Here is a 72,089-nt window from a genome sequence, read left to right on the forward strand (position 1 = left end):
ATGTTCAAAAATATTAGGAACAACAGGTACGCGCTCGAGTCGTATTTTACTGAACAATTAAGAAAATAATTTAAAATGTAAAGTTATCAAAATAAAGAAATTATGTACTTAAACTAAGGCATACAGTTCTATCAAGAGTTTTGTTTGAAACTATTTAAATATTATTATCCACTAATGCTGAGTCACACTAAATAAGGTATTCTTGATTGCTGTTTGAATCTTCTTCACGATAAGTGTGAAACTATTAAATAGGATGATCTATCAATCATTTCTAAGGTACTTGTTTTCGGAAAAATAACACCAATCAGCATAGCTCACTGTGAGTACAATGGCGACGGCCGGTGTCTATTTAATTGATATAATCGCTAGCCAATTAAAAATAAAGAAGTCGAGAAGAGTAGCCAATCAACGGCGGAGTAATGCCAAAGATGGGGTAAGATCCATTCCCATTGGTTGGCGGTTTGCTTTCGGCTCAATGAGTGATGATAACGTCACAACGGGTGGGTGGAAGGGAAGACAAACGCAGCCTTTAAAAACCAACCCGGTGGAGCAGTGCGCAGAGTGGGCGGGATGGAAATGATTGACACCGAGATTGACGAATAAGCATAAAGACTGTACAGCTACAACCAATCGGCCTCAGCCACAGGCTGGGTCTGGTAGGTTTGTGGGGGAGGGGGAGACATGGGGCCCGTGTTGAAATAGAGGGAGAGAGAAAAAAATACCGTGCGCAGAAAGGAAAACTTGCCGGGTGCAAAAGTTTTTTTTGTAAGCGTCTGCATAGTTACGGGTTGGGTGAAACAATGGAACGTCTGTTTTTCTATTCTCTAGAACTTTCGGCTTAGCTCTTCTCCTTCCACTCCCCACCCCATTTATTTTGTTTTAAATTCCAGCCGTTATTTTTAAACGTTGAACGGTCCTTTGTTCCTTGGAACCGTTGTATTTCTCTCTCTCTCTCTCTCCCTTGGTCGCTTGTTGTCAGACTGCGGGAAGATGGACTGCGAGCCGAACCGGGCGCGCCTGATGTGCATGTTGTGGTTGACATTCGGCTTCTTCGTGGTGGAGGTGGTAGTGAGCCGGCTGACCAGCTCGCTGGCCATGCTGTCCGACTCCTTCCACATGCTGTCAGATGTCATCGCCCTGGTGGTGGCCCTCATCGCCGTGCGATTCGCCGCCAAGACCCAGTCGACCGCGAAGAACACGTTCGGCTGGATCCGCGCCGAGGTGATGGGAGCGCTGGTCAACGCCGTCTTCCTGACGGCGCTCTGCTTCACCATCGTGCTGGAGGCCATCGAGCGCTTCAGCGAGCCGCGGGAGATCCACAACGCGTTGGTGGTGACCGGGGTCGGCGCCGCCGGGCTCCTGGTCAACCTGCTGGGGCTCTGTATGTTCCACGGCAGCGGCAGTGCCGCCGGCGGAGGAGCGGCCCACGGCCACTCGCACTCTCACTCTCACTCCAGCTCGGAGAGCGGGGGCCACTGGCTCCGCAAGAAGAAGAGGGCCGAGGCCGAGAAACTGTCCGGCAACGGGACGAGCGTCCGTGACCAGGAGGAGATCAACATCCTCGTCAGCGGCAGCGCCATCAACGGTATAAACCCCGACAAGCAGGATGTATTCGGTACGTGTGGCGATCGGGGAGTCCCCGCCTTGTCAACGCTCACACCTTTTTTTTCGTTTTTTTTTCAGATGTTGGGGCCAGTCCCGGTGCCCAGCTCATTGGGAATGGGGTCTGCAATCTCAACAAAACAAAAGCTGTTCTTTGTGGGGAAAGATCCATTCGTTTCTGTCTGTCCTTTCTCTCCGTTTGCTTGTAGTAAAGTGCCATGACAGATTTGAACCCGCACCGCAAGCCATTTCTATTTAATTCGAGGCCGCTGTGGCCCGAAAATTCCCAGTGGAGGAAGCACATTTAACCTATTAGGGCTTCACTGGCGATCTTATTTCTGTGGCATTACCTGGCGTTGTTTCAGTATGGTTTGCTTCAGATGACAACTGAGATGACCTCAAGCCACGCAAATAACCAGCTAACCTTAATTTAAAGGCTAATTTCTAATGGTTCGATTTATACTGTATCCGGCTTGTAGCTAATATTCAGTCCTATGTCAGTTTCTGCTTCACCTAACAGCACAGTTGACGTTGGCGGTGAGGTGTGCACAACCTATTTGTAGATATTTTTAAACCAGCCTGTTAAGTGTGACACCAGCCTCTGGCAGGTGGGACTTTAACCCGGAATAAACTATTCGTATACTTTTTCAGCATGTCCAAACCATTGCCTATGTATTCAGAGTTTCCAGTGCCAATTTGATAGTGACATGTCAGAAAACTTAATTGGAAACTATTTTTTGCTTTGCTCCAATGCAAGATCCACAGCACATCTGGTATTATGATAGATCTATTAATTTTACCACTTTTCTATGATTGAAGGAGACAACACAAGAATTATTGTAGCTTTAGTAGGAGGCCATTTGGTTCATTGGAGAGTTGCTGCAGCAACAATAAGTGATTCTTTTGTCTAATCCCTTGCTTTCTCCCATAATCCTGCACACTCTCTTCATTTTCAAGTCGCAGTCTAACTTTGTGTATTTCACCAGATTTTTGTTTTCTGATAATTGACCTGGTTTCATTAGACTTGCATTTGATTCCAGATTTAATAATTGAATTTTAGTTTAACTCCAATCAAATGCCATTCAGTTATAAATCTAGCGTGTAGATTAATAAACCATTGATATTGTCACTGCCATCAACTCTTTGTAGTGACAGCAGTGTCTGATATTGGGTATAATGCAAGATATTAAGCCTTTATGTTCTGATTTAACTAGTTTAAAATTGGTCAATGTATTGACTTTGATTACAAAAGAGAATCTGTAAATGGCAAAAATGTACGTTAATGGATAATTGTACATGTAAGCTGCATGTATTTTTTGAGTTACTTTTGTGATGCAGGGCAGTAGTGGAAAAAAGATAGCAGTTGTGTACAACTTTACAACTCGATCTTACATGTTGCTGCAGTCAGTGTTTATTTCACAAAGTCCATTCTGATCATGTTATTTCACCCTGTCAATGAATTCTTCCATTTCCATTTTCCCTACATGTTATTAGCTAAATATTCCATACCACTTGATTTGGTCAACCTTTTTTTTTGATGGCTGAGAAATTAACTGGTCACTTTTTAAAAAATTGCTTGTCCCAGAAAAAGCAATGTGTAGTTGGCTTCAATTGATTGTACTGTACACTTCAAACTTTGTGCTTGGAAATCTTTTGCACATGATACAAAAGAGAAAAATGCAAATTTGTTTTAAATATCTGATTTTAAGTGCAAGGTTTCTTTTGGTTTCTTTTATTGTGAACGTGATTGATCAGTGGCGTACGCTTCTGAATAATAGAGCTGCTGGTATGTGGTGATTAAGTTCTTTATCGTGGGTTCATGTTCTCATTCAAATTTGTGTTATTAGCTGCGTTTCTCCTGAGATGTTGGCCCATTTTCAGAGCCTTGTACCTTGTTCTTACTGGATTGTCTTGCCACTCTGTATATATAAAATAATACCGAGTGAAAGGTGCATCAGACCCATTGTTTGTGTGCCAGATTCTTGAAAGGACATTACAATTAGTCTTGTCCCCTTTCCCTTCTTTCATAGCTCAAAAAACTTTTTACCCTTTTTTTTGTTTAAAAATTTATCAAACTTTGTTTCCACCATTTTTTTCAGGGAGTATGTTCTGGTTATGATATCCATCAGGCCTTCGGTGCTTTTTGCAAATTACTTTTTTTAAGTGTGTACTGTTCCGTCCGTCTGTCTGTCTTTCTCATTTTCTGTATCAAAATCTTCCATGATTTTGAACCCCTTTTGTACCTTCCTTGCACTTTTCCACCCTAAAGATCAAAACCAGTTTCAGTATCCAGTCTTTCTGCATAACTGAAGCCCCCAAATTCCTGGTACTGTTCTGGTAAATCTCTTTTGTCCAAGGTACTGACATCCTTCTGAAAGACTGGTGCCTAGCATTGAACACTACTCCAGCAACAAAACGCAAAATTAAACCTCAGACAAAAAAAACCTCTCTATTTCTATTGCCTCTTTTAATTCTTTACACCAAAATACATCATTCACACTTCTGTTTCAAGGATACATCTGCTGTGCTTATGTTTGACAGTCTATTCTCCACAGTTTACTAAACTTCCAATGTTTGTTTTTAACCTAAAAAAATTTTTGAAAAGGTAAGTTACATACTGAAGTCCATGCTGTTAAATACATTACTGTTTCTGATGTATGTTAATGGTGAGCTGTGTGGAGCACCACTAATGGATTTCCCCTCAGTCTGAAAACACCCATTCACCACTATCCTCATCCTTTCCCTTGCACAATTTTTGTTAACTACTTCTAATCCCACAAACTGTCTTTTTTTTAATATAATTAGTCTGATATACTTTGTCGAAGGCCATTTGATAATTCCTAAACATTTCTTTTAACTCTTACTTTACCAAAAAATAACTCAATCTGGTTCCTATTTTTGTGCTTCACTCTGCTGTAGCATTTCAACAGGTTTTTCTCATTGGTTTTATTTGCCGCCTTTATCATTGGACAACTCCCTTTCAGCCACTTTCATTGTTCGCTTGAACCCATACTCCCATATGTCTGCTAGCTTCTGTGTAGTTGTCCTCCAACCAAATGAATGTTTTGTGCAAGCTTCTCGTGTACGTTTCAATCATGAATTTCAGAGTATAATGTTTAAAGGTTCTATCTGTCTTTGGTAATGTGAAACCATATTCTTATCTCCATTCTTGTGCAGTACACTAGCAAAAGTTTTGCCCATAAAATGTGTTCCTGTTCTATCACAGAAGATGTTGCACCTTTTTGATTGTCACATGCTGACTTTTACCCTTGAGTAGATTTTACCTGTTGGAGCTCGAAAATGCAATGTTTTAAGTTTTTTGATTTTATTTTGTTTTGGGGGTGGAATTAATTGCCAGGTTCCTAGAGATGTTGGTTGTTATTTTAAGAAATTAAACAAAAATAGAGCAGAAAACTGAACTTTGAGATTTTTACATAAAATTCATAATGCTTTTGACAATCTTCAATAAAGTCAAGGCAAGCCTAACTCTGGTGGAGCCAGCTACCTAAGGTTGTTGAAATGAGATTTAAAAGCAAACTGTCATCTTAGACAAGATATATGAAAGATTAGTGCAAGTTGAAGATCAAGTACAACGTGGCTTCACTAGTGAAATAAGCTAGCATTAACTGCTAATCATTATGGTTTAGATATTTTAGAATCAACCTGGTCAGAAATTGACGCCTAGGGGCAGCATGGTGGCACAGTGGTTAGCACTCCTGCTAACAGGGGGACCTGGGTTCGATTCTAGACTCTGACTCTGACTCTGTAGTCTGCATGTTTTCCTCCGCATATTTTCCACCATGTCTGTGTGGGTTTCCTCCACAATCTCTAGGAACGTATAAGCTTGCTTCATTAGTCATGGGGAAATGCAGGGTAACGGGGATAGAGGTGGGTCTAGGGATTCTCTTGGAGAGTAGGTGTATACTTGATAGGCCAAGTGGCGTGCTTCCACTGTAGAAATTCTGATTCTGAAACCTCTGGAGCATGTGGGACTTGAACCCAGATCTCCTGGTTGGGGTTGGGACATTACTATGCCACAGTATTATTACACTGTACAATTTCAGTAATCACTGTACTTGATTTTCCATAGAATCAGGATTGTCCACTATAGCAGTATGTTTTGATTTGTCTTTTAAAAACTGTTGCATGCATATATTCCATCATTTGAGTTGGCATCGTCTGATCAAGTGTAATATGAAATATTCATGCTTTTAAAAATTAAATGTGATATAAAGAATATATCCAGAAGAAGGACAAAATATGTATCAGTCACATTTCAATAAGGAGCTAGCATACTTATCATTTAAAAATGGTTCTAATTCTTAGTTATTGGAGACTCTCCAGCCTAGAAAAATCCAAAGCTGCTCTTGCTCAGTCTGTATCACCCACTGCTTCAAATTTTGATAAACTTTCTCTTTTGAAAGATGCAAATACCTACTTGCTAACCCCTGGCCAAAGTTTGTGCTCCAGTAATATTTCCCTACATCAATTTTAGTACGTAGCATTGTAAGCATCCTGCAGAGTGAACTCTCTGCATTCTTTCAAACCGTGAATCCTGATTGAGAAGTATTTGCAGTTTGAAGGAGTTCTAATCTCTCCTCCCGTTTTTTTTTAAAAGATAAAAGAAACCTTTTGTGGATGCATGATCTTTGTAATGTCTTTTGAAGAAATAGAACTATAAGTAACTTATTTCAACAGAATGTTGGCTGTATCATATATTTCTTGCAAATGCTTGAGAACCTAGCATATGTAACAGTTCTTCAGATATTAAGTTGAACTCCTCTAATGTTAGCTTTGCCCTAATCTTGATGTGCCATTGTACTGCATTATTCATGAGATTGTAACTTTCATCTTAAATATTTCAGTTAGTTTTAATCAAATTAACGTTAATAGTGAAACACTATAATTAATGCCCAGACTTGATTGTTCTTTAATTTGGTTGAATATTTTGTTTTGAATGTGTTTGAGGTGACAAAATAGAAATCTGTCATATCATATATTTTGGTAATATGATTTTTGTCAGATTAGAATGTCAAGTGAAGGACTAACTTTTTTTCAGAGGGTGAAGTCAGAACTACTGCACAACATTTTGATGACACTGTTGTATCATAGACAGATTCCAAGAATATACTTGAAATATTTGCAGTCAATTTTGTTGTTTTTGATATACCCTGAATGACCTAGTTGTTATTTAATATCTCCAAATCATAACCAGAGCATGATGACAACAGGTTGCCTTTTGTAGACCAGGTTAGTTTTGTAGGTAAATGACTGCAATCTTGTTGTCACCTACCCTTTCTCCCTTGGGCTACAACATGTACTTTTTTTTTTGTTAATAAAACTTTTCATTTGAGGCAATTTGTATATGATTTTGCGATCAAATGATGAAATGTATGTCACTCTTCATTTATTTTTTGATTTGATAAATAAAATCCAAATGTGAAAGATTGCCTGTGAAACTTACAGAACTTGTTCCCAAATTCTATTCCATAAGTGTACAAAATTAGCAGAATCAATACAGAAACAGACCTCATTTATAGTATTATTGCAAGCTGTTAAGACACACTGTTTGTGGTTTGATTTTAAGTATATTGAACAGGATGACACCGCTTGCAAATCTAGCATGTGAAGTTGGGCTCTAATCAGATGTTAAACATTTAAACTGACAAGATTTGCAAACAGTTTTCATAATACAAATATATGAACAAGGATCAGGAACTAGTTGTTCAGCACTTAGGGGTGTGCTTCATCATCTCAAGACTCTGGCTGATATGATTGTAACCTCAAATTCCTATCCCTGCCTACCCCTAAAGCTTTGTCACTTTTCTTACAAATAATCCATTCCTCTCGGTCTTAAATATTTTAAAGACCTTCTTCCTGAAAAAGTGATGGAAACTGATTTCGAAGAGTCTTAACTCATAGTCAGTCATAGAGTTGTGTAGCATGGAAAAATACTCTTGATCTAACTTGTCCGTGACAACCAGATACCCTAAGTTAATCTTCTAGTTCCTTTTTGCCAGGATTTGTCTCATAGCCCTCTAAACCTTTCCTATTCAGGTACCCATCCATATGCCTCTTAAATGTAGTAATTGTACCAGTCCCCAACAATTTCTCTGGCAGCACCAGCCTCTGCATGAGAAAAGTTGTCCCTTGGGTCACTTTTTATGAATCTTTCTCCTCTTTCCTTTTAAACCTATGCCCTTAGTTTTGGACACTTGACCTGGGGGAAAATACCTTGGCTATACCATTTTATCCATGCCCTCATGGTTTTATTAACAATTATATGGTCACCCTTCTAATGCTCCAGTGAAAATAGCCCCAGCCTATTCAGCCCCTTCCTACAGCTCAAACTCTCCAATGCTGGCAACATCCTTGTGAATCCTTTCTGTACCCTTTTTCAGGTTTCGCAGCATGCTTTCTATTAGCAGGGAGGCCAGAATTGCATGGTGTTCTAAAAGTGGCCTAACCAACTTGACCTCCCCACTCCTGTACTCAGTGCACTGACCAACAAAGGCAAGCATATCAAACGCTGACTTCACCATCTGTGACTCTACTTTCAAGGAATGATAAGCCTGCACTTCAAGGTCTCTTCAGCAACACTCTCTAGGACCTTACCATTAAGATGTGTAAGTCCTACCCTGATTTGCCTTTGCAAAATGCAGCATCTCACATTTATCTAAAGTAAACCTCCATCTGCCACTCTTTGGTCCTATTGGCCTATCTGATCAAGATCACATTGTACTGAGGTACCCTTCTTTGCTGTCCTCTACACCTCTTGAATTTTGGTGTCATCTGCAAACTTACTAACAATATCTCCTATGCTAATATCCAAATCATTTTTAATAAATTATTAGTCAATGGACCCAGCACTGATCCTTGTGGCACACCATTGGTCACAGACCTCCAGTCTGAAAAACAATCCTCCACTGTCAGCCCCTCTCTTCTACCTTTCGAGTCAGTTGCATATCCAATGGATAGTTCTCCCTATATTCCATGTGATCTAACCTTCTTACTCTGTGTGGGAAAAGATTTTTACATCCATCTATTTATTATTGGCAGTCTGCTTTTGTTTGTTTAAACCATGAACCCTCATTTTAGATCCCTTCAAATGGAAATGTTTACCTTATCAACATCCCTCAGGATCTGATACGTTTCAATCAAGTCATCTCTTATGTTCCAACCTCTGTTACAAGCCCAGCATGTTTAATTTTCTGAGCATGCACATTCCAGATACTAATTTGATAAACTGCCTTTGAATTGCTTCCAATGCATTTATGTCCTCTAAGGTGACCAGTACTGTAGACAATAATTCAGATCTGTTCTGGATAACTGAAGCATTTCTCCTTTGTTTTCAGTCCATCCCCTTTGAAACAATGTACTTATCTCATTCTTGCTAAATCTGCAAATTAGCATTTTGCAATCCATACATATGACACCCAGGTTCCTCTGCATCTCCAAGCTCTGCAATGTCTCATCATTTAGATAATGTTCTTTTATTCTTCCGGCCAAAATGAATAGTTTCATGTTTTTTTCCACATTTTATATTCTATTTGCCGCATCTTTGCCTACTCACTTAAACTATCTTCATATAGCTTCCATGGATCTACTTCTCTACTTGCTTTCCCACCTATCTTGTGCTCTGGCAAATAATTCCCAACTGGAGTACTTCTATTCAATTACTGCTTTCTAAAGTTCTGCTTGAAATTACAGTAGTTTGGATGATCCATAATGAGGTATGAGGAATGGACCTAATTTGAGTAGCTTTCTTTTCCAGAGATGACAGTTATGTTCCCCTGACCCAGAATTCTTTCCGGGCATAAGGGAGTGGGATTAGCTGAATTACTTTTGCAGAACATTGGCACTAACTGGTTTATAACACACACCATCCTATGATTCAGCGGATAGAAATATTTTTCACAAATGCATTTTTGTAATGTGGTGTCAGACTATCTCATTACCCCTGCCCTCTGGTATACAATGGCATTGCCATCATAGAATTTCCCATCTTCACTATCCTGAGGTCACCATTGGCTATGTGCTGGCCAAACCATACTCCTACTACAGATGCTTAGCTGCTAGAATCATTGAGATTGTTCTGCAGCAAGTGCATACGTGAAGAATAAGAGTGATCAGAGAGAAGGTAGGGCAGATCAGGGATAGCATAGGGAACTTGTACGCGCAGCCTGAGCAGATAGGAGAAATCCTAAATGAGTTTTTTGCCTCTGTTTTCACTAAGGAAAGGGACCTTTTGTTGTGAATGAAAACTTTGAAGAGCTGGGATATGGGCTCGAACAGATTAAGATTGATAAAATTGATGTGTTGTAAATTTTGGTGAACATTCAGTCCCCAGGGCCTGACCAGATATATCCTAGGTTCTCTGGGAAGTGAAAACGGAGGTTGCTAAGCTGGTGGTGAAGATCTTTGCTTCCTCACTTTGCACAGGAGTCATACAGGAGGCTTGGAAGGAATCGAATGTTGTTCCCCTTTTCAAGAAAGGGAATTGGGAAATGCCAGGCCAGGCAGCACCACACTTTTCAACTCTGGTCTCCAGCATCTGCAGTCCCCACTTTCTCTGAATTACAGGCTGACCAAAGATGCAAGACTGACTGGCAAGGTTTTGGAAAGAATTGAGGGATAGGATTTATGATCATTTGGAAAAGCATAGTGTGATTAAAGACTCTGCATGGCTTTGAGGGACAGGTTGTGCTGAACTAATCTTTGTAAAGGTTTTCGAGGAAATGACCATACTGCTTGACCTTCAACCTGTCTGTGTATGTGGACTTCAGCAAGGCACTTAGGCTCCCCATGGTAGGCTCGCTCCTAAAAGTCAGGAGGTGTGGGATACAGGGAGATTTGACTATCCGGCTTCTGAATCGCTTGGCTGACAAAGTTGAGTGGTTGTGGATGGAAGGTATTCTGCCTGGAGGTCAAATGCATTTTTGTAATGTGGTGTCAGACTATCTCATTACCCCTGCCCTCTGGTATACAATGGCATTGCCATCATAGAATTTCCCATCTTCACTATCTGTTCTTGAGCCTCTGATCTTCGTAGTTTTATAAATGACTTGGATAAGGAGGTTGATAAGTTTGCAGATGAGACAAAGGTTGGAGGTGCAGTTGATACTATCGAGGGCTATTGCAGGCTGCAGTGTGACATAGACAGGATGCAGAGCTAGGCTGAGAAATGGCAGATGGAGTTCAACCTGGGTAAATGTGGAGAGGTGCATTTTGGAAGGTCTAACTTGAATGCTGGATGTAGGATTAAAGACCGGATTCTTGGCAGTGTTGAGGAATAGAGGAATTTTGGTGTTCAAATACATAGCTCCCTCAAAGTTGCCACCCAAGTGGATAGGGTTGTTAAGAAAGCGCATGGTGTTTTAGCTTTCATTTAACAGGGGTATAGAGTTTAAGAGCCATGAGGCTTTGCTGCAGCTCTAAAAGTCCCTGGTGAGACCATAGTTGGAATATTGTGTCCAGTTCTGGTCTCCCTACTACAGGAAATATACAGAGGCTTTGGAGAGGGTGCAAAGAAGGTTAGCAGGATGCTGCCTGGACTGGAGGGCTTGCCTTATGAAGAGAGGTTGACTAAGGTCGGACATTTCTCTCTGGAGTGAAGGAGGAAGAGGGGTGACCTGATCGAGGTATGCAAGGTAATGAGGCATGGATAGAGTCAGTAGCCAGAGACTCTTTCCGCAGGGCAGGATTGACTGAGACGAGGGGTCATAGTTTTAAGATGTTAGGAAGGTATAGAGGAGATGTCAGAGGAAGGTTCTTTTTATGCAGAGAGTTGTGAATGCATGGAATGCTTTGCCAATGGTGGTGGAGGAAGCAGAGTCATTAGGGACATTTTAAGCACTTGCTGGACATGCACATGGACAGCAGTGAATTGAGGGGTGCATAGGTAAATTATTTTGTTTTACATTAGGATTAATCCTCAGCACAACATCACAGGCTGAAGGGCTTGTTCTGTGCTGTACTGTTCTATGTTCTAAGTGCCTTATGCTGACTCCACAATACACTTACTTTGATTTGTGCACGCTACCCACACTTGAGCTCAGTAGCATCTAAAATGAAGTGCCCAACTGACATGAATGTGTTTATTATTGTTCTTTTCATTGCTGTCAGGCCACCTTCTTTGGAACTGGGAAGGAAATGTTGATGTTGTAAATTTTTGCTGTAGTCAATTTGCAGAATATTATCTGGGTGTCTCTGGTTAGAACTGAGTAGACAATGTTCTTTTGAAATGAGTTTAGTGGGAAGGGGTATGGGACTCTGCCCCAAAAGTACTGGTTGCTAGCTCCGTTGATGCTTTTAATTCTGAAATCGATAGAACTTTTCTGTCCAAAAGTACAAAATAAAATGGGCTAAAGATGTAGATTCATCCTGATCTCATTAATTAAAGGAAAACAATTGAAAGGCCAAATTGTTTGTTTGTTCCTCTAACTTGTATCTAACAGTGCTATAGAAGTACCTTTTTGTTATCAAGACTGCAGCTATTTTAAAAAGAATACTCCAAATATTCCAGGTTATAAGGTCCACTAGGGGTGGGGGTATGCAATGATGGGAGGAACAATCTGTCATAAAGGATTGAAATCACTTCAGGGATAAAGATAGTGGAATCTTTGCTTGGGAATGTGAAATGTAGGCTGTAATCTATCAAAATAATAAGCTAAACAGCCCTCTTAATGAGGTTAATTTTGTTCAAAATGTTTTGAATGCATAATTGTGTATAAGCCATCTGTTAGCTGTGACTAAAGTGATTGTGTTTAAATGTGGAGATTGATAAGTGTGTAGTTTTGTGGAGGTAGGGATTAACTTTAACACAGACTGGGATAAGTGGACTAGCGTATGTCAGGAAAGTCTGAGTTTGAGAGTTCAAGATATTTTTCTGCAACAGTATCTTGTGACATGGCTCCTTTATGCCTTTTGGATTTAATGAAGAAGGGCTCATGCCCGAACCGTCGATTCTCCTGCTCCTAGTATGCTGCCTGACCTGCGCTTTTTCAGCAACACATTTTCAGCTCTAATTTCTAGCATCTGCAGTCCTCACTTTCTCCTAGAAGATTCTGTACTTAAGTACTCTGCTTTGAAGACAAATGTTCCATTTGCTGCCTTCATTGCCAGCTGCATCTGAATACTTTTAGTAACTGGTACATCACACATTTGGATCTCTGTATCATCCCTTCCCCAATTTATCACTATTCAGGTAATCTACTTGTATCCAAAATAAAGACTTTTCGTTTTTTTTTAAAAAGGAGTGTATATCCATTTCAATTCTCCTAATTTATGTAAGGCTGACATCTGCTGTAAAATGAGGAAACATGAAAATTAATAAAATGACAGTGTCAGTGAAAGGAGTTTAAAATAATAGCGTTGGAATTGATTTTATATACCAAATGGGGAAGAGGGCTACTTGCCAAAGGATTAGAAATGAAGGGGGAGAAAAAAAAATCAACAGTTGTCTTTAGTAAATGGGAAATGCTGCAAAGTAGGTCTTCATACTTCAAGGGCTGTAATTTCCCCTCCCTCGTTATCAATAATGTCCTCAATCACATCTTTCATTTCCTGCACCTCTGCCCTCAAATCTTTTGGGCATGAAATTGTTTTTAAAAATCTGTGGAAGTTTGGAACGCTTTTTTTACAAACAGCAATTGATATGTGTTGACTGGTTAAATTTAAAGCAGATGGATAGTTTGTTAACTAAATGTATTGAGCGATGCAGGACCAGGATGAGTATATGGAATTAATTAGCAAATTGACTATGATGTTCCTGAATGATGGAACAAGCTCAAAAAGGTAAATTACTTGTATTGAGTATGAATGGGTTATGTTTGTACATATATCCTATAAGGATAATCCTGAGACCAGTTACACTGAATGTTCATTGCCTGGCTCATAGCCAGTGTCTGGTGTACATTCACTAAGTAGTTAGTAATGCTGCCTCTCAGCACCAGGGATCTGGGTTTGTTTCTGTGTGTGTGTGTGTTGCATGTTCTCCCTGTATTTGTAAGAGTTTCTCCCACAGTCCATAGATGAGCAGGTTAGGTGGAATGACCATGCTAAATTACCCTGTAGTGTACAGGGATGTGCAGACTAGGTGGATTAGCCATGGCAAAATGCTAAGATGGATTTGGGTGCGATGGGAAATTCAATGCCGACTTGATGGGCCAAATAGCCTTTTCATGCACTGTGATTCTGATTTTTAAGCCCCCCCTCACCGGAATACTGCTTTGTAAAGGGGAAGATCATAAATGTAAATTTAGAAAGTGAAATTAGAATATTGTACATTTTAAAGAATATCGATGTTTTTGTCTAATACTGTTCTTATTTTGCTATAGATCTACTGAGGGACAATAGTATGGAAGGTCTACAACTGAATGGAATTTCTGTTCTTGATGACCATCGTGATGAATTTGGAGATGTAGATGACTCTGCATCGCAACTGAACATGCGTGGTGTCTTCCTTCATGTGTTGGGAGATGCTTTGGGCTCTGTCATAGTGGTGGTAAATGCACTGATATTTTACTTCATTTGGAACCCATGTCCTGAAAATGGCCCATGCATTAATAAGTGTTTACATGATCATTGTGTTGATCGAGACCATCTAAATGGCACACAGTCAAACGTATCTGAAAATAGTAAAAACATTCCAGAAGCTGGACCCTGTTGGGTGCTGTTCTTGGATCCTACTTTATGTTGTATTATGGTATGTATTTTGCTGTACACAACGTATCCTCTTCTGAAGGAATCTGCTCTTATTCTGTTACAAACGGTCCCTAAACAAATAGATATGGAGTTAATAAATGAGAAGCTGCGCAACTTGGAAGGTGTACTGGCTGTACATGAGCTTCATGTCTGGCAGTTAGCTGGTAGTAGAATTATTGCAACAGCCCATATTAAATGTCGTGATCCAACTGCTTACATGGATGTAGCAAAACGTATTAAAGACTTTTTCCATGATGAAGGAATCCATGCCACAACCATCCAGCCGGAATTTGCTTCAGTAAACTCTGAATCACGTATTTCCCTTTGTGAACTGCCATGCAAGACTCAGTGTGCCTTAAAGCAGTGTTGTGGTAATGGTGAGAAGTCCTCCAGTGATTTAAAGTTGGAAACTCCATCCACTCATTCTCTTGAGGTCATCAGAGAATCTCCTGAACATCCCAATATGAGGACTCCAAGAAATGAGACTTGCAACAATTCTGCAAAAAGCAAAGACACACAATATGAATCAGCTGTGTAAATTTAGCCTGTCTAATTTTAAAAGTGACGTGGTACTTTATTGACATTAAAATATTGGGGTTGTCAACTGGAATTGATTGGCACTGAGCTAAAATAACAGTGGTGGCTAACAAATGTTATTGAACTTGTTCCACTGCTCCTTGATTTATATATGGCACATTCCAAAGCAAACTCATGGACAGCTGATCAGAATCTACTTGAGTCTGTTCTCACAGCTTTGGGACAAGCAATGTGGATAGTGCATCACTGACTGTCAGCAGAAAATGTATTTAATTATTATTAAAGGCTGTAACATTTTGCGAACTTAGGTTTTTCTATAAACACTTTTTATATAGAATGATGTAACAGTTTTACATCAACTTGTAAAACTCCTTGTCTCCTCCAATTTGAGTTGCTGCTATATAAAACTAGGGGAGGGGAGGTGAGGGAGGGTAGTAGTGTGAAAAGCAGTCCATTAAATCCAGAATGTTAAACCTAATAATTGGTATTACATGTGGGTAATTTGCTTTGGTGTGGTTAAAATGTGACCCTTTTTATCCTCTCTAGCTTGAAAATTACATTTATTGTATTGCTCTAAATTATTAGATAGCAGAAATATTTTTGATGCAGTGATCTGTTAATTCTTGCATCAATCCAGTTAATTATAACCAGTATTCGTAAGTAATGTTTTATCACTGTCTTGAATTTGTACCCCAGCCAATAACTTGTTTCTGTCTCTTTTTGAGGAATGATGTCCTTCTGGACCAGTGATTTATGTTTTTTTTTAAAAAAAAATACATTGAAATCTGCAAGAACAATTGTTGTGGGAGTTCTTTCTCTCGGGGGCGGGGGGAGGTGGAAAAGATGGGCAAATCTATAGGATGCAGATTAACAACCTCGTGTATTGAAGGTTGAGTTCATAGTAAAAGTAAAGGACTGTAACAGTGAATTGTACTGCTTAGTTATTTTTAATTCCTTCATTTCACACTTGCAATTGTTCACAATCCATCTCTGGACAGCATTTGCCAAGATTCATTGTTTTTGTTCTGAGTGTGAGCTGTTTGTCTGTATACACCTATTTGAGCAGGCATATGTTTCAGTTATTGGGTAGATTTTTCTAACTTTTTTTATTTCTAGTTAGATGGATAGAAGATACAAGATCTGGATGGATTTGTTTTCACTTCCATTTGAGTAAAAGTATTTTACAAATAAGGTATTTGGTTTAAAAACTGGCAGTACTTGTACAGTGATGACACAAAGAAGACAGAGTTTGGAGGAAAATCTTGCTGTAACTTTTTTCTCCTGTGACATCCACTATTATTTTGATAGCCTTTTTTTTTGAATGCAGACAAATCCATGCAAGTCTGAGATTACCCGAAATGGACGTGTCACGCAGCTGCCAAAAGTAATTTGGATAACTTTTTTTTTTAAATATGAAAACTTTGGATTTACATGAATTTCTAGGAAACTGGCACTTAACATTTTTTTATGTTGCATTTTATAAATCTCAAAACTATCTCTATCTCTAAAATTTTGATAGAAATATACAATTTATTGGATCAGGTTCCAGTTCCCATATTTTCTTTTGGTGCGATCTTTAAGTCCTAATTCTTTCTGCTCCCTTTATGGAAGTAGCACCATGTAAGTAATTGTTTACATTTGGAAATCTTGTGAATTACTGGCTACTTTGGCTGTGAGTTTATTGGTATTTTCAAAGATCCTGCAGACTAAACCTGAAGCATAATACCAGCTTCTAATGCTTTGAAACCATTTCTCCTGTCAAAAATATTTAAACGTTTAAATGATAAGCCATGCTTGATGCTAGGTTTAAACCATATACTTATGTTTACACTATATGGTTTCAGTAAAGTCTCTAATTTGCAAATTTTGTACTAATTCTATTAAAATTGTGAAAACAATCCTTTAAGTAGATTGTCATCACAATTGTGTTCCGTCTGGAAACACTTAAATTTTAGCATTGGTGTAGCACAGTTGGTTGCAAGTCTGTTATTGATAGTGGTGAGTGATTTTTATTTTTTGATGTTGAATGAAGTATGTTAATTGAGCATTGACACACTGGCTTGCATCTACTTTTTTTCCCCAATATTCTAAACCAATCCATTTGTAACATTGTTTGTTTTAGAATTTGTGGGGTGGGGAGAAAAGATCTGAGATCAGGCTTGTGTTTTTGAGTTCATAAATAGATCAGTTGCAAATCTTCTAGGTCCAGATGTCCTCATTTCTAGCTTCTAGCTAATGTTTTTTCTTGAAAACAGTGGGCAATGTTTTGTTTGGTGGCAGGGGAGGGAGAAGTGTGACTGGTGGGGGGGGAAAAACATGTCAGGTAATCCAAGCTCTAAATTTACTGAGGGAAAAGCCAACAAACTTCATCAAGATCTGGCATCTATCATTAGAAAATAGTGTATACCATCTAAGTCAAATATGACTTGCTCTAAAAGCTTTAAATGTAAACCATTAGGCAAAACAAATGCTAAAAATCTATTTTTTGATTCATTAAAAGGCATTAAGTACTATTGATTTTTGTTTGTAGTAATTCTGCTCCTTGATTTCAGACACATCTAAATTTATCTAATGAATGTGACTTCTGAAATTGATTTGGATAGTTCACATCTAGCTGACATCTACTACCATGTAGACCACATTTTGTATGAAAATTTCTTTTTAATCTGTATAATTTTACAGCCCTATGTTGAGTGGATTCTACTCTAGAGCAATAGCTTTGCACAAAGCCTCAAGCCTTGCACACTTTCTTGAAAATCATTTAACTTTGTTTCTACAAACTGTATACTCATGTCATCCAGTTTGAAAACGATTCACAAAGTCTCATTTGGTGACTGTAAAGGTTTTGGGATATGTGGTGATATAAAGTCACAACACTTTGTTACATATCCCTTAGGACTTCACATTTCCAAAATGTCCTGGTTCTCAAAGGATATGATTTTATAGCCAAAGCACTCTGGCAATGCTTCTAAAATACATTTAGACCAAACTTAAAGTCTAAAATCTCTATTTAGAGGAACATAAGAATTATGTACATTCCATCGTTCTCTTAAATGTTTGAAATTACCTAAGGGGGAATAGTTACTCAAATTGCTTAATATTGGTAATTGAACTTGTCCATTTGAAAGGAAATGAGAGTTTAAAGTCTATAGAAGCTTTGTGAATATCAATTGTTGTACATTTTCTCAAATTATCAAGTCACCTTCTGAACCTTGGAAATTAGACTAGTTGCCATTTTCGGCCTTCTTTCTTTGCACATGAAGCAATGATTTAGATTTCCTGTAATTCTTGATCACATCATTCCAAATAGGAAGCTTACAAGATTGACTGACTGTAGGATTGGTTTGTCAGAGTAATGGAAAAATCTTCCGAGTGTTGCTACATTTTTGTGTGGCATTGGTGTAAATTAGAATTAGAAGAACATTTTGTTCAAAGCAATGTACTTTGCATTAACTCCCTCCAGTTGAGGGAAATGAGAATCATTTTGGACAGCCTTGTTGCCACTGCGATTCAGTCTGTTCCAAAAAGACTGAATCTATAGATCCTCCCACATGTGTGGCAGACTATTTTAGAGGGTTGCGTAGATGGGTTATTTGTATGTCTGTACACTTGTTTGAATGCCTGGACATTGTCTATACATACCTCAAGTCTTTGGATGTGTTTAGTCACCCAAATTAGCTTTTCCCTCTTGTCAGTCACAGCCCATGGCCTCCAGTAAGTGAATGGGTGGGCATGTTTGACTTTGTTTTGAAGATTTTTTTAAAAAATGATTATTAAAACAGCAGGATAATCTGTGTACCAATTGGTAATGTGATTCTTGTGATCATGAAGGATTGCTATGTCTGTCTATAACATTGAATTTTTTTTCCCTACTACCATGGTTGCTGAACCTCCTTTTAAAATGAGAACCACCTGCTTCATAAGAAAACTAGTGTGCTTGTATAAACAAAGCTATACTGTTGAGTTCAGACTTTAATGAGCTAAATCTTATTGGGATGTGTTTCACATTGCTTTAGGGCATGCTATTTCTACCTTTTTTTTGTGTTTTGAGAATTGCTGCTGAAATACTGTAGATTTGCACAATCTTTGAGTGCTAATTATTCACTTCGTATGTTCATTTGGGCTAAATTAACTTCTGACTTGGTACAAAAGGTTTACAGACCTCCTTTTATATATGAAATATTTTCAGAGGAGGAAGAAGGGATAATTCTTGTATAGGTATATGTTATAAAAGTTTGTAGTTAAAGATTGTAAGTTTACTGATTTTAGTTACTTGTTCTTCAACACCCTTTTTAGTGCAATAAGCTGAGCTTGCAAACAATATTACATGTCACCTTAAAGTGCTAGTGTCTGAACAGTTTCAAGAACTGCTGTCTCTTCCTCAGTTAAAGAGGCAAATGCAATTCAGGTATCCAAATGATGGAGATCAGTACTATTCAGTTCATTTCATCGCGAGTATAAATATGCTGAGAGCAGGGAGAAGAGCGGCACGGTGGCACAGTGGTTAGCACTGCTGCCTCACAGCGCCTGTAGACCCGGGTTCAATTCCCGACTCAGGCGACTGACTGTGTGGAGTTTGCACGTTCTCCCCGTGTCTGCGTGGGTTTCCTCCGGGTGCTCCGGTTTCCTCCCACAGTCACAAAGATGTGCGGGTCAGGTGAATTGGCCAAGCTAAATTGCCCGTAGTGTTAGGTAAGGGGTAAATGTAGGGGTATGGGTGGGTTGCGCTTCGGCGGGTCGGTGTGGACTTGTTGGGCCGAAGGGCCTGTTTCCACACTGTAAGTCTAAGTCTAAGAGCCGTGTAAGAGTGGCAAGTGTGAACTCAGTGCATCCTTTCTTTCATTTCCTTTTTATAAAATCAATATATTTGAATAAGAAACCTTTTACACTCAGCTTTTTCTTTTGATTTGTAATGAATCATAGGTTTTTTGTTTTTCTTGCGTATGTTGTTACCCTAAACTTTGGTGCAGTTCTATGCACTTGCTTTTGTCTGCAAATCTACACTGCAGCATCCATCTGGAATTTTGTTCTTATTGTATGTATTGCATTTTGTTTTCCTAAAGTCATTCCAACATCTTGACTATTTGAACTATTTAAACTATTTAAATGTAATGTGCATTATAAACTTGTTCTTGATAAAACTGGTTTGCGTCCTTTTTTTTTGTTTTAGAAATTGGTTCACAAAATGTTTTTTCAACATGCTTGGGTTTTACTCCCTGCTTAGGTTTGAAGAATAGGTTCTTAGTCAATCAAATTTCAACTTTTGTGAATTGATATTCAAAGATAATTATGGAAACTAGAAGTAAGTTAATGGTGGGTTCATGGCCAAACAAATTGAAAAATGGCAGCCTTAGATGGGGTTTGCTGAACATTTCAGGCATTAAAATTGCCATGACCATGTTCACCTTTTTTTTTCTTATCCCAAAGTGAGCTGACACACTGAACTTTCTTGTCCTCATCATCAACTCATAAACCCTACGGTGTAGAAGCAGGTCCATTCAGCTCGTCAAGTCCGCACTGACCGTCCCAAATAGCATCCTACTCCGATTTCCCCTAACCCTATCTCCATAGCCCTGCATTTCCCTTGGCCATTCCATCTAACCTGCACAGCTTTTGGAAATTGGGAGCAAACTGTAACACTCAGTGTCCATACAGACAATCACCTGGGGCTGGAATAGATCTAATCACTGGTGCAGTGAGGCAGCAGTGCTAACCACTTTGGGGCCTTTTTAAAATTACTACCTGGCACCAGTAAATAATTTGTATAGTCTAGTCTGGATATTTACACGCAAAGTCCGTTTAAGCCCAGTGCAAATCATCTAGTTAGGGAGCATGGATCAAAATGGAGTTGGATTGCGAAGTAAAGCACTGAAGTTCCCACCTTTCTCAGGCCTAGAGTGTTGATGGACACAGTGTGCTCTCTCGCCAAGTACGTGCAGGCAGAAGATGAGCAGTCAATAGAAACCACCCCTTCCACATGCTATTTAGGTCTAATTTAATTGTCAATTTGGCTACCCATCAGGAGCTCTTCCAACTTGTGTAAACCCTCTACTGTATGCCCAAAGATCAGAAGTGTAGGTCTAAAGTGCTATGATAACAATAAGCAACATATAAACTTGTCACCTGGAAATTAATTCTAATTCATTAACAAAAAACTATTAAAGTTACTGAACCAGGCAACCTGTTGACAAATAGCTGAAAAGATCATGGTGTTCCTTTTAAAACAAAGGTGTCCTTGGGTGAATTCTACTGTACCTTGTGCCTTGTCTGCATTTTAAGTGCATGCTTCTGCTAATTATCATGCCTCCAGATGTACAAATGATACCTGAAGTCACGAGTTTGTCCTGAATATCATTGAATGTGAACAGCACAAAATACTAAATAACAGAATATATCCCAAATACTAAGGCTGAATTTGAATGATCTGCATTGTTTGCTTCATATACTATGCATTGAATGCCTTGATCTAAGCAGTTACTTTTGAGCTAGTTTAATTCTTAAAGATTTATTTTGGTCTTGATAGCACGAAATGAGCATCTTGAAAAAGTTTCCGATATTTGGCTTCGGGCATAAACAGTCTTGTCAAACCTTGGATGTAACATTTGAGTCTAATAGTGATATTCTGAATGGAGATTGAAAGCTGGGTCCCCCTAACTGAAAAAAATGTGCTTTGAGAAGAGAAGAACAGAGAAATAATGATAAAATAAATTTAGTGGCAACATAATGACCTCTTAACATTTCTTTTGCTTCCACCAAATTTAGCAGATTTGAGAGCTTGGAATCCAAATAAAGAAAATTGAAATTTCAATTCTGGATAACCTAAAATGGAATATTACTCCATGATTCTGCAGAAAATCTTAGATTCATGTTTATTTTCATTAGGTAATTGACAGCATTAATTATTTTTCAATCATTCTTTCTACTTGAATTAATATTGGTGGAGCTAAAATGGTGGTCACTAGTCTACATCAATTATAATAAAGTTAAAATTATTGAAAGGAATATATTTAGTGTAAAGGGATATATCTTGAATAACATTAAATCCTTTTGTCACATCTTTAAATTTATCTGACTGAAGCTGGAAATTTGTATAATTAAATGTTCTTCAGCTTAAGTTACAACAAGTTGTGTCCATGCTGGTACTGCAAGAGCAACAAAACTAATCCTACACTCCCTCTGTGGGGGAGGAGGGGGGCAATTGTTGGGAGTTATAGCCTAAAATAAGGGCCTTAGGAAAATGAGTAAAATCTTAATTTTAAGAAGAAAGTCTTTAATTGGTACAGTGACAGCTTTATAACTTGATTTGTTTTTTGCCACAATGATCAATTCTGAGAGTCAGGAGCCACCTTTGCTGTGGAGAAAAATAATGGGATGACAGTATGCATCATTTATTTCCCCCACCCTCTCTTTGGGTTCTAGCTTTCTCTATCCTTCTCGTATGAAGCCATTCCAAAGAGTCAACTTTCAGAAAATATCACCTGGTCAGTCGCTGTGTCCTAGTAGCTAATGTTGATGTCTGCTATCATTGTATCTAAACTGCAAGTATTTGATCATCCTTTTAGTTGGGCAGGCAGGACTTTGTGATTCTGTTTCCGGCTCCCCAAATAGAATGCAGCCACTTATCTTTGTGCATACAGTTGTTAGCCATCGTAAAACGTGACTGAACCAGATATCATTTGGCTTATCAATAAATATCACAATCACTACAGTTTTGGAAACAGGCCCTTCGGTACAACGAGTTTACACAGACCCTCTGAAGAATAGCTCACCCATACCCATTCCCCTACCCTATTACTCTACATTTGCCCCTGACTAATGCAGCTCACCTACACATCCCTGAACACAATGGGCAATTTGGCATAGGCAATTCAGAGTACTGAAGAAACCCACGCAGACATGGGGAGAATGTGGAAACTCTACACAGTCACCCAAGGCTAGAATTGAACCTGGTTCCCTGGCTCTGAGGCAGCAATGCTAACTATTGTCACCCCAAATTATATACAACAAACAAATAAACCACCTATTAAAAGGCATACATATGCTGATTAAGATGTTTCAGGACCTCAGCTGACCATTTCTCCTGCTTAGCACAAGTAGTTTAGTTTTTATCACTGGAGAAGTGAACTAAAAATTTTGCTATCCCAACAAAAATGCCACTCTTCCCTCTTCTCTTGCCCCTCTTTCTATCTTTGCCATAACATTGATCCTCTCAAGCATTAAGCTGTCAGTCCTGACTTTCTAATAAGCTAAGTTTCTGTAATAATGATAAACAATTTTTGGATGTGGTTATAGGAGGATTGGTCAATTAGTTAGCAGATGACACCAAAGGTTGTTGGTGTAGTTCTGGCTTTCTAGAGTTGTGTAATGAATGGGTGGCAACTTGAATGTAGCTGTTGCAGCTTTTGTGATGTTGATTTCTGCATCAAGTGAATTTGGGGTTTGGATGTATGAAATTACTTTCATCCAATGGGATTCTGGAAGTTATGAAAATATCCTGAATTATGACATTGGTTTGACCATTTTAGCATTAGAAAGAGAAAACTGTTTTAAGTATGATACACTTTGTCCATTTGCAGGTATTCCTTGGTTTGGAATGCCAGTGTGGCATAGTTAAAATAGGGTGAGTCTAAGGACTTGGCACTCCTTTTGTCTCTGATCTCCAAAGCACCGCTACACATTGTTTATGCACTTCCTCTCAACTTTAGCCTTGCCAGATGAACATGTAATATTTATTCTTTTCAGTCATCTGCTCTCAATGAGCCTGGTTTCTTGTAGTGAAGTTATGTCAATGTACAACTGATCAAGCTTGATATCAGTCATAGCTATCTTTTGTGCATTATTGACTAGCTGAAAATCATCTAGCAAACATAATCATAATTTGACATTTCAGCTTGCTAATTAGTTGGCAGCTGTTTATTGCCTAGATAATGCACTCTGTTCACTTTGCCCGACTTATACTAGACAAAGTTTCAACCCTCATTTAGAGACCGCACCCTACTCCAATAGAGGTCACTTGTAGTAGCTGTGTTTCTTGATTTCCAATGAAACTGGACTATCCTCTTCTGGATGCTAGAATGGATAACGCTTATGGAGAGCTGCTCAAACATGCGTACTTTTTTTTATTGCCCTTTGTTAATCCAGAGTAATGTAAAACACCATGTTTGGTGATGACTTGGTTGTAGGAATTGCCAGAAAGATTATGTTTAACTATCGGTCTGCTTTTGGGGTCTACTCAAGACTTTTTTTTAATTCTTAAAATTTATTTCTTTAGTTTTTCACTCTCCTAAGGTAACCACAATTGTGGAGCTATTTGACCATGCCTGGAAGTTGAGTTCATAAGTGGTAGGGTGTTTACATCTGCTTGTCTGGGAGGCCAAATCTGAATTGTTCTGAAGCTTTGTTTTGTAACCATGAGGCACTTAGTTTCTGGGTTGCTAATGAGATGCCACAGCTGAGGTGCTGGTAATGGAGAAACTGTGCGCTCACTGGGAGAGACTTAAGTGTTAACTTGTTCACACTAGCTAATTTTAATGTAGACTGAAAATGAGAAGGCTAGTTAGAACCATAGGGTGTCCAGGTAGATGAAATGTGTTGGAATCTATAAACTCTAATCGCTGTAACTACAAAACAACATGGAAACCGACCCTTTTGGTCCAACTTGTCCATGCTGATCTAATATAGATATCCTAAATTAATCTAGTTCTATTTACCACCACCTGGCCCATATCCCTCCAAACCTTTCCTCTTCCTATACACGTTCAGATGCCTTTTTAAATGCTGTAATTGTATACCAGCAATCACCACTTCCTCTGACAGTTCATTCCATACATGCACTACCCGCAGCATGAAAATGTTGCTCAGGAGGTCCCTTTTTATGACCGTCCCCTCTTGCCTTAAACCTATATCCTCCAGTTTTGGACTCTGCTACACTGGGAAAAAGACCCTAGCTATTCAGCCTATATATATATATATATATGCCCTACATGACTTATAGGAGGTTTATAAAGTCATCCCACAGCCTCCAACGCTCCATGGAAAATAGCCCCAGCCAATTTAGCCTCTCTGCACTGCTCCAACCCTGACAGCATGTTTGTAAATCTTTTCTGAACCCTTAAGTCTCAGCATCTTTTCTATGGTTAAGAGGCCAGAATTAAATGCAGTATTCCAAAAGTGGCCAAACCAATGCCCTGTTATGCCACAACATGACCTCCCACCTCCTATACTAAATGCACTGGCCAATAAAAACAAGCATACCAATTGCTGCTTTAACGACCCTGTCTATATGTAACTCCACCTTCAAGAACTCTGAACCTGCACCCCAAGGTTTTTGTTTGGCAGTACTCCCCAGGAGCTGAGAATGTGTTGCTGGAAAAGCGCAGCAGGTCAAGCAGCATCCAAAGAGCAGGAGAATCGATGTTTCAGGCATAAGACTTTCTTCCGGAACCTGCTGCACTTTTCCAGCAACATATTTTCAGCTCTGATCTCCAGCATCTGCGGTCCTCACTTTCTCCTCGAAGATTAATACTCCCCAGGACCCTACCATTAAGTGTATAACCCCTGCCCTGATTTGCCTTACCAAAAAATGCAATACATCATGTGTATCTATATATTAAACTTCAATTGCCAATTCTTGGCCCATCTGCTGAAGGGCTTTTGCCCAAAAAGTCGACTTTACTGCTTCTCGGATGCTGCCTGAAGTGTTGTGCTCTTTCAGCACCACTAATCTACAGTCTGGTTTCCAGCATCTGCAGTCATTGTTTTTACCCATTTGATGAAGGTCTGGTTGTACTCTAAGCTACTTCACTGTCAAACTGCACCATCAATTTTGGCATCATGTGCAAACTTTCCTCCTATATTCACATTGTTTATATTGACGTGATAGGAGGAGGGGCAAGAGAGGAGGCAGGTTTAGTGTTTTTTGGGGATAACATTATGGGATATTCCTGGGATTACACCCAGTGAAGCTATTTTGGTGGAATGGAGAAATAAATGGATGATCACCTTACTGGGGTTGTACTATCAGTATCTTTCTTCCCCCTGAGAATTCAGATATATGCAAGTATAATTGATTGGGTTGTAATGTAGGGGATATTTAACGTTCCAAACATAGAATGGGACTGCCATAATGTTAAGGGCTTGCCTGGAGAAGAATTTATGTACAAGAAAACTTTTTTTGGCTGGATGAATCTACTAGAGAAGGAGCAAAACTTGACCTTCTCTTGGGAAATAAGGCAGGATAAGTGACTGAGGTGTCAGTGGGGGAGCATTTTGAGGCCAGTGATCATAATTATGTTAGTTTTAAAATATTGATGGAAAAGGATAGACCTGATCTAAAAGATGACGTACTAAATTGGAATAAGGTCGATTTTGATGGTATTAGGCAAGAGCCAGTTGGTGTTGTGCAAACATATTAATGATGCAAAAGCTACAACCTGTTGAGCAATAGCTAAATAAACTAGAACTGTTAGTACCCTGACATGTAAATTCCTCATTGAGGAAAAGTAGTAGACCCAGCACCGATCCTTGTGGCACTCCATGGTCACAGGCCTCCAGTCTGAAAAACAACCCACCACCAACTTGCTCGTTTACCTTTTTGAGCCAGTTCTGTATCCAAATGGCTAGTTCTCCCTGTATTCTGTGAGATCTAGCCTTGCTAACCAGTCTCCCATGGGCAACATTGTCGAATGCCTTACTGAAGTCGATATAGATCACATCTTCTGCTCTGTCCTCATCAATCCTCTTTGTTACTACTTCAAAAAGCTCAATCAAGTCTATGACACATGATTTCCCATGCACAAAGCATGTTGACTATCCCTAATCTGTCCTTGCCTTTCCAAATACATGTACATCCTGTCCTTCAGGATTCCTGCCAACAAATTGCCCAGCACTGCCATTAGGCTCACTGGCCTATAGTTCCCTGGCTTGTCCTTATCATCTTTCTTCAACAGTGCCACAAGTTAGCTAACCTCCAGTCTTCTGGCACCTCACCTGTCTTAGAGGCCAGAGCATCATGGAGTATAGTGAGATCTGTGACCGGGTTTTTGGCAGGAGCAATTTGTATTAAAAAATTTAGCGGTTGCTAGAGAGTGAAGATTCATGCTGAGTAGCAATGAATTGCCAATTAAAGGGGTGATAGTTTCTTAACCTTATTAACTACACATCTGGCCTCATTACTGTCCAGTTTACCAAGTCCACACATTCCTAACGTGAGAGTCCAAGCTGAACCTGGTGCATTCAGTTCATAGATGGCTCTGAAGGTCTTCCATGCTGTTCTATCCTGAAAAACATTTTGGGCCTAATCCGGGGCACCATGGAACACATACACCCCTCGTCCACTGATGTTGACAGTTTTATATTTGCCAACCCCCTCAGGAATTCCTTGGCACCTCTCTGATCCACTTGCAGAATGCTGAGGAATCACCGACCTAAGGAGTAATGTGTTACTTGGGACAGGGAGGGCAGTTGGAGGCAAAATTCATTATGGTTGATCTCCACATGGATGGATGGGAATGGGCTTTTGGGGTACTGCAAGGTAAAGGGGGACATTGAAGCTTTGGGTCTGTACCTGGTAATGTCCACTGAGATGAAAAGAAATGCATCACTTGACACTCTCTAGATGCAAAGTGTGACTAAAAAAAATGTTTGAATGGAGTCTGTCATAAGGTACTGATGAAAGCATAGGATTTGTGTCTGCTGGACGCTAGGACGTTAAAAGCGCAAGTGTGTGAAGCATCTTTTGCAAACTGCTTCTGCATTTAATTTCCATTAATTTCTTCACTTGTTTGTGTGCAGAGATCAACTGCTGGTCAAGGGAAGTTTGCACCATGCTGCTGGTTCTTGCAAAATAAACAGTGGCATCTCAACGATGCAGAAGATGGTGCAATGACTTTTAAAGAGACAAATGCTGACCATAAGAGACAGGAGTACAAATTAAGCCATTTGGCCCATCAAGACTGTTCTGCTATTCAATCATGGCTGATCAGTTTCTCAACACCATTCTCCCACCTTCTCCCTGTAACCCTTGCTTCCCTTGATAATCGCAAACCTTTCTATCTCTATCTTAAATATACTCAATGACCTGGCCTATACAGCTTTCTGTGACAATGAATTCCAAAGGTTCACTACTCTCTAGCTGGAGAAGTTTCTCCTCATCTTCATTCTAAAGAGTCTCCTTTTACTGTAAGGCTGTGCCCTTGGGTCCTTGTCTCTCCCGCTAATGGAAGTATCTTCCCAATGACCACTCTCTTTAGGCCTTTCAGTATTCTATAAGTTTCAATTAGATCCCCCGCCCCTCATCCTTCTAAACTCCATCAAGCACAGATCCAGAGTCCTCAAACCTTCATCACATATTAAGCCTTTCATTCCCTGGATCATTCTTGTGAATCTCATCTGAATCCGCTCCAGGGCTAGTATACCCTTCCTGAGATATGAGGCCCGAAACTGGTCATAATACTCCAAATGTGGTCTGACCCAGAGTCTTATAAAGCCTCAGAAATACATACCTTCTTTTATATTCTAGTGTTCTCAAAATAAATATCAACATTGTATTTGCCTTCCTAATCACTGATTCAACCTGCAAGTTAACCTTCAAACAATCCTGGAGTAGGACTCCCAAGTCCCTTTGTATTGCAGATTTATGAATTTTCTCCCCATTTAGAAAATAGTCTGTGCCCCCATTCTTCCTACTGAAGTGCATGACCTCACACTTGCCCACATTATATTCCAACTGCAACTTCTTTGTCCACTCTCCTCGCCTGTCCAAATCCTCCTGTAGCCTCCAAGCCTCCTCAAGACTACTTTGTATCATCTTAGTCAGAATGCCTTTTAGTTCTTTCATCAAGATCACTAATGTGTAAAGTGAAAAGTTGTGGTCCCAACACTGACCCTTGTGAAACACCACTAATCACTGGCCGCCATTTTGAGAAGGACCCTTTTATCTGCACTCTCTGTTTTTGTCCAGAGAGCCAATCTTCTATGTGCTAGTACCTTGCCTCTAACTCCATGGGCTGTTATCTTACTCAGCAGCCTTCTGTGTGGAACCTTATCAAAGGCCTTCTGGAAGTCCAAGTAGACAACATCCATTGGCTCTCCTTTGTCTAATCTGCTTGTTACCTCCTCAAAGAATTCTACCAGGTTTGTCAGGCATGACCTCCCCTTGATGAAAATATGCTGACTTTGCCCTATTTTACCATGCACTTCCAAGTATGCAGAAATTTCATCCTTCACAATGGACTTCAAATCCTACTAATGACCGAGGTCAGGCTAATCGGTCTGTAATTTCCCATCTTTTGCCTTACTTCCTTCTTAAACAGGCGGATGAGGGTTACATTAGGGATTTTCCAGTCCTCTGGGAACCTCCCTGACTCCAGTGATTCCTGAAAGATCACCACTATCTCTTCAGCTAGCTCCTTCAGAACTCTGGGGTGTCATCCACTTGGTCCAGGTGACTTATCCACCTTCAGGTATTTTAGTTTTTCTAGCAGCTTCTCCTATGAGATGGCCACCATACCCATCTCGGTCCCCAACTCTCTTAAATGTTTGCAATGTTACTCATGTCTCCCAATGTGAAGCCTGACAAAAAGTACTTGATCAGTTCTTTGTTCCCCATGACTACTTCTCTAGCGTCATTTACTGGCAGCCCAATATCTACTTAAGCCCTTTATAATTAAAGAAATTCTTGCAATCTTTTTTATATTACTAGCAAGTTTAGCTTCATATTTAATCTTCTCCCTTATTTTTTCTTTTTTTTTAGTTGTTGTCTGTAGGCTTCCCAATCCCCTGGTTTCTTAGATTAGATTCCATTCTCTACACTATGGAAACAGGCCCTACGGCCCACCAAGTCCACATTGACCCTTTGAAGAGTAACCCACCCAGACCCGCGTCCCTACCCTATATTCACTCCTGACACTATGGGCAATTTAGCATAGCCAATTCACCTGACCTGCACATCTTTGGAGGAAACCCACGCAGACTCGGAGAATGTGCAAACTCCACACAGACAGTCGACCGAGGCTGGAATCGAACCTGGGTCCCTGGTGCAGTGAGGCAGCAGTGCTGGTCACTGAGCCACCGTGCTGCCCTTTGCTGCATGATATGCTTTCTCTTTTCCTTTTCTTCCATTGTCAGTGATGGTTGCTTTGTCCTTGGTATACTTCTTTTCCCAAGGGCTGAATTTTTGAATGTCTTCCGAATTACTCCTAGAAACTTCTGCCGTTGTTAATTTCAGTTCAGCTGTTTCAAGTACAGTTCCCCAGAATTTCAATTGGCCTGTGGCCATTTTTAGTCTGACTTTATTGTTCCTTTTATAAACCATTTTGGTCCATGAAAGTGCCACATATCGAATCGAACAATGGAATTCAAAGATCGGCAATCCATATTTTATATTATCATGAGAAATTTTATACAGGTTGTTCTGCTATAACACACGTTTCGTCAATGTGAAATGGCTATAAAGCAATTGACGAATTGTCCATGTTGTTTGGATAACGCAAACTTTCTACTGACTGGGTATAGTGATCTTTCTATTAGCAATCTTCAACAGTGTGATTTTCTGTATCAGTTTTCCATAGCACGATTTTCTAAAGTGCGAGGTTGCAGAGGAACACAATTGTCATGTCATACAGTTCCAAAGAGGTCACCTGTCAATTTTCTAAATGGCAAAACATGTTGGCCCAGTCAACACAATCTCTCCTCATAGGAAATCCCTCTGTCCCCGGAGCCAGTTTAGTGAACCCAAACCTTTGGAGCATAGCCTCGAGAGCAAGCACATCTTCCTTTGAGAAGTGTACATGAGCTGCAAAATCAAATCCAGTTGTACCTTTGCCGATGTCCTGGTGGAGATTTCTTTTTAAGTCAACTAAAAACTGTTAATTTATCTAACTGAAAGGTTCTGGAAGGAAAAAAAATGGGAGTTCCTGAAATCCCAAATGAAAACAGAAACTGGTAGGAATGGCAAGCATGTCTGGCAGCATTGGTGGGGTTCAGGGACTACAATATTAACATCTGTAGGGAGAGAAACAATGAACTCTGCCAACAATTCTTCGAGAATGGCAATTTTGAGCCAACTTTAATGATTGCAATAAATGTTCAAAGTAAATCAAACTTAAAGTGATCAATCTGATCTCATAAACAAACAGTAAAAATATATTTCTTCTTTGTAGTAGTGGTTCTGTTCGCCGAGCTGGAAGTTTTTGTTGCAAACGTTTCGTCCCCTGGCTAGGAGACATCATCAGTGCTGTGGAGCCTCCTGCGAAGCGCTTCTTTGATGTTTCTTCCGGCATTTATAGTGGTCTGTCCTTGCCGCTTCCGGGTGTCAGTTTCAGCTGTCCGCTGTAGTGATTGGTATATTGGGTCTAGGTCGATGTGTCTGTTGATGGAATTTGTGGATGAATGCCATGCCTCTAGGAATTCCCTGGCTGTTCTCTGTCTGGCTTGCCCTATGATAGTAGTGTTTTCCCAGTCGAATTCATGTTGCTTGTTGTCTGAGTGTGTGGCTACTAGGGATAGCTGGTCGTGTCGTTTCGTGGCTAGTTGGTGTTCATGTATGCGGATTGTTAGCTGTCTTCCTGTTTGTCCTATATAGTGTTTTGTGCAGTCTTTGCATGGTATTTTATAAACTACATTAGTTTTGCTCATGTTGGGTATTGGCTCCTTTGTTCTAGTAAGTTGTTGTCTGAGCGTGGCTGTTGGTTTGTGTGCCGTTATGAGTCCTAGGGGTCGCAGTAATCTTCGCACAAATCTTCGCACAAACTTTGAATATTTCTTCTTTGGAATGAAATGGATTGTCTTATTTATTATAGTTCTGCAGAGTTCTAATGAAAGGGTTAATTGTTTTATGTTGTTTACAATGGCTGTAGCCTGATTTGTTTTTTTCCCGAAAGAATGTCACCCTGACCCAGTAGAGTAGGTGTTGAGAGAATTTGACTCTTGACTCATTTTCTAATTTCTGCTGTGCACCAGTGTAAATCCGGGCAGTACCAGGAGGTAGAGAAGGTAATGTTTCAGGTGTACACCTTCTTCATGACTTGGGTGGGTGTAAGGGGAGCTGCATATAAAGAGGGGGTAGGGCAGGGTGGTGAGGTAGTGATAGGTGAACATAAGTAGAGGGTACGATCTGGTTGATCGATGGGAGGAATGAATCTGGTTGGTATCTAGAAGGAAGGGTCAGTCAGAGGAATGGAAAAGAGGAAGGGGCTGGGAAGAGAATTGGGGGATGGGAAGGGAGGCTATTTGACATTGGAGAACTCAATGTTGAGTCCTCTGGGCTGTAGTCTGCCCAGTTGGAAGATGAAGTGTTGTCCTCCAATTTGCGGTTTGATTTGCTGTGGCAGTGAAGTAGACCGAGGATGGACATAGAGTCACACAGCCCGGAAACAGACCCTTCGGTCCAACCAGTCCATGCCAAACATAATCCCAAACTAAACTAGTCCCACCTCCCCGCTCCTGGTCCATATCCCTCCAAACCTTTCCTATTCATGTATCTATCCAAATATCTTTTAAACATTGTTATTGCACCCGTATCTACCATTTTCTCAGGAAATTCATTCCTCACACAAACCACCCTCTATGTAAAAAAAAAGCTCTCTCCTCTCACCTTAAAAATGTGCCCTCTAGCCTTGAAATTCCCCATCCTAGGGAAAAGACAACTACCACTAACTCTACCTAAACCTCTCATTATTTTATAAACTTCTATCAGGTCACCTATCAATCTCCTTCGCTCCAGTGAAAAAAGTCCCAGCCTATCCATCGTTTCTTTATAACTCAAACTTCTACATCCGGCAATATCCTGGAAAATCTCTTCTGAACACTCTTCAACTTAATAATATCCTCCCTATTGCAAGGGCGTGGGAGGGGAATTAAAATGGACAGTGATTGGGAAGTCAGGTTGGTCCCTGAGTACCCGACTAAGATCCTTGGCGAAACATGCCCTGATTTTACGTTTGGTCTCACCAGTGTAGAGAAGATCGCATCGGGAGCAGCTATCTATCTTTACCTCACCGCTCCACTCCTCTCCCCACCCAAAACCCTCCCTCATCTACCACCCCCCCCCCTTTATCTGCAGCTCTCCTTACACCTACCCCCAGTCCTGAAGAAGGGTTACACTCAAAATGTTGAATTCTCTACCTCCTGATGCTGCCTGGCTTGCTGTGTTCTTCCTGCGTCCTGCTTGTCTACCTTGGATTCTTGTATCTGCAGTTTTTTTTGTCTCTAACCAGCATAAATCCTACTGAAATTAAGAATCTGATTTATCTTGGTGCAATTAAATAAATTTGGTTTGAATTGATCACTAAGGATGTTAATGGCATTTAAGCATTTGTCATTTAACGTCTGCAAAGCTTTGTTAATGACTTGTAATCAGAATTACTGCTCTGATTTAAGAAAAATTCAGAATCCTGATTTGTCAGATAAGAATTTTCCTTCTTTCTGTTCTATAATTTACATTCCCCAGATCAATTGTACAAATTAGGTGGAAGGTGCTAAAATTAGAATAAATTATAACAAAGGTTCAGGCATTCCTTGATATTTGAACTACACAACATGTTCCAGACACAGTTCAGTATTTTCTATAAAGTACTGGAATCTCTAATAATGCTAACCACATAATAATGAAGTTCTGTGAAAGTAAATTGAGCCTTTTAAATAAAAAGTGTATTCAACATCTTCAGAATATTTTTCAGGAACTTCAATTAACTATTCGTAACCTGAAGCCAATATTTTTCAGATTTTCTTTTCACACTTGTTCCCAGTATTGCATTTTTCATTGATACAAAGTATTTTGTCACTTACAAATGGAATATGCAGCTGTGCACCTTTCGTGGTTGATGTGTATGATTTCCCCCCGTTTTCTTCACAGTTTCACTAATTTCCCCTCTGGTGACATTCTGGATATTTTGCACTCTGTCGTTTTTAGAACAAGCAATATGTAAATCAGCCAAAGCATGCAAAATATGTTTAATTCTGCAACTATTGCAATGTATAGATATATCTTTAATTATAATACAACCAGGAATCAATCAAGAATAGTTACTGTAGCGGAGAGAAGACTTGTTTTGACATTAATGGGGAACAGTAACTTCATAAAGAAATTTAAACTCCATTATTAACTGAAAGCATTGCACTGCAAGGTTTTCCATTTTAAATAATACCTTTTATTGCATGGGAGTTAAAGCAAATACTATTAATAAACACTCATAAACATTTACTTTGCATGGAAAATCTCAGCATACTATTTCTGTTTTTACCTTTCATTTTACCTGAGAGGTCCTCAGTACTGTTACTGTGCTTGACCTGGACTGAACTAAGGCATTCCACTGCTCTCAGGAATTCTCTCTTCTTCTTCTCTGTATTCCTGCTATTTCCTGAGGTATGGGATTTTTTTTTTTGTGGTTCTTCAACCAACAACTAGCTAGTTGACCCTCCAACTTGGTGTAAGTATCAAAACATTGTGGACACCATAGCTCAAGCATAGCCTTACTAATGTCTTGCTTAGTGACTATAACTTGGAGAGTTCTGAGCTTTTGATAGCACAAGGCCTTTCCCAATTTCCCCTGTTTCTTTGAGAAATCATGCAGATAAAAGCCAATGAAAAGACAGATCTCACTGCAATCTATCCCCATTTCAATCTGGCATTCTTTGGGTGTCCTAGGTGGAGATCCAAACTAAATCCCATTCTCAAAACTTTGATGTGAATATTTAAGACTTTCTCTTATTTACCATATGGTTTCTTTACTTTTCTTTGATCTGGGAAAATTACATGAAGAGTCTATTTATACAATGAGGACAACTATAATTTTACCAGGCTCACTGGCTCCATTATGAAGCTAAGGTAGGATCACCTGTTGCTTTACTGTCTCGTATCTCTAACTCTTTGAAATAAACGTAACTCATCCTTTTAATTGCATTTACTACAGTTCTGTTTGCTAACTTCACATTGTGTTTTAATTTTTATTTACATTTAAAAATTTAAATTCTGTAACTAGAAATCATATTTTTTAAATATACCATGAAAATAGACACTTTTGTTATTACTGTAAAAAATGAGGTCTGCAGATGCTGGAGATCACAGCTGCAAATGTGTTGCTGGTCAAAGCACAGCAGGCCAGGCAGCATCTCAGGAATAGAGAATTCGACGTTTCGAGCATAAGCCCTTCATCAGGAATGTTATTTTTGTTATTACTCACTGGGGATAGCTGCTGTAAATCAAATTGTACTGTTCCCTGAGTTGTGAAGATTTGATTAAATTGCCCAGTTCAACCCAGTTGTCTAAGTCAGATAAAAAATTATACATACCAATTTTTTTCCATGAGCAAGAAAATAACTGTTTAAAAAACTATTTTATGACAATAATGGAAAACCACAGACCAGTTGAATTGTTAATCTATAATTGTATAACTTAAACAAGCACTGTAAAAGAACGGGATTTCTAATTGATATAAAAGTTACCCTTTTAAAAGCAATGCACGCATACAAAGAAAAACAAACACAAATAAGTTAAGTTGGAGGGAATAATAGTCAGAGGAACACATTTTGATAACACCAGTATAAGAACACTGATTAGGTTGGTTAAAAAAAAACTTTCTCTTAGTTGCACACTGATCAGTCTTTAGTCACTTGTTACTTGGTTGGACCCAGTGGACTTTCTTTCCATGTGATCTTTGCTGTTCTTCCTCTCTGCACCTCCAAATGTATTTTTTTTTGTATTCTTTTGGCAGAATTGGAGACGGTATTTTTTCACAGCAAGGGAACAGAGAGGGAGAGAAAGAGATGTTGATGTTGGGCTTCTGTTTTCATCACGTTCTCCCCTCCCATCTCCCCCTGGCTCCATGCACACACATATAAAAACACAGAAATGCACATAAACAGAGTGCATTAACTGCATTCACTCCGATTGGAAGGTTGTTACTATGCTGAAATCTCCTGAGCCCACATCTAGTGCCAATTGAAAAACCAATCAAAAATCTGGCACTGGGCACAATGTCTATGATTACAGATTTGTATGGACTTCTCCCTTACTGCTTCAATAGGGCGACATTGTATAGAAAACTCAGAATGTGCTCCGGTAATGTTTTCCAAACTGCAAACATCTTCATACACAGTTTCCTTGGTTTAAAGCTGTATCTGGTCCCATTTTTTCCACAGTTTTAAAAAAAGTGGTCTTTACAATTATCAAAATACTGTAGTAAGTGACACAATAGTATAGAAAAAGTAACATCCATTACTCAATATTTCTCTGCAGCAGTTAGATTAACTGTAGAATATTCTGTTCCGTTTCCGGTTTTCCTTCTTTCCAGTATATTCAAATTCAATACATTCAAAAATGAGGGAATGAATCTTGAATCCTACTATATAGCAGTTCCAGTATATTCACACAGTGTATTAAAGGCTTCAGTGAAATTTGAACAGTCTAAAGTTGATTTGGAACCTATCTTAATTTTGTAATGATTACCTTCACTTCCAGCTCAATGATCCCAGAGAGAGTTTCATTCATGACTAAAAATCCTTCCAGTAGTCAGACAACATAGATGCAAAAAAAAAGACAGCAAAATTATATGAAAAGCTACACATTTAACAAGGTTGTGGATGCAACACCAGCTTGATCAAATCAAATCAGAGAATTTATGAAACGAGGAGGCTGATTGGCCACATTATGAGGATTTTTAATCAATCTGTTTGTCTATATTATAATACACCTCCAGGACAGGTGAAATTTGAACCTAGCCCTCCTGCTGTCAGATAGGATACCACCACCACAACAAACAAATCCTTTATGCAGGTTATATGCATACACGTTAACAAAGAGCTACCCAGCTTTACCCTTCCATCCTGCACTTTTTCTGTAACCCTGCAGGTCACAGCTTTATGCGTAGATGTCAAGTTTCTTGTGATGAAAGTTTCTGCTGATATCACCCCTTCAGATAGTGAGTACAAGGTCCCTATCACCCTCTTGCTTTTAGCCCCTTGTTAACTCAATAGATATCAATTAAACCAAATTTCATCCTCCTCTTCCCTGCAAAACAACTTCAGCTAATCCAAAACAGAAACCAAAATGCTGGAGAAACTCAACAGCATTTGTGGAGAGAAAGCAGAGTTAACATTTCAAGTCCAGTGACCCTTCTGAAAATCCAATCCAATCCAATCTTTTCTCATAGGTGAAAATTTCCAGTCCTGAAAATTTCCTCTGTAAACCGCAACAGCCTCTCTAGTGCAATCTCCTTTACGTTGGTTACCAAAACCCCATGCGATGTTTGAGTTGTGATCGAACTAATGCTGTAAACAGCTCTAGAATAACTTTCCTGCTCTATGCCTTGGCAAATAGAGGAAAATATGCCATAACCCTGCCCAAGCACCTTATTGATGTGTTCTAGCACTTTTAAGAATCTGTGTACACACACTACAAGATCCCTCTGTTTTTCTACACTACTTCATATCCTCCCATTTTTTACGTGTTCCCTTTCCCTTTGCAGCTCCCAAAAAGCATTACCTCACATTTCTTTGGATTGAATTCAAGTCTTCACGTTTGACCATATAGAAGTTTATAAACATGATTGGCATGGAAAGCGTGAATAGTCAAGTGTAGAGAAGTCCAAAACTGAGGGCGTAGATTTAAGGTGAGGGGGGAAAAGATTTAAAAGGGACTTACGAGGCAACTTTTCCATGCAGAGTGCTATATGTATGAAATGAATTGCCAGTGGAAGACGGTTGGTGGAGGCTGGTGCAATTATAACATTTAAAAGGTATCTGGATGGGTATATGAATAGGAAGGGTTTAGAGGGATATGGGTCGAGAGTGCAGTGCTGGAAAAGCACAGCAGGTCAGGCAGCATCCAAGGAGGAGAATCAACTTTTCAGACAAGAGCCCTTCATCAGGAATTCTCCTGCTCCTCGAATGCTGCCTGACCTGCTGTGCTTTTCCAGCACCCTTCTCTTGACTCTGGTCTCCAGCTTTGGCAGTCCTCACTTTCTCCTTAGAGGGATATTGGCCAAATGCTGGCTAGATCAATGGAGGACGAGTTGAACCAAAGGGTCTGTATCTGTGCTATACAACTCTATGACTCTATGATTACTGAACAAGCCTTCTATATATTCTGATATCCTAAAAGGTTCCTTCTGATAACCTGAGTGAAGTTTAGGTCAGCTGCCAAATTCATTATCACACCACATACATTTGAGTTTAAATTATTAAGGGACTGAGTACTGAACCTGTCAGGACCACAACAGTATTAGTTTCACAGTCTCAGAAATATTAGTCATCTACAGCACTTTGCTTCCTGCCAGCACGTCACCTGTGGATCCAATTTACCACTTTCTTTGGATCTTTAGATGGATTTTCTGAATGGACCAACCTCCCTTTTGAGACTCTGTTGAAAATTCCTAAAATTGATGCAGACCTCATTTTTCACACTTCCTTCATCAACCCTAGTTGTTACTTACTTAAAAATTTGGTCAAGTTAGTCGACATGATGTCTTAATAAGTTCTTGCTGACTTCATTGATTAATCCTTGAATTGGCTCTTCCCCACATTTAGAGTTTTCCCATAACAGTTCCAACCAAAATTCTGTCCATTGATGTATCTTCCAATGGCATACTTCATTCCCCGAAATGAAATTTAGAATTGTCTCTACTTCTGTTATAGTTAGTCATATACTGGATAAATATGTTTTACTAAATGCAATTCAGGAGTTTTGTGCCTTTTGTATATTTTACACTGTTCATATCCCAGCTAATATTAGGGTCATTGTATATGAATCACAAAATGTTAGCATTTAGCCACAGCAAGTAATTAGGAAGGCAAATAGAATGTTGGTCTTTATTGCAATTGGGCGCGATATCTTTACAGAAGATTTGCCAATGAATATTAAACAGAGTTGGGATAAATGGATCATTTTCAGATCAACAAACTGTATTGTGTGGCATGCAATAGATATCAGTTCTGACTCCTCAACTATTTGTGATCTAGAAAGGGACTACTGCAGCCAATTTTACTGATACAAAGGAAGGTAGAAAAGCAAGTTGCAAGGAATTTATAGTCTGCAAAAGGATATAGGTTGGTTAATTAATCAAAATGAACCATAACATTGGAAAATATGATGCTTTTCATTCTGATGGAAAGAATGAAAGGAATTATTTAAATGAAAAGAGGAACAGAATGTTGCAGTACTTGCAAACGAATCACAAAATGTTAGCATGCAGGTCCAGCAAACAATTAAGAAGGCAAGTGGAATGTTAGTCTTACATAACAGGGATGGAGTATAAAAGTATAGAGCTCTTGCTACAAACTGTTCAGTTAATTTGTGAGACTATACATTCTGCACTGCGTACAGATTTGGATTCCTTACTTGAGGAGTGATACCCTTGCATTGGAACCAGTTTAAAAAGTTTATGAGACTGATCCCTGGGATGAAGGGGTTATCTTATGAAGAAAGGTTGAGCAGATTGGGCCTGTGCTTGTTGGAGTTTAAAACATGAGAAATGACTTTGTTGAAAGCTCAATGATTCTGCGGGGAGTGTGAATAGGATAGATGCTGAGAGAATGTTTCCCCTCAGTGGGGCATCTTGAGCTGAGGAGTACTGTTCAGAAGGTGCAGCACAATAAAATGTGTTGTAAAGGGTGAGGTAGTGGCATAATGGCCAGGTTAGTGAGCCCAGAGGAGAGGCTCAAAATAATGCTGTGAAGACATGCGTTAAAATCCCACCACTGCAACTGGATTTAAATTTAATTAATAAAATGTAGAATATAAAGCTAATCTCAATAAGGGTAACCACAAAACAATTATTGATTGTTGTAAAAAACCTATATGTTTCACTAATGTTCTTTAGAGAAGGAAATCTACTATCCTTATTTGGTTTGGCCTACATGTGACTCCATATTATAACATTATTATAATGCTAATTTTTATCTTGGGAAAAGGGATTTTTTTTTGTTTTAAGGAATCGAATATGCGAGTGAGCCAAGGAGCAGGATGAAGCCACACGACCACCTATCTTGCAGTCCAACAGAAGTAGTTGGATACATAGTTATTTGTAAATGTAAGTTGTATCCTGAACTGTTAATTGAACCTGTGAGATTTTACCTTTGTTAAATAAAACAAAACACATTAAAAAAAATACTAAAGTACTGTCAATATGGCAGTAAATAATAAACTGAATGCTACCTTAATGTTTTCATGGTCTTTCTTGATGTATGGTAAAGGCGCATAATAGATAATTATGATTTGGGAATTATGATTTTAAAGTAGAGGTAAAATAGATACGTAGCTTCAGTTCTGTGAAAACAACTTCTTTTAGAGGTCAGAAAGTCATTTGGAAAAGTGAACTAAAGACATAGTTTCCAAAACAGATCTGACTTAAGTGCCGAGAAAGATATCTGTGAAGTGAATTGATGTAGTGCTTAGACAATTGAATTTCTATGACATACACAGAAAACAGATGAGGGCCACTAATTTTTGAGGTCAGTTCAAAATTGGGTTTCAGTTCAGAAGAACTTTCACCTTAGCAGAAGGTCAGATGGTTTTGTGAAGTCTTCAATCTATGACAGTTTGTGTAAATGTTTTCAAGCTGTCAGACTGAAATGATGTTCATTCCATCAAAACTGAAAAGAGGTCATTAGGTAATCAAAACTGGCAAGAGTCAGTTCATAGAAATCAATGAGTTAAGATGTGAGTGATACTTTCCTGCAAATGAGAATTTTTTAAAGGATATTGCTGGGAACAAGGTTAAATTTAGCTATTTATTTTAAAATTTTTCTAAAATATCTATATGTAGATAGCTTGTGTTTTTTTTGTTAAAGAACTATGGCAGCCTCTTGTGAATAGTTCAGTGAATCGTCATGGTAACCAACTTCAAAAATTAACCCTGTGATCATTTAAGCCAGGTTTGACTCTGAGATTGGATATGTCTAATATTACCATCACCTCGGAGTGGTAGGGTAGGAATTTGTTGAATTTCAGAGGGATCTCTGAATTTTTAATGTGTAGGTAGTGGACATCAAGCAGTAAAATTGTTATGAAGTATCTTACATGGGATGGACTTCCAAAATAATTTTGAATGTTGCAAATAATTTTCTGGGAATAGAAGACAAAGCTGTAGATTATTTGAAATCTTTGACAAAGTTATTAAAGGTAGAACTAAAAGTAGGATCTTGTACAGATTAGATGCTTAAAGGGAAACTTGAAATTAGACTGGGATTGTGGAGTCAGGGAGTCATACTACATGGAAACAGACCTTTTGGCCCAACCAGTCCATGTCAAACATAATTCCATAATAAACTAGTCCCACCTGCCTGCTCTGGCCCCCATCCTTCCAAGCCTCTCCTATTCAGGTATCCATCCAAATGTTTTTTAAACATTGTGATTGTACCTGCAACCACCACTACCTCAGGAAGTTCATTCCACATGCAAAACATCCACTGTGTAAAAAAAGTTTATGAATTTCTTAAATCTCTCTTCTCACACCTTAACAATGTGCCCCTTGTCTTGAAATTCCCTAATTTACGGAAAAGACAACTACTATCAACTCTATCTATACCTCTCATTATTTTATAAAAGGCGATTAGGTCACCTCTCAACCTGCTATGCTCTGGTGAAAAAAATCCCAGCTTATCAAGCTTTTCTTTATAACTTAAAACTTCCATACCTGGTAACATCCTAATAGATTTCTTCTGAACCCTCTCCAGCTTGATAATATCCTTCCTATAACTGGGTGACCAGAACTGGATGCAGTATCCCAGAAGAGGCCTCATCAATGTCCTCTACAACTGCATCATAACGTCCCAATTCCTATACTCAAAGGACTGAGCAATGATGGCAAGCGTGCTAAATACCTTTTTAATCATCGTGTCTATATATGATGCAAACTTTAAAGAACTACGTACCTACATCCCAGGTCTCTCTGTTCTACAACACTACGCAAAGGCCGTACCCCTAATTATATAAGCCCTACCTGTGTTTGTTGTACCAAACGGCAACACCTCACATTTATCCAGATTGAACTCCATCTGCCATTTTGCAGCCCATTGGCGCATTTGATCAAGATCCTTTTGTAATCTTAGAAAATCTTCACTGTGTACTATGCCACCAATTTTGGTGTCAACTGCAAAAGTACTAAACATGCCTCTAATATTTTCATTCTAGTCATTTATATAAATGACAAACAAAAGAGGACCCAAAACCGATCCCTGAAACACCACTGGTCATAGGCCTCCAGCCCAAAAAATAACCCTCAACCATTACTCTCTGTCTCCTCCTGTTAAGCCAATTATGCAACCAATTGGCAAGCTCACCCTGAATCCCACGTGACATAACTTTACTAATTAGTCTATCATGCAGAATCTTGTCAAAGGCTTTACTAAAATCTGAATAAACATCATCTACTGCTCTGCCACCATCAACCTTTTTGGTAACTTTCTCAGAAAACTCAATGAAGTTTGTGAGACATGATTTTCCTCACACAAAACCATACCTAATCAATTTTTGCCTCTCTAAATGTTCATAAATCCTATCTTTTATAATCACCTCCAACAATTTAAACCCACAACTGAAATCAGATTCACGGATCTATAATTGCCTGGTTTCCCCTTATAACCTTTCTTAAACAAATGCACAACATTAGCCACCCTCCAGCCAACAGACACCTCACCTACAGTTATAGATGATGCAAATATTTCTGCAAGGGGTCTCATCATTTCTTCCCTTACTTCCCACAGTGTTCTGGGATATATTAGATCAGGTCCCGGAGATTTATCCACCTTTATATTCTCTAAGACCTTCAGAACTTCCTATTAGAGATATACAGCATGGAAACAGATCCTTCGGTCCAATTCATCCATGCCAACCAGATATTCTAAATAAATGTAGTCCCATTTGTCAGCATTTGGCCCTCTATACTCTTCCTATTCATATACCCATCCAAATGCATTTTAAATGTTGTAACTGTACCAGCCTCTATCACTTCCTTTTGCAACTCATTTCTATATGTACCACCCTCTGCATAAAAATGTTGCCACTTATATCCCTTTTAAATCTTTTCCCTCTCACCTTAAAACTATGCCCTTTAGTTTTGGATTCCCCAACCCTGGGGAAAAGACCTTGTCTATTCACCCTATTCATTGCCCCATATGAATTTATAATCCTCTATAAGGTCACCCCTTCAGTCTCTAATGTTCCAGGGAAAATAGCCCCAGTTTATCCAGCCCCTCCCAATAGCTCAAACCCTCCAACCCTGACAACATTGTCTAAGATTCAGTTATAAATGAGGAAACATAGAAAGAGAAATGAGAATCTAAATAAAGGAGATGGAAAGGTAAGAGGAGGAAAAGACAAAAGGAAATGGAATTTAAAAAGTTTGATCTTCAAAGAGGGACAGAAGTCAGACAACACAACTTGAATAGAAAAGGATTTAGAATTAAGAAATAAAGAAGATTACAGAAACATGGCTGAGGGAGGGGCCAAATTGTCAGTTCAATGTTCCAGGGTACAGATTATCCAGGAAGGATAGAAAGGGAGTTGTGTTTCTAATTAGAGAGAACACCACAGCAGTACAGAAATGGGATGGGAATGGAGAGTTTGGACCAAATGCAGGAAAATGGACTAGTTTAATTGTGAAAACTGAATGTGATAGGCAAGTTGAGCCAAAGGGCCTGTTTCCATGTTGTAGACCTCTATGACTCTCAGGGGTAGTAGCTCAGAGAATGATTCTAAGTCCAATGAGGGATTTGATTTCACTAGAAATTTACATTTGGTGCCTAGATAAAGAAGAAGCAGTGAAAAGGTATTTCATCTCAAGGTAGCTGGGGAGATGAAGTGACCAAAAAATGTTTAGACTATAATGTTACAGAGCATTTTGACAGGAACAGCTATTCAATATGTGCATGCCAGTTTGTCAGAGGAACAAGCTACAGGTTACAAAATTGTGAAGCAAGCAATTCTCAATGCTTATGAACACGCTCCTGAAGCTTATTAATTGAAACAAGTGCAAAAGAAATAAACCTAATCAAACATTTGATGAATTTCCAAGAGAAAATTAAATGTTATAGGATCAGTGGTTTCTATTAATGAAGTTAGAGAACTTGAAGTAAGTCATGACTGTGGAGGAATGTCAAAATGTATTCCAATAAATTTTAAGGACCATTTCAATGAGCTTCAAGGGTCAAAGGTCCAAGAAGCAGCAGTTCTGGCAGATACCAGTGATACCTCAAATATGTGAAGAAATGGTTGTATAACAGTCATCAAGGAAAATTTGGTGATGGAGAAAGGATTTACTTTCGGGAGCAAAAAGGGCATCAAAATAATAAAGGAGAAAAACTAATACCTAGAAGTGCTATAAAGAAAACAATATGCTTCCATTGTAAAATGATTGAAGAGACTAATTTCTGGGTGTTGAATGGGATGCTGATTGCAATAGTAGCAATACTTAATGAATTCTCAGGGACGGGTGAATCAGAAAATAATATGGGTAATAAAATTGTGGCTGAAGTACAAGTGGAGCATGTTTCTGTGGAATCTTCTAAAAAGGGAGAAATGACTCAGAGCAGTCAGAAAAGACTATTGAGAAAGAGATTCAGATTGCTGGAGTTCTGAATATTTTCTTTCAAAGTGAGAGGTAATTTCTTACTCTAAAAATCAAAGAGCTAAACCAGTAAAAGTATTGAGAGACTCTGAAGATGCTGCTGGCTGATGATACAACTTGTGTTCCAGAAGACAAAGAAAAACATCAGTTTTGGTTACGCCAGGGTGTGAATTAATCGATGATGTAACCACACGCAGATAGCAAGACATTCCAAAACGGGGATATCATCCACATCTCACATGCAAAAATGAACATTCACATTTCAAGTCAAAACATATTACTGCCCATTCTCAGAATTTTAAAAACATGTTTTCTTTTAGATGAAAAAAGTTATTGCATATCCCTAGAACTGAAATTTACAGTTCCTGATCATGTATGGAGTGCCAAAGGCAGATGAAAAGGCATCAAAAATTGGCAAAGGCTGCAATTTTAAAGCTGTAAACATTTGTGACAGGTTTATTCATTTTTATTTGTGATTGTAATACATTTTCATTCTTTTAGAATTTATGGCAACTGTTATTCTTATCATATGTGAGTTTGATTAACTTTGACTCATTTATAAATTCATTTTTATTTCCTCATAGCTTCTTCGCTGGATACAATTGAACAGTTCCTATCCATTTCAGAAGACTGGAGCTCAAAAGCTTTAAAGTTTCAACTGTAACTCAGAGATCCTTCAGCATGAAATCTGGTAACTGCACACACTAAGGGAGAGAAAAAAAAACGTGAGCAAGGGAGGGAGGGCCAGGAAGGGAATGGGGAGAGAGGGAGGGTGTGAGAAAGGGGGGGAATGGAGTAGGGAGAGAGATGAAGGAAAGGAATCTAAAAGGAAAAACAAACTTGTGAATAACACATATTGGTCTGACCCATCTTATATAGTTCAGTGCACATTCATTTCCAAATATTATTATCGTTTCCCTTGGGATTGGGAGAGGTGGATGAGGGGGAAGAAAGGAACATTGGGAGAAACATGGGAAGAGAATCAGAAGGAGGAGAGCAGGAGGGAGAATAAAAGACAGAAGGTAAGGGAGAGAGAATGGGAGGGATGGGGAAAGACGAACAATGGGAGGGGAGTGAATTAGATGGATTTAAAAAATATTTTTGCATCCTGCCAAATGACAGAATTGCCGCAGATTTGTTGCACTTCATTTATGCAAAGCATTTGTTAGTGAATAAGTAACTTTTTAATACAAATCATGCTTGCCAGTTTTTTTTAAAAGGGAACAGAAGTTTTGATTAATTGATTGATATATTGTTGTTACATGTACTGTGATACAGTGAGAAGTGTTGTTTTATGTGCTATACAGGCAGGTTATACCATACAAAGTGCATCAGGGTAGCAGAACAGAGTGCAGAAGGCAATGTTATAGCTGCAGTAAAGGTGCAGAGAGATAAATCAGTACTAACATTTGAGAGGTCAAAAGTCTGATAACAGTGGGGAAAAAGCTGTTCTTGAATCTACCCATAAATTTATTGAAACTTTAATACCTTCTGCCCAAGGGTGGAAGAGAGTATAACCAGGCAGGAAGTGGTCTTTGATTGTGTTGGTTGCTTTCCGGAGGCAGCAGGCAGTATACAGTGTAGATGGAGTCAATAGATGGAGGGCTGGTTTGGAGATGGACTGGGCTGTGTTGAATTTAGTTTGCAAAAAGACCATAAGAACTAGAAACCTGAAATAAAAAGAGAATATGGTGGAAATACACAGATCAGTAAGCACTTGAAAAGAGAGAGACAGGTTAACAATATAGTGTGGCTTTTCATCAAAACTAACCCTAGCACGCTGGAAAAACCATTATAAAATCTATATGCAACTATACCTATCAGCTGTTTCTTTGTGAAAGTAGTCAACATATTTGCATTCCTGACCTTTATCCTGTTCTCCTCATTCCTTGTTTTTTCTGTCAGTTCTAAAATTGAAGTTCTCTGATTTGTTTGGACTTTAAGCTTTGGAATTCTCTCTCGAAGCCTGTTCACTCATCCTCTTACAAACTACCTCTTTCACCAAGCTTATGGTCATTTTCTGACTATCTCCAATTGTTTCATCTGATTATGCTTGTGGGAAGTTTCTTGGGTTGCTTTTTTTCAATTTGCAGTGCAAGTCTTTGTTGGTAATTGCAGCAGTTCTGTTTAAGCCACTTCCAAATTAGTTGTGTATATTAATTTTCACTGCATATTTTAAATATAACATGTTGATGGCTATTCTACTGCCATCAAACTGAGCATTGCAAAATCTTGCGTTTTAGGAATTCTTTCTCCAGAAGCCAGTCAGCTTTAGTCTTTAATATTGAACATTTGGAAAAAATAGAAGATTGTCACTTCCTTCATGATCAAAAAGTACTCAAAATATTGCATAACTTTAAAAGAAATGTAATTTTTATCCACTTTGTAGAACTGTATGATATCATTGCAGGTTTACCCAGGACACTCAGTAAGTGCAGCAGTTTAGTTCATCCAGAATGGTGTAAGTGGGTTGGCATCCTTCAACTCTGGCAGGGATGTTCAAATTCATCTCAGATTCATTGCAATTTTTTCTCTCTGCTGTCTATTGGTGAAGAAGAGAGTAACTGAGCAGCAGCAGATAGTGTGCAATAAACTGTGTTGTGGCTGTGGCAAAACAAATGCACTGATAATCTCGCCCCATTAGTCACACCATTAGTATAAATGTTGATCCTGTTGCCAAACTTGTTGATTCCACTCTTTCATCCTGACACCCAGTATAAAAGAAACATTGACCAGTCTTTAACAAACTCAGACATAATCTGTGTATCTGAACAAATTTTTTTGCAATAACAACTACTGATTAACACTTAAACTACGATCAGGAATTAAAACTGTATCCCCTTAATCCACACACTCAGGCACCCTCACACGATATAAAAAGACAAGTCTCTGTGGAGTTGATGCATTTTTATTTTTAAAAATGACAAAAGGGGAAGGAGCAGCTCTTGTGGACCAAAGTTTGAAGCAAAGGATAAAATGTGACTACGTTTCGCATCCATTGAATTTCCAGTTGCATGTTTGAATTGCTGACAGCTATAGATTGATAAGAACTGTCAAGTCCTGATTCCAATCCACTTGAATCAGTTTGTTGAGAGCAGCTCACAGTCCACGACAAAAATACTGATATTTGAAACTCTATTAACTTTTTCATCTCATATGTGTTTACAATACAGAAGGAGGGCATTTTGTCTGTTGTTTCTATGATGGTAACAAAGATCTAATTATACTACAGTTTCTGACTCAACCACCCTTTTAGTAAATCAATTCAAGTCTTCCACCACTCTCTGCATGAAAATATTTCTCTATTTCCTTCTTTGCCTTCTACCTCTTACAGTCAATCTGTGCCCCCTCTTTAATGGAATATTATTGGAATAAGTGCCTTCCTATCCATCCTATCTATGCTCCTCATAATCTTATTTACCTAAAACTGATCCCTCTCAACATTCACTATCCAGGGAAAGCAATCCCAGTTTACCCAATCTTCCCCATCACTCAGAAACTCCTCCAACCCTGTTAGTGTCCTGGTAAATCTACTCTGCACCCTCTCTAGTATAATCACACCTTTGCTATAATGTGGTGACCTGAAGTTTTTCTAAGAAATGGGACTTCAGGAGAGACTACAGCTTCTGGGAAGTCTTCTCTACTCACTGACAGAACCACAATGAGCACAAACCCCTAGTCTTCCCAAAACAAGAGTTTTCTTTCTCTCCAGTAACTACGGCAATAAACCTTGTTTCCAACTCCTTGAAAATTATGACTCTCTGGTCCTTCAAAGCTACTTGATTCCCAGGAAAAACGGCCCATAGTAAACTTTTCACTTCATTAATTAGCAGGTGGGTGAGAGCTCACAAAGTGTTAAACACAATTCCAAAAAAAAACAGGATTCAGAAAATATCCAAATAATTTAATCTCTTCCAGCAACCTACATATAATTTGTTTATGTAGATTTATAATCCCAATGACTGACAGTTCTTTTTAGTGGAATTACTACTTTTGCAGAGAGAATGGCAGAGAGTTGTTAATATTGCAGGTCACTGAGATGAAGTATCCTCCCATATACAGAATGGCCAGAATGTGCCCCGCCAAACATTCCAATTAAAGCATATCCAAACAAGCCCTCCTCACTGCAATATAGACACTAAAAACTAGCATGTATACCATATTAAAATGAATAAACAGATTTCTTCGTGTTATCCTTACAATGTTGTATTAATTGTTAATAAGTGTTCTCTAGTGCAGTGAAGTGCACAATGGGCCATGTAAGTGGGAAATCCAATTTCTTTTAATTGAGTAATTCTAAGATAAGTGTTGGAAGAATGTTTTCTTTTGTCTCCAAGCTCTGAGTTTCAGATGCAATTGATTTTAGGCTAACTTTGCTCAATTTGCTTCCAGGAAATGTCTGTTGAAGTATTTGCATTCCACATCCATGAGACAGCAATTTCTGGCATCTTACTATCTGCATAAACTAAAATTAAGTTGACAACTGTGTACATATATTCTGTGGATATTTATGCCCTCCAAGTTGCACCTGTTTCAAGAATATTATGAGATTATTTACAATTTTTGCAGGACCGTGTGTCTCTTTAGAATATGATAGATAGAAAAATGTGGGATCTTCCTTCAGCTTGTCACAGTTTATCCTAACATTTTTCATTTGATCAATGTCCTTACACTTTCAGTTCCTCCCTCAGACCGGGCTGGAACAGGAACTGAGCTGATTCGATGTGCTCGGGCCTGCTCTGTATGACAGCACTTCACTGTACTTTCCCACTTTATAGTGATGACTACACTAAAACAACTCATGTTAGGAGAACCTGCGGTCATCAAACATGCCAAATAAATGTAAAATCATTCTTTCTTTACAATTCTTTCCAAGCCACTCCAATTTATTTTGATCAATGCAGAAATCAATCTATCAAATTGTGAGGGCAGAATTTTCCATTGCATTGAGTGGTGTGGGCAATGATGACAAAGTTGACAGCCTAAGGCAAAAATAGAAATATCAAACTCCTGGCATCAAGAAAAGTATTCTGATTCTCCTCTGAGAGTTTAAATGCTGAGATCTGAATCTCACCTATGAGTGGCAGCTATGTGATTTCCATAATTACGCACCTCATTATCTTATTTCTATTTAACTCCCAATTCTCCTATCCTTTCCCAATATGAAAGTCAGAGTGGATACCCTGGCAGCAGCAGCTTGCGACTTACTTCTTTAGTCCTTCATCTAACTTCACCATTGCCATCATTTCCCTGCATGCTCCATGGACATTCACCTCTTCTATTTTTTGTTCACATGAGTGGGCATTGCCAAACACACAAACCAATCTCACCACATCATCCTGGCCACTTTCAGAGCAACCTGATTTCACTTTAGAGCTCAGGGCCACTTTTGACTTTCATGCATCTGCCAAGTCTCTGTCAGCAAAGACATACGTGCATCTCATGCATTTGCATCGGATGCATCTTAAGGCTTTTAGCTTAATTTCTTGGAATCACTCATTTCTTGTTTACATGGAAGCTGCCAGGTCCTCTGGGTTTCATTGGTTTTTTAAAAAATATAGAATCCTTAGTTCTAACTTATCGGCTATAAGCTGCTATGGCTTCCATTTCTGATTAATGCGTAGGCTCTTCAGTTTTGATGTCAGCTTCACTGGCTTGCATTGCTGTCTAATGAAGAGAGAAAGGCAGGGTGCTTGCCATGGTTCAGAGGACTGAACCCTTGTGGGTGGGGGATCAATTTGCTGTATGGCACTCTGCTACATCAACCTCACACCTTCTGTCTTGAATGCCTGTGACTGTCAGCAAGCTTACTGCATGTCCTTTAACCAAATGACCAATCCTTAGTGAAGTGAAGAGGGAGTACCATTAGTCACGGGTATCTTCTGATCTCAGTTCGGGGTGTGGTCTATCAAGAGTCTGGGATCAGTGTCCTTGCAGTGTGGGGATTGGGCCACGCTGAGTTCCACTGGCCAAGTACAACCAGTCCAGGATTGCACATTAGTTGGAGTGCTGGGGAGATACAATTATGAGGATTGCACTGTCCTCTGTGCCCTCAAGTCAATCCAGATGGTGGGCAGTGGACAATTTGGGCATATTTGAGCATGAATATAGCCTGCAGAGTTCTGGGAAAGTACAAAGCTCAAAACTAGGGATGGAGTTCATTGATAGTCGATTATAGTGACAGCAATTGAAGATAGGAGGGTAGGATACCACAGTTTTTAAGAGGGACAGGAAGCTGGGTGGGGATGTAGGTGGCGGGGAGTTGTCAAAAGTCACAACCGCTCTGGCCACCTGATGAGGAGAGTGTATGACCAACAAAGACATAGCAATTTGCAAAGCCATGGATTCAGTGATTAATTTGAGAATGTTACCACTTATATTAGGAGTTGAATGAAAAGGGGATACTGAAAGGTCATCAGGGACACAGAGACAGTAACACAAGAGCAAAGCAGAATGACGGGGGAGGATTATCATTAATCTCAGTCGGGGTTTGCCAGTAACTCACAGTGACACAAAGCTGCCATCTTTGCACTAAACTCAACATTGCAAAGAATGAAACAAAATTGCTGCCACAGAATGCAGAGTAGGCAAAATAAGTTACTGGTTTTCCCCTGAGGGGCAGAATATAATTCTTTGCATGTAAAGCATTGCTTGGGCAACTATATTAATCATCCATTCAAAAATCATTCTTTTGTCAACAATTAACATTTAAAATTTAAAATTAACAACTCAAGCAATCATGATCATTACATATTTTACATCAATTAGCTCCCTGTCTTGCCAGATACACAAAGCTATGTGGACACAAACTTAAATGCACTTACTATTAATGCTTCCATCATTGGTTAGTCTTCAATGTTCAGGCAGCATGTCGACAGCTATGTGGCCTTGAAATGCTTGAGCATCCTGTAAGATAGTGTTAAACCTGAGAGAGGCAGCACTTTATACAGCCTGTCTTAGCAGGTCACTGAGCAGTGAGGGACAGCCGAGCTGTGAACATCTCATTGAATACCTGCCAGCCTGGAATGGCAATACATTTCCATGAAAAGCTGAAGGAGGGAATAAATGTGACCCGCAGAGCTGTGTGAATCACCATTGTTTCTATGCTCTCATTAACAAGGTGGGTGTAAGTGTGGATGATCAATGCAGGGCAGATACTAACACACCCGCTGCGCATTCCCTTTAGCTTCACTAAAGAGCAATTTCTTGACTGCAGTTAACAGTATCATGGTCCAAAGATCCCTGGCAACTGGGATCTCTTGCTTGTGAAAGATGAGCAATGTTTGGCCATTATAACTTCCTTCATCCTTGGGATGTCTGAGGAAGTTGCTCACCTCTCACGTGGGTGTAACTTCACCAGGTCTTACAGCAAAAAAGAGACTGGAGCAAGAATTTAAGAGTGTAGATGAGTATATACTTACAGAAATACAAGATTATTTACAATGATATGTCACCCATGACATCTATGTTCCCCAATATGATTTTTTCTTTGTGTCCCTCCCACTATGTAAAAGTACAATCCCTCTGCCTATAGTAGGGTTGGAAAGTGCCTGCTCTGGAGTTGGCCCTGATGGCCTGGAAGACATGGCTGGTCATCCATGAGGGCATTTGTGCCAAAGGACAGAAGCATGATGAAATTTACCTGGCCCTCCTCAGCTTGGACCTTTTCATGCTTTGACATTGCAGGCAGTGGGACATGGAGGGGCTGGACACCTCTGAGAGGAGGCTTCTGGGGTGCTTGTGTGCAGCTCATCCTCCCTCTTGGTACCTACTGCTCCATCCAGTCTCCTTCAGAGAAAGGAGCAAGGATGAGGTCCCTTGACATTTCTAGCTTTGTCACTGCTGCTGTAACATCTATGGCTGGAATGATGGAGTACAGGTCAGTGCACATATCCAGTGGTAGCCAAGCACTTCACGGAGACAGGTAGACATGTGTGTGTTGGAGCCAACATGGAACTGATAACCTTGGTGGATTCCTCCATCCTTTGATCCAGCTAACTGACTGCCTTTGACAAACCTGTCTGCTATTCCCCATCCTAGGGAATAAACCATTCCTATTTACCTTATCTATACCACTCATGATTTTATAAATCTCAATAAGGTCATCCCTCAACTTCCTACACCCCAGTGAGAAGAACCCCAACCTGTCCAACCTCTCCTTATAACTCAAACAGTTAATGGGATCTGCAAGTTTGATCACTGCTATCATATGCTGAACTAACTTTCCTAGAAGTTTAATTTTCTGTTGTGTTTGTATTACTTGATGTGTTCAAAATTTGGCCACAGTATTATGAACGGGCACTTGCTTTAATTCAATTTGATTAATTTTCTATTTTAATCTACACGTTTGTTCTATGATACTAGATTAGATTGCTTACAGTGTGGAAACAAGCCCTTCAGCTTAACAAGTCCACACTGACCCACCGAAGTGCAACCCACCTAGACCCATTCCCCTACATTTACCCCTTCATCTAACACTATGGGCAATTTACCTAACCAGCACATTTTTGGACTGTGGGAGGAAACCGGAGCACCCAGAGGAAACCCATGCAGACACGGGGAGAATGTGCAAGCTCCACACAGAGAGTCACCTGAGGCGGGAATTGAACCCGGGTCTCTGGCGCTGTGAGGCAGCAGTGCTAACCACTGTGCCACCATGCCGCCCACTGATATATGACATTAATTTTGCTTATATTGTTATTTTTCTCTTTACTCCATTCTGCATTAAAGTTTCAAAATCCGGAGCATTTAATTGACAATTCTGACCCAACTGCTGCCATGGAATCAGAATCACAGCACAGTAGGCAATGTTTCTGTTACTGCTGCTCACATAATTTTCATTTTTAACCTGTGATTCTAGTTTACAGTTTTCTTTCTTTCTATATTCTGTATTGAATAAAACTCTGTACATAAAATTGAAAGTGTTGCAGAAACTCAGCGAGTCTTGCAGTATGTGTGAAGAGAGAAACAGAGTTAACATCTCAGTTTTGCAAGAACTGTTCTGTCCATGACACTCTGGTCTCCTATATTGTGTTATGACATGGTGGTGAATTCCTCTGATAACTAAACTAAACACACAGAAAAGCTCAGGAGCAATTGAGGACTGTAGATGCTGGAGATCAGAGTTGAGAGTGTGGTGCTGGAAAAGCACAGCAGGTCAGGCAGCATCCAATGAGCAGGAGAATTAGTGTTTCGGGCATAAGCTCGTCATCATTCCTGAGATACTTTTGATAGAGAGTGTTTCAATGTTTTGGGTCTCTCTCTTGATTTTCAAAATGCCTGCATTTTTTAAATATCCCCAACATCAATTGTCTCATTGTTTTGATATTGGCAAAACAATAAATTTAAACTTGATTGGGTTTTAGTATCCGGGGCATAATTTAAACTGTTTGGTTAAATTTGAATTGCTGTCAAAACAGCAACCAACTCAGGTATCTATTTCACAGCCAAATGTTACATATTTTCAATTTTCCAGTATAAACTGAGACTGTTATCTAGTTATATGAGACAGGTGCTTGTAATCTCTCAGTGCAGAACAGCATTCACTCTCTTAAAGGTGCATCTTCAGCTTCATAATAGGTGTCACTTCTAACACTTCCTCATCCTGCACCTCCCCAATGGAAATGCAGAAGTTTAACACTTGTCTATTCACCTCCTCCCTCCTCACTGTCCAATGACCTTAACACACATTTTAGATGAACCAAAATTTTACTGGTACTTGTTTTAATCCAGTCTCCTGCATTTGTTTTTCACAAAGTTGTCTCCTTTACAGTGATGTACACAAATGTAGACTGGGTGATTGCTTTGTGAAGGGGTAAATGTAAGAATATGGGTCTGAGTGGTATACGCTTCGGCGGGTCGGTGTGGACTTGTTGGGCCGAAGGGCCTGTTTCCACACTGTAAGTAATCTAATCTAAAAAAACCACCTCTGCTCTGTTTGTAAGAGTGACCCCAACCTTGCTTGTCATTTCAATAAAGCACCTTGCTCCATTGCCAACATTTCCATCCTGGGCCTGCTACAAAGAAGCTCAGTGCAAGCTGGAAGGACAATTTGTCATTTTTTGAGAAGGCACTTTACACCCCTAACCCTGAATGTGTCTTCTTAATATCTTGTGACTTTTCTGTCAGCAGAATGGACTCATTTTTTCCATTACATGCCTTCATTTACTCCATTTTATGTCTCTATCTGTCTTTCATCAATATTAATACCACCTTTATCTTTTGCCCTGGGCACCCTCATCCTTAGTTCCACTCCTCCTTCTCTTTCAACAGAATAAAAACCATCCATTTTCTAGCCCCTTGCAATTCCAAAGATGAGTCATTTGGAGTTGGAAGATCAGCTCTATTTCTCTCTCCCCACACATTGCCAGATTTGTTGGGTTTCTCCAGTTATTTTTCTGTTTTTATTTCAGATTTTCAGTATCTGCAGTATTTTATTTTTATTCCCATAATTAAATTTTGTTTTGGACTTCCTTTATTTGCATTTTCCCTTTTGTCTTCCTGGATAGACCCTACATTTTAAAAACCATTTTATTCTGGCAATGTCTTCCTGCTTCCTTGTTGCCTTTTGGCACACAACATGCTTTATTTTCGAAGCTGTTCATTATGTTTCCTTACTATTTTTCTTCTGTCTTATTAAGTTAAATGTTCCCCACTCCCACAATCCAATTCAAATTCCCAATGGACTTATTGAAAAAAGTCAAGGAAGTTTTAAATCAATGATAGTAATCACATATAAGCCTTGGAATATTTTGATTTAAAGCAAAATCTCTCTGAGGTCTTCCCAGCTGCTTTTGCTGCTTTGTTGCACTTTGTACAAATACAGATTATAAACTCAAACACTTGAATAGCACACTATTGCAAAATGTCTTGAACACCTTTAGGTACCTGCAGGCTTTGCATTCCTTTAGTGCGTGAGTTCTTTCCTTTAGGTTCCACATCTGCAGTCTTTCCTGAATATTTAAAAAGTGAGATTTAAATTGCAATAGTGGTGATGGGAGCACAGCAGGAAAACCAATCCAGTACAGCAGAGTGGATTGTTGGAATTTTAGTTTTTTTTTTAAAGATATTTTTATTAGAAATTTAATATTTTGACAGATTTACAAAAATAAACAGAACTTTCAAGCACAAACATTAATATAAAAATAGATCTTAAATATATAATCATCAAAATTCAAAGGAATGATACTAAAGAAGAAAGAAAAACAATGAAACTCAGTTAACTACTAATCTAATCCACAATTATCCAGAGTGTATAGTTGAGTCACTTACATCCTTCAAACAAGAGAAAATGTTCTCTAATACACTCATAACAGTATAATAAAAAGGAAACTATTTCCAAACAATAAGAACAAAAAAAAACATGTTTGAATGGAGATCCTCCCCCTTGTTCTCAGGGGGCCTTACTTCCTTTCTAAAGGTCCACCATATCCTCTCCCAAACAGTGTCCCACCCTTGACCCAGGCGCTCCTTAATAGGATTTAGATATAATACCGAGCTAGAGTTAACAGTGAGCGCCCCACCCCCACCCCTCCCCACCCATACCTGAGTATATCTGATAGCATCAATGCCACGTACAAACACACATAACTATAAAATTACAACTCCAACAGATTACAGTTAAGTATAATAACATAAAATAGCAAGGGAAGACAACCCTGCTCCCAGAAGCAAAAGTAAAGTAAAGTATCCACTTCTCCCCACGGAGTGTGGAAGAGGCAAGCCAACATAAATTGTCTCTTACGATTTATTTAAACGAGTCTAAAAGTTCCTTAGCCTCTTCTGGTGATCTAAAATTATACTCGGATCCTTCGTGGGTAAAGCATAACGTCGCTGGGTAGCGTAAGGTGTATTGAATATTTAAGTTCCTTAGACATTTCTTCACCTCATCAAACGCCTTCCTCCTTCGTGCCAAAGCCGGGGAGAAGTCCTGAAATAACATAATCTTGGATCCTTCATGGATCATGGCTTTAGGATCCTTTCCAAGATTTCTGGAGGCATCCAGGAGTATCTGCCTCTCCCTATAATTCTGCAGCCGGAACAGGACCGGGCGTGGGCGCTGGTTTGGGCCAGATCCGCGTACTGCGACCCGGTAGGCCCACTCCACCCTTACCCGGTCAGTTTCAGCCCCCAGGTTTAAAAGCTGGGGCAGCCATCGCTCCAGAAATACTACTAACTGTCCCTTCTCTTCTTGTTCAGGGAGGCCCAGAAGACGGATATTCTTTCTCCGATTTCTATTATCCAGGTCATCCATGTAGATTTCAAAGGCCCGGACTCTCTGCTCCAGAGCTCGCACCTGTTCTGCAGCTGTTTGTGCTGCAGCCTCGGAGGTCGTGGCCTTTAGCTCCGCCCCCTTCACTCGGCCCTGTAATTCCTCGAGAGCCTGGCTGTGTTTCTGCAGCTTTTCTTCAAATGCATTCCATCTCTGTCTGGATTCTGCGATGAAATTGACGAGTGTCGTTTCCAGCCTGGCAATCATCTCTTCAAGGCCTGTTTTTACATCAACTGCAGCCGGAGGAGGAGAGGAGGGTGGGGGAGGGGTCTTTGTTTTCTGAGAGCTGCGGGATCCCTTTGGTTTACTCATTATCCACTTAATATTAAACTGCTTAAATATAATAGTAAGCAGCTAATTAAGGTTAGAAAATTTTTTTGGGTGGTTTGGTAAGTGTGGTGGGGGTGAGTAACTCACTTTACCCAGGTTTTGGGAAGAGCACTGTAAACTCAGACTTGCTGAGTCGCCGCCATCTTGGATCCACCGGAATTTTAGTTTTGAAAAATTACCTTTTGAAAAGTGCCAACATTACTCAACTTTGAATTCTTATTTTCTCATCTTTAATTCCTGGCTAACATATTTAATGATAAGGGAGTTTTACCAGTCACAAATGTCTGTAATACTCACATCATCATAAATAAAAAAGGTAAATTATCCTTATCTGTGAAAATATATGAACTTTTTGAAAGCTGGACTGCTTGCTTATTGTCCAAAGAATTGAAATAAAAAGTTTACTCATTTTGAATAAATGTTATGCTGTTGAAATCACAGGAAGTTTTAGAAGTTTAAAAAGAATAGTCTTTTCTCTGATCAAATAATTATATCCACTGGTTCCAGCACAACCCTACATCCAATTTCTTTCCGAAACGTTATCAAACCTTCTGTTTAATCATTCGTATGATTTGCTTCAGTAATTTTTCACTGCATTATTTCTTCACTGAGAACTTTACTCAATGAGCTTGGATTGTGCTTCAACTCAAATTTATTCTGGAAAGGAGAAATTATATTTCTGAAAAAATATCCACTCTCCTGTATAAATACTGATGAAGCTAAGGATAAGTCACTGCTAATGAGATTGGAGGAATTGTTTTTTTCAGTTACAAAAAGAAGGTCAAGAGTGAATCTAATACTGGTATACACATAAATTTAATATCATCAAAAGATTGAAAGAAGAAACTTGGACAAATGTTTGGAATAGGCTTTTGTCACATAACATGATATCAAATATAAAATAGCAGCAGAACTTAAACAGAACAATGTCTAGGACATGAGACCAAACTGAAGGGAGCTATTAAATTGATCATTTCAGTTCAACAATTGCTGATAAGGACAAGATACGTGGTACAATCTGGTGAAAAGTGGTGAACCACTCCCTTCTTTTCAAAGTTGTTGGTTGGCTGCAACAAGGTTTAATTCTTTTGAGTACAAGGCTATATCATTCTTCAATTAATGTAATTAACCAAGGCTCCTTAGTAGCTTTCAAACCCACCACCACTTCCATCCAGAAGGACAAGGAGACAGATACCTGGGAACACCACCACCTGCAAGTTCCCTTCTTGGCCTCTCAACCCCCTGACTTGGAAATATATCACCATTCCTTCACTGTTACTGGGTCAAAATCCAGGAATTCCCTCCCTAAGAGCATTGTGGGTCCAATCTACAGCATGTGGACTGCAACGATTCGAGAAGGCAGCTCACCACAACCTGTTCCATGACGTCTAGGGACAGGCAATAAATACTGGCCAGCCCCTGACCACGAATGAATTTAAAAATATAATTTTCACTGCAAGCAGTTAAAGAACCAATCACAAAATGTTCTTAAATTTTTATGTCTTTTGTAAATTGAGATATGTGAGTGATCAAAACAATGGCAGAGTAAACTAACTGCAGACAACTTTAAAGTGAGATAAAAAGGAAGTTTCATAGCCTCTTGTGATTGAATGTCTCTTGTGTTTTTTTGTGACCAGAACTGGATGCAATTTTGAAGGTGATGTCTAGACAGAGCACAACATTTGATCACAACCTTCCCCTGATGTATATTGGCTTTGTAGGCTAACATCACAGTGGCATTATTGTTGCTGCTCTGCAAGTGTTTGGTGTGTTTTGTACTCAACCCAGGATTGTGTGAGCTTCATTCTTAGCTATTTTAGCAGCAATCAGTCAATCCACCTGTTATTTTCAGAATAGTCTGCACTTGATGAATAAAGCTAGGCCTAAGAGTCAAATGAAATTGTTAGAGATGTTTTAGACAGTGCAGAAGATTAACACAAGTAGGCAATCTGTCTACAGTCACTGGCAGGAGGCTTATTAGGGACAAGGATCATCACCAGTCAGGACTGATCTTAAAACTGAGTTCATGTGATAGAGGGTTTCTTTATACATTCATGCCTTTCTTGAAATGCACCTATTTGGACGTTTTCTTTATCTACAGGGGTTCATTCACACTGACAGGAGATGTCAAGTGATTGGATTGGCACAAAGCCATGGGAACCAAAATTATTTTCTTTGAATTGTGAAGCTGAGTTCATCCCTTCTATTTTATTCATTTTCTATTCTTAGGTCAACAGTTGCTTCTATGAAACATCTTGGGAATTTTTAAAGTAAATATTTTTATTGAGAATTCTTTTCTTTACAAAATTATAAAATTACAAAATTACAAAATATGTAACAATCGAAGAGGATAACAACAAGTACAATGAACCTGCTATCCTGCTTGACAAAACAAATCAAAACTACACTCACTACAAATCACCAAATAATTAAATAAACTACACCACTCAGCACAACCCCACCAAAGCTCCCAACCTCCTGGACCATTAGTTATTATATCTGTATTTCAGTTGGGATTCTTCCTCTCAAGACACAAGCTTGTCCAACCTAAACATCATGGCTAAACAAAAGCCTTAATTAATATGGCCGCCAAATCCGATACTAAGTAGTTCAAAAAGGGCTGCCACATCTTATGGAAAAGTTGCACCATGTGTGTAAGGAAATCACAGGGATGTGTTCTATAACTAATCTATGCCATCCCAGCAGGCCCAGGGGATTCTCAGACACCCAGCTCATCAAAATGTCCTTCCTCGCACAATAAGTGAGAATGTTAAATAGCTTTTTCCCATGCACATATAAGGATAATAAATTCAGCAGGCACAGGAGAAGGGTTTACCTTGACTTCAGTCCCCAGGACCCCCTCTATGACTCCTGCCACAGTGCTCCAGTGCTTGTGAAGCTTGTGGCATGACCACAAACAGTGGGTCAGGGTACCTAAATCCATTTTGCACTTGGGCATATTGCAGATGCTCCCTTTTTGAATTTCGCAAGCTGGTCTGGGGTCAGATAAACCCTGTGAAGGACCTTCAACTGCATGGCATGTGTTCTGTTGCAGATCGAGATCTTTCTCACGTCCTCCCAAATGTCCCTCCATGCTAGCGGGTTTTGAGAAGATTTGTAGCTCAGGTTGGAAGGACACCACTTCGACTGGGACAATACATCCATCCTAGGACAAGCCAAACAAAGACACACACAAGAATTCCTAGAAGCATGGCATTCCAACCGGTACTCTGTCAACAAACACATCGAGCTAGACCCCATCTACCACCCCCTGAGAAAAGGAACAGGAAGTGACTTCACCACAGGAAATAACATCACCACAGTAAATGACATCACCAACCCAAGGAAACCCAAACATATAAATGGAAAGCAGGAATTTTCAGCATTGCTTTGCACGAGGTCCACTGAAGATGTTACCTAGTAAGGTAACAAAACATCTGGAAATTAACCTTTCAGCTCAGCGAGTAAACCTACATCCATATCCTCCCATGTCTCTGAGAAGATCTTGAGTCCCATTTCTTGCTCCCAGACCTCACATAGTCGCTCAATATCTTTCAAGGCAACACATCCCAGTAGGTAGTAAAGAATGCTAATCGAGAGAGTGCCTGTAGCTTGAAGCACTCTCCTCTCTGTGTCAGACCTACAAGCGTTGATCAAAAGCATAGTCTTTGTTTGGATAAAGTCCCTAACCTGAAAGTAGCAAAAGAGGTCTCTGCTGGGCAATCTATACTTGCGATTCATTTAGTCATAGAACATCACAACTTTCCCCTCAAACAGGTCTCCCAGACAGGAGACTTCCCTGGATACCCATAGTTTAAATCCAGAATCCATCAACCCTGGCTGGAATCCTGGCCATTCCACCAAGGGAGTGAGAAAGGAGGTTTTAGATAAACTGCTTTTGCTCTGTTGCATCGCTCTCCATGCTTTGACCATATCAATAATGATTGGATTCCAACAGTATTCCATGACTGTCCTCGTCTTATCCATAAACAACAGATTAATAAGGGAGCACTTCGCCTGGGAGGCCTGAGTATCCAACCATATTAACTTCAGGTCCTCACAAGCTTAGTCATTCAAAAAGGATAGAAGGGAGCTTATTTGATATCTCTTAATATCTGGAAAGTCTACCCTCCCCCAATCCCTGGGATAATTGCAACTTGACAAGCTTAATGAGAGGTCGCCTATGACGCCAAATAAAAGAACCGAGCCAGCCAATGAGTCTCCGTTATGTTTGCCTGGACAACATCAGAGGGAGCATTCACATGCGATATAGCAAACAAGGAAGAACATTCATTTTGGTGAGGGCTACTCAACCTAACCAAGATGTTGGAAGTGCTTCTCATTGTTGAAGACCTTGTCTTATCTTGTCAAGCAAGTGTGCAAAATTAGCCTTATATAGCTGGTCAAAGGTGGGTGTAACAAAAATAACTTGGTAAAGAAAACCACCTGGCGACCACCTGAAGGGGAATCGCAATCCACTTCAATATCAAGTATTCCCTCAAGACCCCCCACTGGCATAGCTTCCGACTTTGCAAAATCAAAGGGCCAAATAAATTAATGCATAGTATTAAATGGGGCACGGAAACTGCTGGATTCGATAAGAAGAAAAGAACATCATCCGTGTATAATGTCACCTTGTGCGCCCTTGATCCCACTTCTGGGGCAACCACATTGTGGTCTTTCTGGATAGCCTCTGCCAGCGGCTCAATCACCAACGTAAACAATAGCAGTGAACGGGGACAGCCTTGCTGGCTGCCCCTACCGACACTAAAGTTACTGGATGTTACACCATTGGTGAGAACCGCTGCCATAGGATCACTATACAGGATCTCCACCCATTTGGTAAAGATCCCACCTAAACCGAACTGTTCCAAAGTTTAAAGAAGATATGGCCATTCCACCCGGTCAAATGCCTTCTCTGTGCCTAGGGAGACCACCAAGCTCTGAACCGATCGCTGCTGACACACTTGGACCATATTCAGTAATCTTCAAATATTATTAGAGGACCTATAATCCTTTATAAAACCCATCTGGTCCTCCTTTACAATATAGGGCGACACCTTCTCCAATCTCAAGGCAAGTGTTTTGGACAAAATTTTAAAGTTCGAATTTAACAGCAAAATGGGCCTATACGAGGCACAGTCCTCCAGGGTCTTCCCTTTCTTGAGAATGAGAGAGATACTGGCCTTTCTCAGAGAGTGGGGGAGGCAGTCCTGACTGTACAAATAATTGTACATGTCCAGCATCGACCCTGACAGGATATTTATAAATTCTTTGTAGAATTCCCTTGGGAGACCATCAGGGCTGGGCGCCTTCCTACTTTGGAGTTGTCTCTTTGCCTCCTGTATCTCTTGCATTGTCAAGGTGGCGTTAAGGAGAGACGCCTGTTCTGAAGTCACACCTGGGAGGCCTAGGTTCTTAAAAAAGGACTCTGTCTGAACCAGCCTAACCTCACAGCCTTCCGACCGATATAGTTCAGAATAAAATTTCCGAATTGCTGCATTCATCTTTTTGGAGTTGTCAGTAAGAATCCCAGTGCCCTCTCTGATTGATGTAATGGATTGAGAGGCACACTTTTTCCTAGCCAGATATGCCAGGTATTTGCCTGGTCTAATGCCATGCTCAAACAGCCTTTGTTTCATGAAAGAGAATTCTCTTTTTGCTTTCTGACTGAGCATGGAGTTCAAAGTAGCCCGGAGAGCTGTGACTCGCTCCTCAGATGCTGCCTGACCTGCTGTGCTTTTCCAGCACCACTCTGATCTAAACTTTAGTCACTGATGACCTATCAAAATATGCTGTCTCAGCTGCCTTCAACTGGGCCTTGAGCAGATGCTGCTGCTCTCCCTTCTGTTGCTTAGCAGTCTCCTAAAAGATAGTTGGGTTACTGGCTGTGCCTGAATTGATAGCCAAGAACACTTTAAACTCATTCAAGAAGTACGCAACAAACTTATTGTCCTTGAGGATGTAAGGATCCATTTACCAATGCTACGAGCCTATTCCATTGACCTTAATCTTAACCTCCAAATACACTGCTGCATGGTCAGAAATGGCTATGTTTCCAATTTTACAGGACATCACTGAGCTCAAAAAAACTGATGGGGCTAGAAAAAGGTCAATCCTTGTATAACACTTGTGCAGATTAGAGAAAAAGGTGAAGTCCCTACTTGCAAGGTGAAGACATCTCCAAACATCCACCAGCCCCAATTCCACACATAAGTCCACCAAGTCTTTAGACAGCAGAAAGATACTGGGGATGCTTGGGCATCCTATCCACTGTTGGATCCAAGAGGTGATTAAAATCTTCTCCTATGATAGTGCGTCACGTTCGAGGGTAATCAATTTAGAAAGTGCATCAGTCAGGAATCTGAGGGGTGTGCTGAGGGGCAGCAAACATTTAAAATGCCATACTCCTCACCGTGTACTAAAGCTTTAAGGATCGCAAACTGCCCATTTTCATCTTAATTTGATCTAATAACGTAAATGGGAGATTCTTCTGAACGAGTATAACCACTCCTCTACTCTTAGTAGTAAAGGACGATAAAAACACCCAATCAAACCCCACCACTGCAACTTTCGATGCTCCTTATCATCAAGGAGGGTTTCTTGCAATAGGGCAATATCAACCCTCTCCTTCCTAAGACTCAAAAATACTTTTTTTTCTCTTGAACTTGTGAGTTACTCCCCTTAATGTTCCAGGTGCACCATTTAAAAAAAAATATAGCCAGACCATTCTAAAACAGCCCTTGAACCCCTAAGAGGAAGAACCCTACTCACAATGCGTTGAGTGCAAATAATTAGAAACTCACAGAGCCTAAAAAGTACATACACTAAAACTACAATAACATAACTTTCAAAAACTACATCTACTATGAACTAATAAACTGAACCAATTACAATATACAAAATACACTTGATGGGAGACTACCCACAAACACTTCCATAGCCCTTCCAGATGGATCCGCACCCTACACCCAGGCAAAGAATAGAAGACACATAAATATTATGAACAAAGAAATTAAAAGTGGGTATTTCACCCATCCCCCTCATACATTAACCTCAATCATCACTGGAAGAAATCCAACAACACTTTCCAGGATATAATTATAAAGAGAAAGAATAGAGAAAAAAAGGATAAAATTGAAGGAAAGAAAAGAGAACCAATATTATCCACATTACTTGGACCATTCAGTGTTCAAAAAGTTCTTTGCTTTTAAATACATGCACGGACCCTTTATGGCTAAAATGGAGCACTGCCAGGTACCTTATGGTGTATTGAAAATCCAGATCCCTCAATCTCTTCTTTACCTCATCGAAGGTCTTCCTCTTGTGGATCATGGCAACAGAAAAGTCTTGAGAAAAACATAATCTTGGATTCCTTATAAAACAGGACCTGTGGATCCTTCTAATATCTTTCGTTTGTCCCTATAGGTCTGGAATCGCACTAGGACCGGACAGGGGCGCTGGTCTGAACCACATCCCAGTGAACTCTGTCTATTCTCACCCAGCCCACCTAGGCTTCCCAGCCCAGAACGTGCGGCAGGGCTGGAGTGGAGCGGGATAGGGGCCAGTGGTTGACCTGCTCCACTAAGGCCTGTACCTGCTTCTCCAGGGCCTGGATCTATCCCATCGAGGATTGCTGTAGGGAAGTGCCCTGCTTGCTGTGATCCATGTGGCCCTTTGCCCTATTTTTGTGTTCTCTTAACACAAAAAATAAAGATATGTAGCTATTCTACTGACTTTAAACTACCGATTTTCTCCAAAACAGCCGAGATGGGGAGGGTAAAAGTACCACTTTGCCTAATTTATGGTGCAGAGCTCAGCAGGGCAGACCTGGTAGATCGCTGCCACCTTGCATCCCCCTGGGATGTTATTTTTAAGGTTGTTTTATTGCATAAGTTGGTGTTATTGTTGTTAGTCTATCACAATAATGTCTTGGTACCTTATTTGTTCATTTTAACTTCATTTCACATTCTATTTAAACATAGATGGTCAGGTCTGCTTCCACTTCTGCTTCTTCAGTCTTTACTTCCTTTTCTAAACTGGATTGCTCAAGAACATGTTTCCTATCAGCATTTAGTCAGAGGAATGTGGTCACTTGTACATATCTGAACTCAGCTAATTGATTCTCTTCACTAACTCATCAATCATGTTATATATTCTTGTCAGATCATCTAACCCACCCGGATACATTTTCTTACTTTCAAATACAGCTGAATTAATTCTCTATCAGATGAACTCAACTTTCTCATGATAATTATCCTGTAGCCTTGTGACATGAAAATCCTTTCAGAAAAAGTGCAGGAAGCACAATCGTTTTTAAAAGGGAAGTGGATAAATATTTTAAAATAACTAAAAGGTTGTGGAGAAAGGCTGGTGACTGGGACTCTGTGGGTTTGATCTTATAAAATATTGTTACTGACACAATAGCTCAATATCTCCTTTTCTGTACTATCCTAGGATTAGTGAATTTAATCAGTTAATTCTGGGTTTGAAAACTATTAGATAGAACTGTGTATTGTAGAGCTCATTAAAAAGAATAGAGAATGATTGCAAGCCAATAGAATTGTATTAAATAGAATTTAGAATTAGATTTATTGTCATGTGCACTCAAGTACAAAGTACAGGAATAAAGTGAAATGTGTCCAACGTCACCACCTAATGTCGCCACCTTAGGTATAAAGTACTTAGGTACAAATCTTACCTAATAAAATAGATTAGGTACAAAAACAGAGAAAAGCTAAAAGTTCTACATTATGTTTTTTCATAGGTCCACTCCAGCCCTGTGAGCACTGGCCGTCTGCTCCATTCCATCCCTCTGACCACTGGCCGTCTGCTCTATTCCAGCCCTGTGAGCACTGGCCGTCTGCTCCACTCCAGCCCTGTGAGCACTGGCCGTCTGCTCTATTCCAGCCCTGTGAGCACTGGCTGTCTGCTCTACTCCAGCCCTGTGAGCACTGGCTGTCTGCTCCACTCCAGCCCTGTGAGCACTGGCTGTCTGCTCTACTCCAGCCCTGTGAGCACTGGCTGTCTGCTCCACTCCAGCCCTGTGAGCACTGGCTGTCTGCTCTACTCCAGCCCTGTGAGCACTGGCCGTCTGCTCTGCTCCAGCCCTGTGACCACTGGCTGTCTGCTCTACTCCAGCTCTGTGTGCACTGGCCATCCTGCTCTGGTCCAGTCCTGTGACCACTGGCCATCTACTCCAATCTAGTCCTGTGACCACTGGCCACCCCGTTCCTCTCCAGCCCTGTGACCACTGGCCATCTGCTTCACTCCAGCCCTGTGACCAGTAGCCATCTGCTCCACTCCAGCCCTGTGACCACTGGCCATCTGCTCCACTCCAGCCCTGTGAGCACTGGCTGTCTGTTCCACTCCAGCCTGTGACTGCTGGCCGTCCCACTCCACTTCAGCCCTGTGACCACTGGCCACCTGCTGCACTCCAGCCCCATGACCACTGGCAGTCTGCTCTGCTCCAACCCTGTGACCACTGGTCATCCCACCATACTCTGCTCTGGCCCTGCGACCACTGGCCATCTCACTCAGCTTTGGCGTATTGAACAGTGGCTATCTGGCTCCACTCAGGACTGCTGATCGCTAGCCATCCTGTTCTATACCGGCCTGCTGACGGTCCCACTCTGGGCTCTGCAGTATCGCTACTTTCTTCACAAGCCAAGGTAGGTTAAAAAAATGTGTAAATTGAAACAGAGAAGTGGACAGAAAGGACGAGGACGAGCCCTGGGCTGAGCCTGGACACTATTTAACCCACCACCGCCATCTTGAGAGATAATATTGTGGGTTACAGTGAACAGGAGAAAATGAGGACTGCAGATGCTGGAGATCAGAGCTGAAAATCTGTTGCTGGAAAAGCGCAGCAGGTCAGGCAGCATCTTTCTAATCTTCGTTCCAATCCTCCCACTTCGTCCAAACCAAAGGAGAAGCCATAGGCACCCGCATGGGCCCCAGCTATGCCTGTCTCTTCATAGGATATGTGGAACAGTCCATCTTCCACGGCTACCCCCCATCTTTTCCTTCGCTACATCGATGACTGTATTGGCGCTGCCTCGTGCTCCCACGAGGAGGTTGAACAGTTCATCCACTTTACCAACACCTTCCACCCCAATCTCAAATTTACCTGGACTGTCTCAGACTCCTCCCTCCCGTTCCTAGACCTTTCCATTTCTATCTCGGGCGACCGAATCAACACGGACATTTACTATAAACCAACTGACTCCCACAGCTACCTAGACTACACCTCCTCCCACCCTGCTTCCTGTAAAAACGCCATCCCATATTCCCAATTCATTCGTCTCCGCCGCATCTGCTCCCAGGAGGACCAGTTCCAATACCGTACAACCCAGATGGCCTCCTTCTTCAAAGACCGCAATTTCCCCCCGGATGTGATCGACGATGCTCTCCACCGCATCTCCTCCACTTCCCGCTCCTCCGCCCTTGAGCCCCGCCTCTCCAATCGCCACCAGAACAGAACCCCACTGGTCCTCACCTACCACCCCACCAACCTCTACATACACCGTATCATCCGTCATCATTTCTGCCACCTCCAAACGGACCCAACCACCAGAGATATATATCCCTCCCCTCCCCTATCAGCATTCCGAAAAGACCACTCCCTCCGTGACTCCCTCGTCAGGTCCACACCCCCCACCAACCCAACCTCCACTCCTGGCATCTTCCCCTGCAACCGCCAGAAATGCAAAACTTGCGTCCACACCTCCCCCCTTACTTCTCTCCAAGGCCCCAAGGGATCCTTCCATATCTGCCACAAATTCACCTGCACTTCCACACACATCATTTACTGCATCGGCTGCACCCGATGTGGCCTCCTCTATATTGGGGAGACAGGCTGCCTACTTGCGGAACGTTTCAGGGAACACCTCTGGGACACCCGGACCAACCAACCTAACACCCCCATGGCTCAACACTTCAACTCCCCTCCCACTCCGCCAAGGACATGCAGGTCCTTGGAGTCCTCCATCACCAGACCATAACAACATGATGGCTGGAGGAAGAGCGCCTCATCTTCCGCCTAGGAACCCTCCAACCACAAGGAATGAACCTAGACTTCTCCAGTTTCCTCATTCCCCCTACCCCCACCTTGTCTTAGTTCCAACCCTCGAACTCAGCACCACCTTCCTAACCTGCAATCTTCTTCCTGACCTCTCCGCCCCCACCCCCCACTCCAGCCTATCACCCTCACCTTGACCTCCTTCCACCTATCGGGTTCCCAATGCCCCTCCCCCAGGTCCCTCCTCCCTACCTTTTATCTTAGCCTGCTGGACACACTTTCCTCATTCCTGAAGAAGGGCTCATGCCCAAAACGTCAATTCTCCCGCTCTTTGGATGCTGCCTGACCTGCTACGCTTTTCCAGCAACACATTTTCAGCGGTTACAGTGAACTTCCAACAATTTTATACAAGTTAGCTACGATGTTTTAAATTTTATCTGGCTGCAAATTTGACCTTAGGGAGGATATGAATCCAAGATTCATACTGGATCAATAATCCCAACTCCAAAATTTAAAAAAATTACTTATTACATTGAAAACGGTAATTATGCCCTTTGACCGAACGGCAAGGATACAATTTGCTGCCCTCTGACACGCAATGCTATAAAATTGATAATGATTTTTCTACTGTATTCAAGGTAAATGATTTATAAATCTTTATGAGTTAGATTAGGTGATCAGAATTCAGATCTACTCCATGTGATAGAGTGACCCAGGCGGATAGTTTGACCCAGTGCTGAACAAAAATTCAATACACAAGATAAAAACTTAGCTGATATTTTTATATGAAAGACATTTCATAATGGACTTTCTGCTTTCATTAATCTACTAATTCAACTATTTAAAATATTTGTGACTATCCAATGAACAGTGATTACTGCATAGTGACAAAACAGATTTTCCTCTACTCATTATGATTTTGAGGTGGTAAGGGTGTGATCTCAAATGCTTGAATATTAATATTTGTATTCTACATGCAGTTTGAATATGGTAGATCACATCGCCGGAACAGGTTTGAATTATAGACTAAAAGATAGTTGAAATTTCTCGTTTACGTGCAGTGTTTTTTTGAGTGAGATTCATGGCATCAGGGCCACAGTGGCTTACAATGGCATTTCTCATAGAAACTCCGGGTCTTCACCTCATTAATTATTTATCCTCTGCCTGACCCTGTGGTGATGCGTGTCATGCTAAGTGGAAGCACTTGTTACTGCTTAGACCATTTGGTGATCATGTCTCTGGTGCCGTACCTGAAGTCCAACCGCACGCCAGTTCAGTCTCTACAGCCCAGGATCTGCCCATCACACTTGCCCATGACTCTACATTAAGGACAGAAAGGGAAATCAGCTCCTTGCCTGGAGATGATGTTAGATAGTAGTCTGGGTTACTGTTGTAAAATGCAACATACATCCGTACAGGAAGAAGTTTAAAGATTTTCTACCTCCACAAGGATAGACACATACAAACAAAACACAGAAACATAGAAGATTGGAACATGAAGAGGTCATTTGACTTTTGAGCCTGCTGCGTCACTCATCTTGGTCATGGCTGATAGTCCAACTCAATAGTCGAATCTTACTTTCACCCCATAACCTTTGATCCCATTCACCTCAGTGCTATATCTATCCAACTCTTGAATACATTAAATCTTTTGGTATTAACTACTTCCTGTAGTAATGAATTCCACAGGCTCACCACTCTTTGAGTGAAGATATGTCTCCTCATTTCCATCTTAACTGGTCCACCTTGAATCCTCAGACTGTGACCCCTGGTTCTGGATGCACCCACAATTGGGAACATGACTCAAACACTGGGAATAAGTGCCACCATCCTCCCTCTCTGCTCTCTCACACTCAACGCATCATCCTAATTCTGTCACTGCACATACCACTCAGCAAGGCTCAGAGATTTTAGCTGTCAGTATGGCCTGCATCATGTCCACTTATTCGCTCCCACTCAGCGCATCTTGCTAACCACTAATGCTTCCTCTCATCTGCGGTTCTGACTCAAACGTTGGGAACACAGCATCATCTCTCCTGCTCTTGTATCAGCACTAACTGTTCTTCCATCTGTTTCCATCATATTCAATCCCTTCTATACTTTCATTGCAGGTTAAAAAGAAAAACCATTATCAGTTCTAGCTCTGTGCTACAAGATGGCATAAACAGATTTTTAAAATGTGGATGTTAAGTAATTATGTAAAAACTGTTGAAATTTCAGCAGGTCTTTATCATATTATGTGTCTTTCCCATTAGTAATTTAGCAAATAACTGATGTAAAAAACACAAGAAGTAAAACAGTTCTTTAGTAATGATTAAGTAATTATCTTGCAAATTAAGAAATACCTGTTTCTCAGGATGACTGAATCTAATAATTTAAACTGATTAAGTTTAATGATTTTATTTTGTTGCCACAGAAATTAAATGTCATTTAAATAAGCCATTAATCTGTTTATTTTAAAATACATTTATGTACAAAATAATCAATTAAGACTAGAACACCATAAGACATAGGAGTGGAAGTAAAGCCATTTGGCTCATCGAGTCCACTCCGCCATTCAATCACGGCTGATGGGCATTTCAACGCCATTTACCCATATCCCTTAATTTCTTGCGAGATTAAGAATTTATCAACCTCTGCCTTGAAGACATTTAACATCCCAGCCTTCACTGTGCTCCGTGGCAGTGAATTTCACAGGCCCACCACTCTCTGGCTGAAGAAATTAGATTAGATTACTTACAGTGTGGAAACAGGCCCTTCGGCCCAACCAGTCCACACCGACCCGCCGAAGCGCAACCCACACAGACCCATTCCCCTACATTTACCTAACACCTAACACTACGGGCAATTTAGCATGGCCAATTCACCTAACCTGCACATTTTTGGACTGTGGGAGGAAACCGGAGCACCCGGAGGAAACCCATGCAGACATGGGGAGAACGTGCAACTGTGAAATGTTTCTTCATTTCTATTCTAAACTGATTCCCCCTCTAATTCTAAGGCTGTGCCCAAGAGTCCTAGTATCCCCACCTGATGGAAACAATTTCCCAGTATCCACCCTTTTTAAGCATGCATTATCTTGTAAATTTCTATTAGATCTCCCCTCAACCTTTTGAACTCTAATGAATACAATCCCAGGATCCTCCGCTGATCATCGCATATTATTGCAATTATCGTACATTCACATAGTTACTTAGTAAAAGATAAATAAAAGTTGTTTGCTGCATAGTTTTCTTTCCCCAGCTGTTTCTATTATCTTGCATAATCTTACAGTTCTGAGGAAGATATAATAATGAAATAATAGCTTGATCTGCTGGTGTATTGAATTACTCACAGTGGACTGTTGGGACATGCTTCTATTCTCCCTGTGGTATGTGGGATCTCAGCCAATTTAATGTTAAAAGAAAACATTTCCTAGTAGAGAGTATCATTAAAGGAATCTAACTATGACTCTTTCATGTACCTTTAAAGTACACCTTGCCTTACAAGATTGCTGTTGATTGTATCAATACTTTCAAAAGCAACTCAGAGGTGTAAATCACCTTGTGTGAGTTTCCTTGGAGGCACTTAGCCCTTTGTGAAGAGACCTAAGATGTTTTCTGTGTTGAAAGTACTTGATAAGTGGAAGTAATTTTTCTTGACTCTCTTCAATAGTTTCATAGCAGTCAATGTAACATCATTATGCAAAAGGATACACAAGATCTCTATTGATCAACTGGCTTAATGTTTGATGAAGGCACACTCTTCACATGCACGTTTTGAGACAAAAACTGGAAAACGTTTAAATTTCATTGATCAATCTAGGGCATTCAGCGCAGATCTTTTAAAAGCAAGTCATAATTGTGAACTATTATAAAGTTTTCAAAGAGAAGTCCGATTGTATGGTTAAACGGAATGCGGTTGATGTAGATTTTTAGAAGGATTTTAGTAAGCTGAGTAACAAGATGGTAATTTCAAAGATGAGACATATGGAATCTAGGTTGATCAATGACCATGGAGCCAAGAGTAAGGGTAAGTATATGTTGCTTAGTTTGGGGAAGTCATGAAAATAGTATAGCTTCAA

General features: G+C 40.0%; 1 protein-coding gene across 1 annotated transcript; it reads left to right on the forward strand.

The window, feature by feature from the left end:
- The first annotated feature begins 684 nt into the window (after positions 1–684).
- slc30a1a (solute carrier family 30 member 1a) lies at positions 685–19,985 on the forward strand. The gene is made up of 2 exons (XM_060831494.1): positions 685–1,615; positions 13,941–19,985. The coding sequence occupies exons 1-2, from the start codon at positions 991–993 to the stop codon at positions 14,843–14,845; spliced, it is 1,530 nt and encodes a 509-aa protein (XP_060687477.1). The 5' UTR covers positions 685–990; the 3' UTR covers positions 14,846–19,985.
- The last annotated feature ends 52,104 nt before the right edge of the window (positions 19,986–72,089 follow it).

Source organism: Hemiscyllium ocellatum, chromosome 10 (genome assembly GCF_020745735.1).
Source record: "Hemiscyllium ocellatum isolate sHemOce1 chromosome 10, sHemOce1.pat.X.cur, whole genome shotgun sequence".
Lineage (NCBI taxonomy): Eukaryota > Metazoa > Chordata > Chondrichthyes > Orectolobiformes > Hemiscylliidae > Hemiscyllium > Hemiscyllium ocellatum.

Excerpts from the sequence above, each read along its gene's own strand:
- slc30a1a (XM_060831494.1), top strand. The coding sequence starts at position 991 with ATGGACTGCGAGCCGAACCGGGCGCGCCTGATGTGCATGTTGTGGTTG. Across the intron at positions 1,616-13,940 it reads CGACAAGCAGGATGTATTCG|ATCTACTGAGGGACAATAGT; the intron begins GTACGTGTGGCG and ends ATTTTGCTATAG.